This window comes from Euprymna scolopes, chromosome 38 (genome assembly GCF_053919585.1).
Source record: "Euprymna scolopes isolate OS-2025 chromosome 38, ASM5391958v1, whole genome shotgun sequence".
Classification (NCBI taxonomy): Eukaryota; Metazoa; Mollusca; class Cephalopoda; order Sepiida; family Sepiolidae; genus Euprymna; species Euprymna scolopes.
The window spans coordinates 32950619-33022707 of record NC_136519.1 but is presented as its reverse complement, the minus strand read 5'-3'; positions in this window follow the sequence as shown (position 1 = coordinate 33022707).

Genomic DNA, 72089 nt, shown 5'->3' with positions numbered 1-72089 from the left:
AAATCATAAAGTCCGAAACCTGTACAGAACAGCTGTCCACTAAAATTCTTTATCTTCAAGACTTGTATAGAATAGCTACCCATCGGAAACTCTTTTGAAATTAAACATGGCTTCCAAGTCATCTCTCCTTTTAATTATTCTGCATTCAGAAAATAGTTAAAAGAGGAGATTGTACAAGAGGCATGTCAAGTAATAAGAAAAGGAACAACAACAACAAAAGGAGAAAACAAAAGAAACAAAAAAGAGGGAGAAACAAAAAAAGGGGGGAAAAGAAGCACAAACGAAAACGACAAATGAATAAAAAGAAAGAAAAAATCTATAAGAGAGAGAGAGAGAGAGAGAGATGAGAGAGAGAAAAAAAGAAAAATAGTATTATCAAATATTAAGGAAAAGAAAAAAAAGAAAAAGGAAAAACGAAAAGCAAAAAGAAAAAAGAAATGCAAAGAAATTAAAAAAAAAAGTATAAGGAAACAGGAACAAAGAAAACCTAAAAACAAAAAAGTAAAAAAAGAGAGGAGAAAAAAAAAAAGAATACAAAAAAATAGAAGAAAGTTACTTTTTTACCATTTTAGAAAGATTTACGTTAGTAAATAGTATTAATGTCGGAAATTGTATGAATTAATGTCACGTGACATTTATAAAAACCGCACCTAAATCTTTACGCTATGTGCTTGATAGTGGGTTGAAAAAAAACTGGCGTATCAATTTCTCGAACACGTGCATTCTCAGGCATTATTATTAACTAACAGAGGCGCCCAGCATTGCCCGGGTGTAAAATACGCTTAAATATATTTTAATTCATGCAGATTTCGTGTTCATTATTCCAGAGCCAATTTGCTATTGAATAGCATATTCTACCTAATATATAGTACTGATTACAAAAGATTTTTTTAAAAATGACTTAGGTACCATCAGCTAGAATCGAAACCAAAACATCTAGTGCTCTATCTGCATTCCCTACCTTTTGAGTTCTCAACAGATAGACAAGTAGAAATTAAAATTAAACTTCAAGCTATGAATGAATTTGCGTATTCGCAAAAGTAATAGAAATATGTCGGCAAGCTAAAATGAGCATTTTGCATTTCAACTTGCCGATATATTTCTGTATGCGTTATTCATTAATCCAAACAAAGATTTTACTCGTTATAAACCATTCTTGGTGTCTGATTTCTATTTTCTGTTAATTTTCGTGTTATGTGACCAGTAGTTTAAGAGTTTATCGGTTAAATATTTTCACACAGACACATATATGCATACATCTACTGCTTTATTATATAGATTGCTTTTTAGCCATCAGCCAGCGAGGTTATCTTACAGAGTTTATGCCATTTAAAAAATGTTTTTCTCTGTTGCCTACGTTATGTTACTGGTCCTGTGCAGTTCTATGCGTTCTCTTTGAGAAGGAGTTAGTCTTTTGCTAATGGTCTAAAGCCGGGAAATGCTGACGGGGCTACTCAGACATTTTTACAGGCCAAAGTGCTCCTCCTCTAGGGCGCTGCCTCTTTAACGCCCACTTTCCGACCCCTGTGTCACACCATCCAGCTGTGGGATGGAGATAAATTTCCGTGGGAATTCTCAGACAGGAACTCGACTAAATTCACGATTTTGTATTTTCTTCGATTAACTTGCGGAAACTGCTAAAAGTAATTTTGTATTTTGTGCTTTAGTATCCACTCTGCAAAAATAAAATTAAAAAAAAAAAATAAAATAAAATAAATGAATAAATAAATAAAATGCACGTGGTAGTAAAAAAGAAAAAACGCAAAAATGTTTTATTGTTTAATAGGATTGACTCCATTCATGTCATAAATCTACAAAAATAACTATCCATTGTTAAGCAATGCACTCCACAGTGGCGTTTATTCTGCATTTTATAGACTTTAAATGAACAAAAACAGAAAAAAATAGTAAGGAAGCATTTTAATACTTATTCAAAATGATTGACTCCATCCACTGTCGTATAGTTCTACCTTCACATAAAGTTATAAAGATAACTTAACCTAACATACCTATCTCTTACCTATACCTAACTGATATGTTCCAGGAAGGGATTTATTTGTTTTGTAGTAGTTCAGTGGTTTTGACTACGGTAATCGTGTAAAGCAATCTTGTAAGTTACCTTAAAGAATTTGTTGTTAGTGGTCGTAACTGGTAATATGCTTAAGCTTTAGGTTTTCGGCATATCTTTCGGCGTCTCTACCAGGTTGCTATACCAGTCCGTATTTATGACTACTCATTTTCCTGTGAGGAGGAACTTGGATGTGTTTATATTCATTTCATCACTAACCTAAGCCTAATCTTAATCTTAATAGTAACCCGGTGTGTGTGTGTGTGTGTGTGTGTGTGTGTGTGTGTGTGTGTGAAACGGCACTAACCCTATTTGGCTTTAACCGGCTTCCTCCAAAGGAGGAAGTTCCATGGGAGTATGAAATTCACAAGCGGTCCCAAGTCGCATGTTTATCCTCGTTAGGGGAGAAGACAACGTTAGGTTTTTGCAACTCTTGCAGGGAGGTGTCGACGTCCCCCTATATACAGCGCCTGGAATTCCCAAATTGGTCACCTATTTCAGTAATGATCAGGCTCAACGTTGCTTAACTTCGGTTATCTGACGGAAACTGGTGTGTCAACGTGATTATTCTGTATATCTAGACAGAACTCACAAAAGTAGGCCAACTGCATGTGCACGTATTACGTATGGCTGTTTCGGTGCCCGGAAAACTCGTCCCGGGAAAACTCGTCCCGGGAAAACTCGTCTCGGGAAAACTCGTCTCCGGAAAACTCGTCTCGGGAAAACTCGTCCCTTTTCGCTAGGTAGGAAAACTGGTCTCTTATTGAATAAATATCGATTAAAAACACATTTTATGATCGTTCTTGAAGAAGAAATTGTTTTTTTAAAATAGACTATAGCCCCCCCCCTCATAATATTAAAAAATTTTTTTTTACTTGTTTGATGTTTTTTTTTTTTTTTTTTAAATAAAATCGATTTTCTAAGTGTCCGTTTTCTACCTAACTGGCTAAGTTCTTAGTGGTTTCACTTATTTTAAAGCGTTTATTATGTTCATAAACGAGACCGCATATTTTTTTATATTAATATAAAAAGAATTTACTTATTTACTGTTGTTATAAAAGGGTAAAATCGATTTGGGTTTGTATTACTGTACACATAGATTCGAAAAAATTGTCAAAAAACAAATATATAACAAATAAATGTTATCAAAGGCAAGATAAGTTACTTTCCTACCAAACTGGATATATTTTTCGTGTTTTTATTCAATGTAACATGTTTATTCAGCTCGAAAAACATACAGTGTTTACCGATGTATTGGACAATTCAAAATAGCGGCCGACTCTCTCTTAAACACAGTAAGTTCGGGAATAGGTGTTATAAATAATAAACTAGACAAAATACTATTAAAAAAAAACACCGAATATATGTCAACCCATGTCACGGTAATATATATTGAGCGAATTTCTAACAGTATTTTGTCTAGTTTATTATTTTTCGAATCTATGTGTACAGTAATACAAACCAAAATTTTAATATTTTTTGAAATATAATTTAGAGAGGGGGGGGTTATATCTCCCTCGGAAAAACAACCAACAAAAAATGAAATTAAAAAGATTCTTGATAAACGATAGCGGAGTTTTCAATAAAATTGATTAATAAATTTATTTAGTGATTACTTTTTCTCTGAATGATTGATTTTAGAATTTTGAAGTAAAAATTAAAAAAATTAAAAATGAGTTAACGAGAGATTGTTAGCACATGGCATCTCTCGCGGCAAAAAAATATTTCGCTTTTGATTTATTAGTTAATTTTTGCAAAATTTGACAGGACGACAATAAATGTTGATAATTGATAGAATTATAATTTTAAATAACGCATGAGTGCATTGCATTTGGTATGAGAGAAAACGAAAACATAACAACAAAAAACTATCATAATTAAAAAACCCCAAAAAAAAGTAACGCTCCCAGTTTTTAATTTTTTTGTTTTGTTTTTTTATTATTGTTTTATGACTCCAAAAAACATCGTTAAAATAAGAACCAAAAAATTTTTTAATTAACTTTGTATGAACATAATAAACGCTTTAAAATAAGTGAAACCACTAAGAACTTAGCCAGTTAGGTAGAAAAAAAACAAAAAAAAAACATTAAACAAATAAAAATATTTTTTTAAAATATTATGGGGGGGGCTATAGTCTATTTTAAAAAGCAATATCTCCTTCAAGAACGATCATAAAATGTGTTTTCAATCGATATTTATTCAATACGGGACCAGTTTTCCTACCTAGCGAAAGGGGACGAGTTTTCCCGAGACGAGTTTTCCGGAGACGAGTTTTCCCGAGACGAGTTTTCCGGAGACGAGTTTTCTCGGGACGAGTTTTCCTAAATTCGGCTGTTTCAGTTAAAGATGGGTATCCGGAGAGATTGAAGCATTGTGTTTATTAAATTATTCTGTATGGTTCGACAGAAAGTGTCAGAATGGTGGATGGATGATGGGTTGTGGTGGGAATAAAAACTCACAATATGATGACGGATCAAGTGTTCCTATTTACAATGCCCCCCCCCCACGGGACAGAGTTAGACACCAGGGTCGTTTTTTAATGTGGAGAAAAGGAACAAAAATAAAAGTTGTCTCAGTCGCGAAGGATTTCTCCTCCACTGACAGAGAACAAGAAATTGAAGTGTATATCTGAAGAACAGATACTATCAAGTGTTATAGTTAAGGAAATAACGCTAGCTCTATCCCGATGTTAACTTGCAAGGAGTGGGATTGGTGGAGCGATTTTCATTGGCTGATGATGAGCGAATATTTTACAAAACATAGACTATTATTAGTATTTGTTTTTTTTCCTTTTTATTGACAACGCTATTCACTTTGGTAATACTTATGTGATGCGAAGCACGGTGTTCCATTCGGTAAGCAGCATTTTTTAAAAGGCAATTATTGAATTACTGGTGAAATGGTTTTCATTATTTAAAAACTCAAACATGCCAAATTCATACTGGAAAAGCAAAATACGGGACGTCCTCTCTGTCCGCTCTGTTGTCGTTTTATGATCAGCCGACAGTATTTATTCAAATCTGTTTTTGATTTTTTACATTTCTAACCAAGAAAATCTAGTAAACTACGCCCACTCATTTCCATAAATCACACCCTGTCAAAACAAACTCAGCCTTGAAATTCAAAGGTGGTTGAGATTTGCGTTTTAAAAAAAGTATTGATTCTGTCTGCTATTTATGTTAAGTAGAGAATGTTCTTCAGTTTGTCATATTTCATTTTGAAATAAAATTTTGGAGTTTTGAAATAGCATTGCTGTTTCTCTGTCAGCATGGTGATCGGTCCGTCACGACTAGATTGAAAATATAATTTTCTTCAGTTTCTCACCCTTACGTTTTCAATAGAAATTTCGTTGGGTTGTCTTTCTGAATTTTTGAAATAGCATTTGATGATGTCTAAATTTGAAAGAATTGTTGTTGATCTGTCAGCCCACAAATTTTCGTTGGTCTGTCACGATCCGATTTTGTTTTTTTAACGCTTCTATTTTAAATTGCATTGTTGTTGGTTTGTCACCTTTAAGTTTGAAATAAAAAATTTTTCATCAATTTATCATGCTTAAGTTATAAATAGACGTTTTCGTTGGTCATTAATACTGGGATTTTAAGTAGTATTTTTTGTTTCTCTGTTATGCTTTCGTTTGGAATTAGATCGTTGTTGGTCCCGTTACACTTAAGTTTAAAATAGAATTTTTATTAGTCTGTCAGGCACGATCTCTGATATAGTATCAGTGTTTCTCTGTCATTCCTGTTAGTGTAATGTTATTAAAATTAAAAATAATTGACAGTATGCGCAGAACTTTTTAACTCACCTCGCCATCATCTTGCCTACGATCTTTTTAGGGCAGTTAATTCATTGATATGCAAATTAATGCATATAAAACTATACGCCCCCATAATCCTGAAAGATCGTCTCACATAAACCTATGTCCATATTGGCACTCACATCCCCAGGACTTCTAGACAAAACTAGCTCTTCAAACACGGCTAGGCACAGCAGCCCTCACTACATGTCTAGACACACGATGACGCTAATTCTAAAAAAAAAAAAAAAAATAGATAAGTCCGACTCGAATTGAACTTAATCCTTTACATAACTAAACAACCCACCTCTCAAAAGTTCAAGCTAAATCATATTTTAATCTCTCCATTTCCCGTTGATGACGCTTTTCGTAAAGTTCAACACGAATCCTATTTTAATCTCTCTATTTTACGACGATTTTTCACAAAATCCGAATCTCGCATCTATTGCACCAACTGTACATTTCTGCCGAAATAGCTTGTAATTTTATTAGAAAAAAAAGTAATTGGCAGCAGACGCATGACTTTTTCCAATGTCTTATATACTTCACTGCCAACCACTCCTCCGCACTCTCGTCTACGGTCTAGGAAAAAAAACAACTTTGTTTGTGACATTTTCGTTTAGTTTTGGGCACAGATAGACGGTAGGGAAATTGTTGGCAGTGGTTGTAGCTAGACGAGGGTTTGTCGCGAATATTTTACATCGAATACCATAAATTGAAGTTCACCCGAGAGCCTGTCATGAAAATAACGACAGAGCAGAGATAGACTTGAAAAGTCTTTTTGGTGAGAAAGAAGTTGTAAGGAGGAGAACAGACCATCGACCACTAGATTTCGAAGCTTGTTTTGAACCATGTCAAAGCAAAAAAGGGAAGCCCTGAGCAGCATCTTCCCATATGTGCCAATAGTATTTCATCTTAGGGCGTATTTTGTACTTATACGAGTAGAGGATTGCATCAGGAGTGAAATATCTACTGGAGCAATGGAATGATCCAACTATTTTTTTCAGTGAACTTAGCAACAGATCTGATATATCTTCAATTCTAGCCAAGAGTGAAGGTTTGTCCAATAAATTTGTTAAAGCTCCTAGACAGGTTTCAAAAAAGAGTCACCAACCTACAAGTACTTTAACAGTGAATGCTCTGACGAACTGCAAGCACTTGTGCCCCCTCGACGTAAATACCCCCGACAAACCCGACAAACAGCTTAATCCCACCCCTTCACAGTAGAGATCCCTAGATGCAAGAGAACCTTCTACTCCAGTAGTTTTTTCCCCAGAACAGCTAGACTTTGGAATTTCCTTCCGGGTTCCTGTTTCCCCAACTGTACTGACATGCAGAAGTTCAAGTGCAAGGTGAACCGACAGCTTGCTGCCCAACTCCCTACATAGTGCCCCTGATGCTTATGTCCCTGATAGTATCCCCCAACAAAGTGGCAATGTACCTTGTTTGGGGTGAAAATGTAAAAAAAATAAAAATAAAATAAAATAGGTTCTGAACTATCAACTAAACTCCAACCTCCGTCCCATCGCCGAAACGTGGCATCCTTGTGCCTGTTTTACAAGTATTTCAATAGCAAGTGCTCTGACGAACTCCGAGCAGTAGTAGTACGCCCTCGACGATAATATTCCTAACAGCAGAAAAATGCCACCATACACAGTAGAGATCTCTATATGCCGTAAAGCCTTCTACTCGAATAGCTTTTCCCCTCGGACTGCTGCGCTTTGGAATTCCCTCCCGGGTCCTTGCTTCCCTGACTGTACAGACATGTAGAAATTTCAAATGTAATGTGAACAGACATCTTGCTGCCCAACTCCATAAATAGTATCCCTGCAAATCTGGTCCCAAACAGAAGCCCCTCACGAATAAGTAGCCCTGTGCCTTGTTTGGGGGTGAAACGTCAATAATAATAATAATAATAATACTAATAATAATAATAATAATAATAATAATAATAATAATAATAATAATACTAATAATAATAATAATAATAATACTAATAATACTACTAATAATAATAATACTAATAATACTAATACTAATAATAATAATAATAATAATAATAATACTACTACTAATAATAATAATACTAATAATAATAATACTACTACTACTACTACTACTACTACTACTAATAATAATAATAATAATAATAATAATAATACTAATAATAATAATAATAATAATAATAATAATGATAATACTAATAATAATAATAATAATAATAATAATAATAATAATAATGATAATACTAATAATAATAATAATAATAATAATAATAATAATAATGATAATACTACTACTACTACTAATAATAATAATAATAATAATAATACTAATAATAATGATAATAATAATAATAATAATAATAATAATAATGATAATACTAATAATAATAATAATAATAATAATAATAATACTAATAATAATAATAATAATAATAATAATACTAATAATAATAATAATAATAATAATAATACTAATAATAATAATAATAAAATAATAATAATAATAATAATAATACTAATAATAATAATAATAATAATAATAATACTAATAATAATAATAATAATAATAATAATAATAATAATACTAATGATAATAATAATAATAATAATAATAATAATAATAATAATACTACTACTACTACTACTAATAATAATAATACTAATAATAATAATAATAATAATAATACTAATACTAATGATAATAATAATAATAATAATAATAATAATACTAATAATAATAATAATAATAATAATAATAATAATAATAATAATAGTAATAATAATAAAATAATAATAATAATAATAATAATAATAATAATAATAATAAAATAATAATAATAATAATAATACTAATAATAATAATAATAATAATACTAATAATAATAATAATAATAATAATAATAATAATACTAATAATAGTAATAATAATAATAATAAAATAATAATAATAACAATAATAATAATAATAATAAAATAATAATAATAATAATAATAAAATAATAATAATAATAATAATAAAATAATAATAATAATAATAATAAAATAATAATAATAATAATAATAATATAATAATAATAATAATAATAATAAAATAATAATAATAATAATAATAAAATAATAATAATAATAATAAAATAATAATAATAACAATAATAATAATAATAATAATAATAATAATAATGATAATAATAATAATAATAATAATAATAATAATAATAATAATAATAATAATAATAATAATAATAATAATAATAAAAGACAAGCCCGTATCGTAACAATGGATGGATAGATACACCAATAACTGTACTGACATGCAGAAGTTCAAGTGTAACGTGAACCGACATCTTGCTGCCCAACTCCCCACATAGTACCCCTGTAGCTTATGTCCCTGATAGTATCCCCCTCCAGCAAAGTGGCAATGTGTCTTATTTGGGGTGAAATTGCAATAAAAAGAAAGACACTTATCGGAAAAAACGTAAATTTCTACGCGAGATAATTATATGTATGCACTTAAAAAAAGAAGGTCGTGTTTGTTATGTCAATGGAAGCCTTTCTTGTCGCGAGTTGGCGTCCAGTAGTGAAATATTAACAATTGTGCGTATTGTTAGGTTAGATTATTACACTTAATTTCTAAAAAAAACAAAAAAAAAAAACAAAAAAAACACAAATATTTCTTTGTCGTCGAGTAAAGAATACAATCTTATGAAAGCCTACAGAAGGATATTATGTAATAGTAGATATTAGCATAGAGAAAAAGAAGGGTGAATATACAGGTTGATATATGACCACGTAACGACCATTAACAGAAGTAATCTTTATAACTACGCCAAGTAATTCCATAATGAGGATCATATTAGACAAAAATGTTATACCTGGACCACACACACACACACACACACACACACACACACACACACACACATATATATATATATATATAAGTGAACGTGTCTCTGTGTGCGTCTGTGTACATTTCCCTACGCAATAACTCTGTCAATTTTTAGTCTACAGACTCGAAATTTGATATACAGAGTACTGAGATTTGGGATAATATTTGTGATCGGTTTCCGGCCAGAAATTTGGCTGTTAAGGGGCCAAAGTTTAACGATTTGACCTTTGAGAACTCTACCAAACTTCTCCGACAATTTTGGGTCTAAACACTTGAAATTTTAGATATAGGTTCCTTGGACATGGATCTAACGTAATAACTTGATTTGAGCAACAAACAATAAATGTTAAGGGGTCATAACAGGGGTCAAAGTTAAAAAAAAAAATGACCGCTTTTTATTTTATTTATTTATTTTTTTTTTTTTTTGCTCAACATACACCTCCCGGGCAACACCGGCTGAAATGCTAGTATATATATATATATATATATATATATATATATATATATATATATATATATATATATATATATATATATGAGTAAAAATAAAATAAAAATACAAGCGATGGTTGACGTTATGTTATTTGAAAAGGAAAACCGAGAATTGATAAAATAGTTATCAACGTTTCGTCCCTATTTCAAGGGACATCATCAGGATTTCGTAGGAAAAATGTAAAAGAAAGCGATTATAGGCCACATTCGAGTGAAAAAGGAAAAAATCCTTAAGTCCTTCCCATTCTGGGCAGAATCTGTAAATGTGTGTGTGGAAAGGTTGGATTATTCTATGCATATATATACACATTAAAACGTTATTCATATACATATGTACATTTCTTGTTTACATGGGGGTAACCATTTATCAAGGCCCGAAGGCCACTCAGGAATAAGGGTTATTGCGTGTACAGTAATCAATGAGATAGTATTGTAGTAATCACGTGACTACTATGACGTGAATATGACGTGAATCACGTGACTACTATGACGTGACTACTATGACGTGAATACTATGTATTGGAGATTTGATAGAGTGTCTTACTTAAGGGGGCGGTTTGTCAGGAGTTTGTTTATGTTGGACTTGAAGACGTCCAAGTTGTAGTCAGGTGGGAAACATGCACATTTACTTTTTTTTTTTAACTAGGACGTTGAAGAACTACGAAGATGGGAATGGTAGGATTAAACCGAACGACCTTTTGTGCCCCAGAATTTATTTTTTCCTACATGGTCATCACAATTAACGTCGTATTTTTACCAGCCTCTTATGATGCCTCGGTCCTAATAGTCCGGATCGTGCTTTATCTCTGCCGCCACTCTGAAATCGACGAACCAGAATATTTTTTTTTATTAAATATTTATAATAAAATATTATTTGAAAAATGTCATTAGATTTCTGAAAAAAATAGGGGGGGGGCTTTAAACATGAATTACGAATCTAAAGCTATTTAACTAAACAAGCTAATTGTTGTTCAAAATAAATGTTTCAATGTTGTAAATAATTGCTTTATTCCCTTAGAGAAATGTGAATTTTAATTATATATATATATATATATATATATATATATATATATATATATATATATATATATATATATATATATATATATGTATATGTGTGTGTGTGTGTGTGCGTGCGTGTGTGTGTGTGTGTGTGTGTGTGTGTGTGTGTGTGTGTGTGTGTGTGTGTGTGTGTGTATACTTGTATTTTCGTTCCCTGTCAACTCCAATATGGTTAAGCAGACTTTTATGAAATTACGCAAAAAATGTACTTTATGTATTTGGCAGTGTTCTTAGAAAGATATTTTCTTTAAAAAAAATTTAATCAACTTAGTGATTTCTAATTGTGGTTTAATTACGAGAGTCGTTCAAAAAGTAAAGTCTCCTATTTTCTTAACTCAAAAAGTTGAAGTGCCACGAAGATGGGAGTTATACTATTAAAACAAGACACCTTTTGTGCTGAAGAATTTATTTTCGTTTGTAGTCACCATCATTTCACTGCACTTTTTGCAAGGAATTTATTGACACATCTCTGCTTCTGGCGCATGTCACTGACAGAAGTTTTTTCTTAGGGTTTCACGCCGTCAATATCTGCAGCCGGGAAATGAAACCTTCGAATCATGAATGCATGAGTTCAGACATCATGACAATTTAATTTACAATCCCCTCTGATCCATTCGGGTGGAATAAAAATATGAGCAGCATTACTTTTGGAACGTTTCTTGTAATTTAATTTTTTCTTATTTTACGTCTTTATTAGTTTCGTTTCAATGATTTTAAGTACTTAATAGGAATTATTATTTTATTTTATTTTTTTGCTAGGAGGGAGGGTCGCAGCTTATCACGGCCTAGAGGTCACCCGAGGATAAGAGTTTCTGAGTATCAGTTAGCCGGTGAGACAACACCGTGATTATTGGTAACGGTGAAGTTTGGATAGTGTTTGTTTACACACACACACACACACACACACACACACACACACACACACACACACACACACACACACACACACACACACGGTTTAAGGTGTTTCTTTATAAGGCAGTCGTGTCAGTGAATCCTCGTGTTCTCGACATCATCTAGGATGAGACACGCATCCATATGAAAAGGGCTTAACAAAGCGAATAATGCAACGATGCTTCGTCCATTGAATTCGTATTTGTCGACCGTAAATTGATCATCAGCTCAGCTCGCTATAAATGTCAACTATCGCCGCAGTCACGTGACTCTCGTCAGTTCTCATTTATGGTCCCGACTAAACATTTCCGATATGACGAGTCTTTCGTGTGAGACGCAGAGACACCTTGTCGTATTCTACGAAAGATTAACATTTTTAACAAGCAAACACGCCGACCACTGTAACTGTCTTTACAAAACAAAAATAAAATACTCAAAAAAATGATTGCCAAACCCTGCACGAGTAAATCGCGTTTTAAAAGAAATTTTACACACACACACACACACACACACACACACACACACACACACACACACACACATATATATATATATATATATATATATATATATATATATACCCTATATAATAAAATGACTGCAGAAATTTCACTTTTGACCAAAGTATAGTATGTTCGCAACAGCAGAGGCTAAATACAAATCAAATACAATTAGTCTAATAGTCAATATCTTATATAGCTTTCGAACACTATTTTCGACACATTAAATCGTAATAATAAAATGCTACATAGCATCCTACGAACAACAGCATCATAATCGCACTATCTTTAGATGAAGAAGCCTCTATTTTTAACTCTAAATATTTAATCCTCCAACAATTCTCAGATTTCTGAATCCAGTTATTAGACTTTCAAAGCGAACGCTCCCAAACATTAAAATATGGCGTCACTAAGAGACATATTATTCCCCCCAGCGTCAAGTTCATTTTATGCCTAGGTCATTTTATTTCTCCCAAATATTTGCGTCTTTTATATTAAGATTTCTCCTAAAAAAATTAAAAAGCAAACTAAAACAAAAAAAAATTATAATAATAAATAAATACGAATTGTTTTATCACGACGTGGGAGCCGTCGGAGTTTTCTCTATTTTCTAACTGTTTCACGATTGTGCATGCGTGAATGGTTCATATTAAAGATTCCTTTTCGTTTCGGTTTCGATTCTAGCTGCTGGCATCCAAATACTTTTTCTTTTTTATTTTTGTTACTTTTGAAATCACGACTCTATAATAATATATACGAAATCTGGAAACATTAAAATATCATATTTAAGCGTATTTTATGCCCGGAAAAAGCCGAGCGCACCCCCTCGCTAATAATAATAATAATAATAATAATAATAATAATAATAATAATAATAATAATAATAATAAAAAGAAGGAAAAGAAGAACGAAGAACGAAGAAAGGAAAAAAGAAGAAAGAAAAGAATTTTTAAAATTGCGCAGTTGTTGCCAGTGAACAATGATTGCATTCATAAAAAAAAATCGAATAAGACAATGGACGGCCATATTACAAAATGGTGGACGTTCTCGTCCGATCGAATGAAATACTTGACGTTTTTTGACAGATCGGATCGAGTTGCTACCGTCCGACGACTGCTCAGTAAAAAAAATATGCCAGCAAACAATGACAAGTAATATTTTTCTGTTTGGAGGTTAAATAACATTTGTGGCAGTTTTAGATGAAAGGAAAACCGACCTGGAGACTTTTTGACAGACAAATGGTGTCATGTCGCCACTTCCGGTTTCGCTTTTCAACTTTCTTTTTCAAAGTAAACAAAACAAAAAAAAAACATGTTTAAAAAACTTTTTTTGTTTGTTTGTTTTGTTAACGACTTTATTTGGGCTTTTTTTTCATTGAATGCAACCTATAACCAGTTCGCGAAAAAACTTCGTTGTGAAGTATTTATTTTCAAACTGAAGTACGGATTTGCTTTGAAAAAAAAGTATAAAGGAGTTATTTTATTTTAATGAGATTTCCAATATGTGCTAGAGCAATTGAATATCTAAGGTTCCTTTGTACAGAGATTTGCCAGAACAACCTGGTATGGGAGTACTTTCTTTTTCAAATAAAATCTGACTAAATATAAAAAATCGTAAGACAATCTTGGACGCTAAAATAAGATTCCTCAGTATGGCTAACCAACATTGGATTATACGAGAAAATGTGCACCTTCCCCAAGTGATTTTTGCCTCTAGTAATAGTACTTAGCTGGATACTCCATCAGACTAGATGAATTCTCGTCTTGGAAGTAAGATCAAGAGACCACAAGAAAGATATACTATATAAACGAGCATTGAAAACCACATGCCTCCAATTTCTACTCTCTTTTTCCCCCTGCTTCCTTTGAGTTCGCTTTCTTCGTCACTTCCAAAAGCAAGCGAAAAACACTCGTCTAGCCAGAACCACTACCAATAGTTTCCCGCACTCTTTATCTGTGCCTAAACCTAAACGTAGATTCCATGAGCAGGGCTCCTTTCTTAGAACTGGACGCCTGTAGAACTCTTTTCCGTTGGCCTGCTTCCCAGCTGACTACAGTCTGATTGTCTTCAAGTCCAATGTAAACAAGTTCTTGATGAACCTCCCGCTATGTAATCCAACTTCCAAAGATCCCACTACCTATGTTAAAAACGCTATAATCACATTGACTATTGTATACCCATTAACCCTTTTCCTCGAGTGGCCTCCAGGTCTTGATAAGTGGTGATTCCTGTATAAAAAAGAAGTAAGTTTTCACATGAAGGTGTTAACTCAAATTATTTTCAACCAATGAAAACCGTTTCTTGCAATAGGAAGGCGCACATACAGGTCTTTTTCGTCTCACGCAAACATTCTTACACACTAACAAAAGTCAGGAAATCAGAAATGGACTGCTACTCACAATTATACACGCACTAACAAGTACAAAGTAAACCAACGCACATACATAATGCCACGCTGACAATACTCAAACACGTATATTATTTATATGTCCAGATTATTCACGCTATAAACATTTTGATTTGTGACTACTAATTAAATTTCCAGAGAGAGAGAGAGGGGGGAGAAAGAAAGAAAGTGAGAGAAAGAGGGGAATAAAACAGATAGATAGATAGACAGACAGATAGATAGATAGATAGATAGATAGATAGAAGGTGAGGTACATAGACAGATGGTAAAGAAGAGAGAGAGAGGGGGAGGGGGGTGAGGTAGATGATTGATAAAGAGAGAGGGAGTAGAAAGGAGTAGATAGGTAGACATATGTTAAAGAGGGAGAGAGAAGTGAGGTTGATATATAGATGATAAAGAGAGGAAATGAGAAATATAGATAGAGGATAAAGGGAAGGAAAGCGAGAAACAGAGGATAAAGAGAGAAAGGGTAAGAAAGTAAGAGAGTGGGGTAGATAGATAGATTATAAAAAGAATTATAAAAAATTATATATATATATATATATATATATATATATATATATATATATATATATATATATATATATATATATATATATACTAGCATGGGTACCCAGCGTTTTCTTGGTTGACATGAAGTTCCGTTTGAAACACGCCTGCTATACTAATCATTCTCATCATGGGTAACGTGGATATCCCCACAACAATTTAAAAAATAAAAGAACGGATAAAATCATGTAAATATAATCGCCCCCAAAAAGAAATATCTGATACACTCTCCGCCAGATATTTCGGCAGAAGGGATCACTGTTCTAAGAAAACTCACGATTTTGTGAACCTAAAAAAAAATAATGTTTACAAACATTAATGCGTGCATTTATTTTTATTTTGGTAAATGTGTAGTTTAGCGGCGTAAATTATTTGCCAGACAAAAAAAATATAAAAACTATTTATCTTCTTCTCTTCTTCTTCTATCTATTCTCTATATAAATAAAATGAACTCATTCTTTCTCGTCTGATTTTGACATTAATAGGATTAAAAATCAAGATATTTCATGCAAATATAATATGCACAAACGGCAGAACAATATCTGAGGTGTGTTATAGGCTTATTATTTCTCAAATTCCTCGATAATCTTAGATTTCTATACTTTTTCTGCTGAGAAGTCACGGCCAAAATCGGTTAAGATCAATGGAAGTGGTAAAATATTTTCTCTCTAATAAATTCCTCCTCCCCCTGCCACCACTTAACACCGTTTGGGGGTCGTTCACAAGGAACAGTTGAGAAGAGAACACCGGTTTGGCTTCGTAGTTCTTTCATGTGAAGTTATTCAAAATCACTAAACTAAGCTGCAGTGCTCTGTGGCGTAGTGGTTAGCGTGCTGGACAATTCACATTATATTTTCACGTTCGCGCCGACCTACCGTAGTCGTTTTTTTTTTTTTTTGTTTTTTTTTTTCCTAAACAACTGGAATGGACTTTTCTTGGTGGCCGAACTGTTAACGTTGCAGATGTTTTTTTTGTTTTTTTTTCACACTTTATTTTCCTACTTTTACTCATGACTCCGGGTTTGATCCTTCCTACTTACCTACAATAACATTTTTTAAAACTCCCACCCCCGGCCCGGAAACAAACACTCGGGCAACGCCGGGTACCCCCGCTAGTTTTTATATAAAACACATTGTTAGACCCAAAGGCTGAAATAAAACCAGAAAAATTTTTTTCATTTTTATTATTTTTTTATCATTTATATTTATTATTCGAGGCCGCTACATTGCTTTTAAAATCTGGCCTGTCTAAATTTGGCAGATTGCCCTTTTTAAGCTCTTTCATGAACTATGTTTTTGTCCGCCATTTTTTTTTTTTTTTTTTTTTGTAATAAAAGAGCGTAAAAAAGGCCAAATTTGGTCTTGAAAAGGCGAATCTGTCAAACCTAAAAAAGGCCAAATTTTAAACGTGTAAGGCGTGCACATTTAGTTTTATAAAAAATGATAAAAAACATAAAACGGAATTTGAGGGGGGTATTGTAGCCTTTAGGTCTAATAATGATTTATATAAAAATAAATAGTTTTATAATTTTTTTTCTGTCAAATAATTTACGCCACTAAACTACACATTTACCTTTATATTTTGTAAGGGCACTTTTTTACTGGCTTATTTTTTTTTTAAATAAAGGACATTTTCGATTTGCTTTTTTTTGGGGGGGGTCTTTTCGATTTGCTTTTTATTTGTCGTTTTATGTTTCTAATGTAATCCCCCCCTCAAAAAAATTTGAATTTGTCATATTTTGGGGGTTGTTTTGTTTATTAACTTGTTAGGTAAAAGTAGAGAATGGTTATTTTATGTTTCTAATGTAATTCCCGCCCCCCTCACCACCAGAAAAAAAATTGTATGTGTCAGATTTTGCCCTCCCCCTCAATCGCCAATCTTGAAAACATGCTAGAGGTGACATGTCTCGTTGAACGCTTTGTGGCCAAAAAGTGGGTGCTCATTTTACATTAAATTTATATAGAAAAGTGATCCCCCCCTACTCTAACATGTTAATTGTTGAATTTAGAGGGGAGGAAGTAGGTCTTCATTTTTTTTTTAACGGCGCTGGTACTTCGTAAAAATTTACCGATTTCTGTAAAGCGGTTTAAGGAATAAAATAAAACAAACAAATTAAATCTTTTCAGTTTTTTTCGCAAGTGTTTTTTTTTTTTTTAATATTTAAAAAAATAAAGCCAAACATTTTTCTTTCTACACGGAGTTAATTTTCCGGCTAGTAACTTAATGAAATTACCAAATGATTTTATTTGATGACCGTTTGTTTGTTATGCATAGCATCTAAGGGCGTATAACTCTAAAAAATGTTTTTAAAAAGGTCACTGTTGGAAATATTAATTCCAAATAAATTAAATTAAATATATTATCAATATAATTGTTGTTTTAAATTTATTAAATAACAATTTGAAATAAAATACTTCAAATAATTCTCTCGCTAAAAATCATTAACGAAGATACCGCTATTTAGTAAAATCGATTTACTTTATGTCATATGCAAATAAGGTGATCGCTTAATTGCATATTTTAGGAAGAATGATACTATATATAGAAATAAATGAAAACTTAAAGTAAGAAACGTTTTGTATATATTAATCAAATTGTGAACAAATAAACAAACAAACAGACAGGAATGCGAATTTATATATATATATATATATATATATATATATATAGAGAGAGAGAGAGAGAGAGAGAAATATATAGATAGAGGGGGAAAGAGAAAACGATAGATATGATAAAAAGAGAGGGTGAAGTAGATAGTTGATAAAGCGAGAATGAGCTAAATTGAGGTAGATAGGGAGAGAGAGAGAGAGATAGAGAGTAAAGAGAGAGAAAAAAAGAAAGTGAGGTAAATAAATTGATGAAAATGAGAGAGAGTGAGGTAGATAGATTGATTATAAAGATAGAGTGTACTTAATTTGATGTATTTTTGTACGTCATAGCAAACAAATAATGCAAATTGTAGGATCTGTTCTGACACTACACTTCATCTGTTCTGTCCTCGGCCAGAAATCCTTCCAGACTCGCGTAATTTAAATTTTCATTCCAGTTACGTATATCGTTTTAGGGAAGGGGGCATATTTTTCCCTATATTAAAAACCGACCGTGTCCTACTATTCCCTCGTGGAATGGCAAGTGAATAAGAATTAAGAAGTCTGAACCATATAGTATCAATGCCGGCGTGCCTCAGGGATCTATTCTGCACCCAACACTCTACCTGGTATTTATCAATGATGTCCTAAGTGCATTCTAAGTCGATTCGTTGACATTTATGTAGATAGCAAAAATATCCATGGCGACACTTTGAAGAGCATTAATGATAAAGATGTCTTCGTTCCTTTGTCTTCCGACCTGGAGCACATAGTACCAGTTGGTGAAGAGGTGGCTGGTTACTTTTAACGCGTCTAAAACCAAGCCTTTCACCTCTTCTTTTACCAGTAACACTCGGATCCTCCTAATTGAAATGAATGTCTTTTCCTTGAAGAAGAACGCTTCTTTGATAAGGTTCTGCGACTGACCTTCAGTCCAGACTTCAAATGAAAGACTCGTCAAAATCAGTTGCTAAGGTCGCTGAATAAAATGGTTGGATCATTCTACTGCTCCAGAAAGTACCTGACTCCTGATACAATCCTCTCCCTCCGTAAGAGGTGGGTACGTTTTAAGATGGCGTATTGTTACCACGTCTATGGAGGTGGTTCTCAGAGCACGATTTCCTTGATGTGACAAAGTACAAAACCAACTTCGATATCTAGTGAAGGGTCTATTCTTCTTTTCCATACAGCCTCTTTCTCCCACAAGAGAGGACGCTAGTCTTTCTCTACTCTATCATTATATTCGTGGTAGGTGCTCGATTGAACTCGAAATTATACTCATCCATCCCTGTAAAACATTCACAGCAAAAACTCATCTAACGCTAACCACTGTAAATAATTTTCCTTTCTCCCTCTGTGTACCCAAATTAAACGAAACCTCTATGACCAAAGTTTCTTTCCAAGAACCATCCGTCTTAGGCACACGAAACCAGGTGTCTGCTTCCGAGCTGTCTATTGAAGGGTTGTTTTCAAATTCAATGTAAACAAATCCTTGTTGGGTCGTCTTATTAAATAATCTAATTTCTGGCCAAGGTCAGTCATTGTTATTTCACTGTTATTTCATTGTTATTTCACTGTTATTTCATGTTGTTATTTCACTGCTTTTACAGATTCATTAACCCTTATCCTCGAATGTCGTATGGGTCTCGATAAGTGGTGACTCTCTAGTACCATGAAAAAGGATTAGCGTGTCTGTGTTTGTCTAATTTACATAATTATATTTAAAAGCAGTTCATATAACCATTTTTTGTACAAGAAAGTTACCTCTTAACAAGGCCTGAAGACCAATAAAGTTTAATCAGTGCATGTTGTAGTTAGCAGGAGAGCAGCCTCGAAGTATAGAGTTCCACAGGCGGGCAATTCTATGAAGAAAAAAATTGTTCATGGAATTTGCGTTTTAGATTTAAACACAGTCGCCTGGTATTCGGTCATTTTAATCCCGTTCTTGTATTTCTGCACATATTAAACGACACCTTTCTTAATCAATTTTATGAGAAAGCGATTAACTAAAGAGGTAAGAAAACTAATCTTTGTAATGGCGGTCACAAAATATTAAATGCCGATGACGTATACGCTTTATTTTAGTAAAAAGAAACGATAAAGGCAGTTAATTTCAAGTTGTAAGTGACACTAATTAGGTTATCCGGTGGAGACAAAATGGTGCGCCAAATCTATTAAGTGAAGCTTGATGGAAGTGGTGGGGGGGGGGGGGCAGGTAAGTCACGTACGAAATAAAATTTTAAAAAAAAAGTAAAACGTGCCCAAACATGTTTGCCAGCGGTATCCTTAAGCAGGTTAAACAAGCTTTCCCCGAAGGAAGAAGTGCCAAGGGAATATTAAATTTACAAGCAATCCCAGTCGCGTGTATATCCTGGTTAGGGAAGATGGTGGCGTTAGGTTTTTTTGAAGGCCGTGTGTTGACGAATGTTGACGTCCTCCTACATATAGCACCTAGTATTCTTGAATAGCCACCCTTTTCGTACTGACGAAGCTCAACGTTGCTTAACTTCGTTGATCTAACTAGAACCGGTGTGTAAACGTGATTATGCCGCATATGTCCAAACATGTTTGCTTTTATATTATTTTATTATTAGAATACTTTGAGATGAATAATTTGCATATTTATTTATTTTATTTGCGAACTATTATCCTCATCTTCATAGTTGTTGCTTCACGACGCTTTGGCCAACGATTCCTCTGGCCTTTGGAGCCTGTAGCACAGTGGATAGAGACGTTGAATCTCTATGGTTTCAGGTGAGCATTGTCTGAACATAGCGGTTTCAATCCTACCCAAAGCCGGTCAGTGGATTAGTTGGCCCAAACGTAGTGAGGCGACAACAACTATGGAAGGCAATAATTACTGGAGATAGAATTAGGAGACTCAGCATTCCTATCCCGTCGCAGTTAACCACTTGAAGAAGGCCAAAAGAATAGTCGGCCGAAACGTCGTGAAATAACAACTATGAAGATAATGATAACAGTACGCAAATAAATAAATAAATAAATAAATAATTAGATGTTTGCTTCTTATATATTTATTTGTTTAGTGCTTGTGCGGAATAGTGGATTTTGAAATAAACGCATTTCAGGTGAAAACACTATTACGCAGTTTCGTGTCACGTCGGAATCAGTGTAAATTCCAAGAATTACGAAAAAAAAAAAATCGATCCAGTAGATGTACTGAATCTATTTCTCGTAAAAAATCATAGAGACTGTTGGTCGGAGATTTTTCATTTTTCCAATAATGGAGTTCAAGAAAAGAAAGGGGGATAATTCAGTTTCTAATAAATAACGAGATTTTAAGAGCTCTCTAGGTTTGATATTTTATAACCTACGATAAATTTCGCTGAATTCTGTTTTTACTTGTAATAATTCTTCTACTATATCATTTTTCGTAATTTTGGAATGATATATATATATATATATATATATATATATATATATATATATATATATATATATATATATATATATATAAAATACCGACAGACACTAGTGGTTCATTCTTTCGGGAATCATCAGTGCAGGGTGTCACGATCAACACCAGTCGATAGATTCGAACCCGGCGACAGAAGCCATCCCTGGCTCCATTAGCAATGACCTAATCTATTTGGCTGCCGTTAACCGCGAGAAATGTCGTTGAATTTTAAACATTTATTTTTTTAATGCTTCTTAACGTCTGTCAGGGTGATCTAATCATTATATGATGAACTGCGCATATGAGCTAAATTGACCGACTTTAATTCAACTGAAAGTGCTCAACGATAAGAAACGACTTTCTTAAAGGGTCTGAATAATTATTTACTTTAATAATTATCAAATACCTACAGACACTAGTGTTTCATCCTTTCGAGAATCATCAGTGCAGGGGGTCTCACACACACACACACACACACACACACACACACACACACACACACACATATATATATATATATATATATATATATATATCATTCAAACACTGCCGTGTTTGAATATGTGGTTAAGTGGCAGTTTTAGTCATTTAGAACTGCTTTAAAGCTTCACCGTTCACTCATTTTTCGACCAAATTTCAAACAATGTTACAATTTATAGATCACCTTCTCATCTATATTGTGAAAAAAAAAATTAAATTTTTGTTCAGTAAAACAAAAGTTATGACAAATTCACTGGTGTTCAAAATCGTAAAAAAAACGTAAGGAGGTAAGCGACGTTTTTTATGACTGGTTTCCATATCAACCACGTCGCTTCATCGACTACTGTTGCAACTAATTCATTTCCGTCGCGAAAAGAGAAGTAACAAATGAAACAGAGAGAATGAAAGCATGAAAGGGAGATAATTGTGAGGATTTTATTGAAAGCAGACGAGTGACATATGTGTATGTTATGTTTATGGGGGCAAAAAATAAGCCTGAAATTAAACAAAGAAGTGAATTTACTGGAAGTTTGGAAAAATCATGGATTACAATAAAAAAAATGCGAGCATGAAAAGTAATATGGTTAAGCTTAAATAGGGAAAAGTTATGGCGGTTACAATAAATTTTAACGACGTTTGAAAAAGGGTCACCATTTCGGTCGGTCCCCCTTTTGGGGCACCTCCGACATTAGAGAGAGAACAAGAGTGCTGAAAAAAAAACGATTGGGGAAAAGAAAACAGCGGTTATAATTAAGTGTGACAAGACTTTAGGATTGATGATGTTTTATAAAAGTTTCCAAGATATAGGATTACAAAGAGGATGGTACATTTTCTTTGATAAAAGTCTTTACCCAGGGAAACTGGTCCGTCGCGTGTTGATGCTTCTATCATTTCCGCATGTCTGAGAGAGATTTCTTCTTTGTATCTCCCTCCAACACAGTCCTCTATTCCGATTGGCTGAAACCTCTGGTTACGTTGAGAGAAGAAAGGAAGAGAAAAGTTGAAGGGTAAGGAGAAAGAGAGAAATAAGGGAAGCATACTGCAGCAGCATCATAGTAGTAGTTCACTACAAAGTAAAGGACTAGTTGTTAAAACTGGAAAGGTAAAAGGACAACATATTCTAGTAAACAAATATAATAAATTTATAACTTGAAATATTGCAGCTTTAAGAATTTTTTAAATTTAAATTCAATTCATAACAATATATCATCAGTTCTTAATGCTGATGTATTTTAAGTTATAAATTGTATCTGTTATCGAAGTATGAATTCAAATTATTAAGATTTTTACGAGAATTTTCGGGTTGCCAATAAATAAATAAAATTGGGCGTGTAGATTTTATGAGCTGACCGAGATTCGAGGAACACACTGATAACAGAATTATTGGTTTTTAAAGATTTTTGACCGCCGAATTGTTTATACGAAATATGTCATTAAACTGGACCTTCCAGTCGCTTTAATTTCGTAAAATATTAAATACAAATGTACAGCTAAAGTACGAGGAACGATCCAAAAGTAATGCCTCCTATTTTTTATTCACCCCGAATGGATCAGAAAGGGTTTGCATAATGCATCGTTATGCTGACTTAACCTATGCATTCATGACCTAAAAGTGTAATCTCTCTATTGCAGATATTGATGGTGTGAGATTCTAAGAAAACAAGCCCTGTCGCAGACGCAAGTCAGAAGCACAGGCGCGCTATTAAATTCCTGGCAAAAGTGCAATGAAGATGGTGGTGACCATGTAGAAAAATTAACTCTTGAGCAAATAAGGTCGCTCGTTTTAATGGTGCCACTGCCGTTTTCATAGCTCTTCAACTTTTTGACTTTAAAAACAGAAGGCTTTACTTTTGGAACGACTACTGTGTATGGAATTTCGCAGTAAAATGTTTTTGGTATTTTTTAAAATTATTCTGATAGATGCATGGCGTTTTATTTTTTGATTTTTATTCTGTTCATGCAATGTATTAAAATTATTTGTGATAATATTTTCGATGTATACGGCATTGTAACGTTCTTGGGCACTGCGACGCAAATATAAACTAGGCGGAGGAGATCGGCTTGAAGCCGAATATGGAAAAGAAAATAATAATTGAAAATCAAAATAAACGCTCAATTAAAACAAACAATTTTATAGGCACTTTGTACTGATGATATCGAGCCACTATTGTTGTATAGTGGGTAAGAGATATTATTCTTATAACGGCACCCGTTATAAACACATAAATTGCACGTATTTTTGTTTAGCTAGGGGATATTATATCAACGTATAAACTGAGTCATATTGTATCAGAGAGTTATCACACAGGTATATATTACAGTTCATATTTACATAAAGGTATCATTTTTTATAAGAAGAATAATATATGCTTCATACCTTTCTTTCTTCAAGAGTTCTTCTACCTTCACTGCTGAGCTCCCTGATGAAAATGCAATGATCAACACCATAATCAATTGAGACCTCTGTTCTTCATTCTTTTATGAAACCACAAAACAACACTTTATATTTTTAAAATATAAATTTATTTCAGTTGTCTCAAATGGTCTTCTAAAAGAGTCTGCATTACGTGTTTACATGCTTGTTCTTTCCTGCCTCGCTTCCCGGCTTTTTGATGCACGTATGTTCACTTCCGTGACCAAACTAAAACTCTGCTCCTTTCTCTCACCTTCCCGACCTCTTAACCTTAATTCTGTTACGTCATCATTCAAAAAGCACGCGTACCTCAACGTGCGACCTTTCCATGTATACCTGTTCAAGGTCATTTTGTTTATTTCACCTTGCTATTTTATGTAAACATCCTCAGTTAAAACCCATTGCTACACCATATTTTATAAACAATAAATAACTTCCAATATAAACTATGTTAACAATATCACGGGATAGATAGATAGATAGATAGATAGATAGATAGATAACTAATTTAACTTTTAACAATGTTATTATCTAACACGATGGCTTTAATTGCATTAGGACTATAAGGGAATTTCTTGTGTTGAAGTGACGTCGAAATTTTCTTGGAGTTTACTCACTCATTCACCCAAAAGTGCTACTTTACGATAAATATCCGCTCCTCGGTGGTGGAGCGACTCAGTATAAACTTGTTTAAGCTTAAACAGGGAAAAGTTATGGCGGTTACCATAAATTTTAACGACGTTTGAAAAAGGATCACCATTTCGGTCGGTCCCCCTTTGGGGCACCTCCGACATTAGAGAGAGAACAAGAGTGCTGAAAAAGAACGGTTCGGGAAAAGAAAACATCGGTTATAATTAAGTGCGACAAGACTTTAGGATTGATGATGTTTTATAAAAGTTTCCAAGATATAGGGTTACAAAGAGGATGGTACATTTCTTTGATAAAAGTCTTTACCCAAGAAAACTGGTCCGTCACGTGTTGATGCTTCTATCGTTTCCGCATGTTTGAGAGAGATTTCTTCTTTGTACCTCCCCCCAGGACAGTCCTCTATTCCGATTGGCTGAAACCTCTGGTGACGTTGAGATAAGAAAGGAAGTAACTGTTCTGAAAAAATAATAAAAGGGGAAATATTAAAAATTAAGGAAGTTATACACTTTTTATATAGTTGTTTTTAGTATCAATTACTAAATTATAAATATTTAATGTAAATTAAAATTATATGGAAAATAATTTACGTGAAATAAATTAAGAATTCCTTAAATTCAAAATGGCGGTAATATCGAACCATGCCATGTTTACCTATATCATTTTTCAGCTTGATAAATAACATGCAGGATCTGGATATGACCTTAAACTATATCCGATGGTGAGGCCCCAGCTTGCGGGCTTTGGGGATTATGGAACCACCCTTTAATTACCATTGCTCCCAGGTCCACTCTGACCCCGAGTGGTAGTACTTGTTAGGGTCCCAACTATGGGTTGAATAGAAACCGACTTAAAAAACGAATATATTCTATTAAAAGAATTATTCTTCAAAATCGCTGGATTCGGCATTAAATAAACCAAACGGGTTTATATGCCGTAAAACAAAAACAACCAACCAACCGAATAACATGCTTGGTGCTTTCTTTCTAAGGTAAATAAATTCTTGTCTTCTGAAGAGTCTACGATGAATATATTCTGTATTTTACATGCTAATAACTGTAACGAAACATTTGCTGTAAAAAATATGAGGCATTTTTGTTGAAAGAAATAAAAAAATAGATAAATAAAACTTTAGAATGTAGCTGTATGGTTATATATATATATATATATACACACACACATATATATATATATATATATATATATATATATATATATATATATATATATATATAAATGTAATTCTTGGTTCGTTCATTATCAATAAAACCATATTTCTACATTACCAATTTAATAGAAATTTTCAGAAGGTCTTTTCTTAGTGTCGAGGAATGTTTTTATGTTATTAAAATAAATTAATATTGCAAATCATAAAAATATTAAATAAAATAAAAATATTTTTCTTAAGTTGTTTCTGCGGGATTCGGTTTTTACTTCCGGTAGTTATTTCAATTCATCCACCATGATTTGATGACTCTAATCGATAAGTAAAAAAAAAAACATCCTCTATTTTTAAAATTTAAATTCATTTCCCAATTTTTTAAAATTTAAAACAAATAGCTCGCCAGAAGGTGCGTTTTCAGTTGAAACATAAAAGTCAAAGAACCTTAATAAAACGATCTTTGTCGTAAAAACAAAATTAGCAGCACACGTTTTTTTTTGTTTTTTTTTTTAAACAGTGTTTTCTATATAAGAAAATATGAACTTTTTTATTATTAAAACTATAAATTGTTAGGTGAAAGTACATTTTTTTTTCGAAGAAAATTCACGGTTCATATGCATTTTTTTATATTTGTTTTTTCAGCCATTCTTACCATCGAGAGGGGAGGTTGTTTAACTATTTTGTGCTTTCAAGTAACAATTTATTATTAAAAAACAATTTATTATTTACAATTTATTATTACCAAAAAAGATATCGTGAAATTATATAAAAAAAGATGGTGTGAAAGTTGAATTTAACTTGAAAAAAAAAACAACGCGATTAAAGTCCGATTAAGTTTCGATTGTTTTGCTTTTGCTTATTTTTACCGTAAGAAAACTTTTTTTAACAAAATTGAAAGTACACATTTTTTTTCTTTTTTTTTTACAGAAGATTTTATATGCGAAAATATGAATGCTTTTTCTTTATTAAAGAAATTGTTCGGTGAAATACAGGAAAGTTTTCAGAAGATTTGCCGTTTAGTTGTACAAATATCCTCAAACCAGGTAATCACTAAAAGGGACGCTTAAAAGTCAACACCGGTATCGAGCAAAAGGTTTTTTTTTTTTTATATGTTTTACAAACTTTAAATGGGTAAAATATAATCACATAATGTTCTGAAAAAAATAATAAAAGAGAAAATATTAAAAATTAAGGAAGTAATTACACTTTTTATATAGTTATTTTTTGTATAAATTTCTAAATTATAAATATTTAGTGTAAATTAAAATGATATGGCAAATTATTTACGTGAAATAAATTAACGTAATTCCTCCTCAAATTCAAAATGGCGGCAATATCAAACCACGCCATGTTTACCTATATCATCTGTTCAGCCTGATAAATAACATGCCTGGTGTTTTCTTTCCAAGGTAAATAATTTCTGAAGAGTCTACGATGAATATATTCTGTATTTGACATGCTAACAACTGTAACGAAACAGTCTTTGTAAAAAAAATATGAGCAATTTTTGTTGAAAAATTAAAAAAAATTAGATAAATAAAACTTTGGAATTTAGAATGTAGCTGTATGGCTATGTATATATATATATATATATATATATATATATATATATATATATATATATATATATATATATATATATATAGTGAGTTATAAAAAATATATGGCGATTAAACTACACTGAATATTGAATATTCCGCGTTTCATCCACTCAAGGACTCTTCAAGCTTATGCGCCTTTTTTTAGTATAAATTTAATAGGAAGAGTCCTAGAGTGGATGAAACGCGGAATATTCAGTGTAGCTTAATCGCCATATATATTTTATAACTTACTAACTAGCTCTACCTACGTATTGAGCACTGTTGAAGTAAATACTTAAAGTTTACGCATAAATTTATACTTTCGTATACTAATTTTATGTGAGTAAATGAAGTAGTTATATATATACATATATGTGTATATATATATGTATGTATATATATATATATATATATATATATATATATATATATATATATATATATATATATATATATATATATATAATTCTCCAAGTCCAAATATCAAGTTTTCTCAGTTGGTCATTTATTACTTTTCAAAAAGTATTCGTTACAATATTTTTTCATATAGCGACTAACAAGTCTGAAAAATTATATTTTGGAACCCAATAAAAAAGGCATTCATTAAGCTAGGACATTTTCCCAAATTTACGAAATTTATATATATAAGAACAAATGGTTTTTTATAATAAAAAAAAATTATGAGAAAGATTCTTTAATTCATTACGATCGGTATAAACTACCGAGTACGTTTATATATATATATATATATATATATATATACACACACAGGGGAGAGAGAGAGGGAGAGAGAGCGAGAGAGAGAGAGAGAGAGAGAGAGAGTTGAATGATAAATTTGTCGCGCTAAAGAAAACAACGTTACAACTTTATTTTAAAACTTTTATTGAAAAAAATCAATTAAGATAACTTAATTATGTTGTAGAGCTAACGTTTATTCAATGTCAGCCTCAATCACCGCCTCGATACAGGTCCGGAACTGGGAGCATACTTTTTCCACAAGCACCGGCGGGAGCTCGGCGAATACTCGGCGGATGGCGGCGATCAGGTTGGGTTTCGTGTTGAGGCGGTGTTCTCGACGTATGACCAAACGAAGCGGGGATGAGGGGGCAGTGGGTGAAGGATGCAAAGTCGTAGCACTCTTTCTGGAGCCAAGTCTCTTTGGATTTGTGAGCCGGCGCCGAGTCCTGTTGCCACACCCAGGGTCTGTTAGCAGTCACCTGATTGCATCAGGGGATCACCTCACCCTTCAACTCATTCAGGTACACTTTAGCGTTGACTTTCAAGCCGACTTTGAAAATGTGAGGTGGCATGATGTGGCCCTCGCTTGAAACCACACCAAAGACTATACTTTTACCCGGAAACTTCATTGACCTGTGTCCTCTATCGTTGAACCGTCCGGATTTGCATTTTGAGATAGTTGGAAATGGTCCTGTTGTCATAATTTGGTTTGATAGAGAGCATGAGTTGTACAGCGGCGTATCTCCGATCTCACTCGTGGAACATTGTTTCACTTTCAGACATGATAGGAGGCGTCTATCGCTCTTAAGATTTGTATACAACTGCCCAACTAGTAGATAGTCTGTAACAAAAATTAAAACCGGTTTTTCATCAAACGGAAATGGTATCATATCGTCTTTTCTAGAGCGACAATTGTATCGTTCCACCCTGTAGGTATTTAATAATTATTATAGTAAATAATTATTATAGTATATATATATATATATATATATATATATATATATATATATATATACTAGCATCGGTGCCCGGCGTTGCCCGGCGTTGCCCGGGTGTTTTGAGGTGTATCCTGAGCAAAAATAAATAAATAAATAAAATAAATAACGGTCAATTTTTTTAACTTTGACCCCTATTAAAATTTATTGTTAAAGGCTCAAATCAAGTTATTAAGTTAGATCCATGTCCAAGGAATCTACATCTAAAATTTCAAGTGTTTAGACCCAAAATTGTAGGAGGAGTTCTCAAAGGTCAAATCGTTGAACTCTGACCCCTTAATCGCATAATTTCTGGCCGAAAACCGATCACATAGATTTTCTCAAATCTCAGTACTCTGTATATCAAATTTCGAGTCTGTAAACTGAAAATCGACAGAGTTATTGCGCAGGGAAATGTACACGCACAGACACAGACAGACAGACACTTTCACTTTTATATATATATATATATATATATATATATATATATATATATATATATATAGTAATCCACATACAGTACTGCTTCGCTGCTCATCAATGCGGCCAGACAAGCAACTACCTCAAGCCAGGATCGAAACCCGACGCCCAAATGACAGTCGGAGCTTCTAACCATTGCCTTATTCGGCTGCTACTATGCGGGAAGTGAATTAACAATGTTTTGATATTGTCCAATTACCTAAGATCAATTTGTTTACACAAATTAAAACATCACTTAATACGCTAATGGTAGTTTGTATATCACTTCCCAATATGCTCAACCTAAGATATGGAGCAATATATCTATCTATCTATTTATCTATATCTATATCTATATCTATGTCTATGTCTATATATATATATATATATATATATATATATATATATATATATATATATATATATATATAGAGAGAGAGAGAGAGAGAGAGAGAGAGAGAGAGATGAAGAGAGAAAAAAGGAGATATGAGGTAATTCATTAAAAAATATATAGCATAATTCCGGATGACGCGCTATCTATGTAAATAGGTTCGGAACCACCTGATTTTCGATTTATAAGTTATTGAAACATTGCTATTGTAAACATCTCACATATTTAATATGAGATTGTCCCGTGTAATTCCTACACTATCCACCATCAAATCTCTATTACACCAACAAATCTCTATTACACCAACAAATCTCAATACAAACACAAAACAAATATAAAAGTCGTGATGCTCTAGCGTTAATATCGTCAGGCGTTTCTTTTGATAACAAACATGTGGAACTCGATCGCATCTAGCGAATTTTAGTCCTTCCTGTTTTACGTAACAGAATACAACAGACCAAACAGGTAAGTAAATTTAATCAATAAAAACTAAAGACCACGCAATAAAAAATTATTCTTATAAAGGAAATTAGACTAACTATGAAGTGCTTTTATAAAAAGCAACATTCAACACAATGGTATTTTGTTAAAGAGAGTTTGGTCTATTAACGCGTAATGAGAGCCCAAGTCTCTCATTCTGGAAAGGAAATATAACGGATTAGTTAAAAGATCCTAGAAGGAACGGCAAATCTAATTAATGATTGATAAGTTATGGCGGTTACAATAAATTTTAACGACGTTTGAAAAAGGGTCACCATTTCGGTCGGTCCCCTTTTGGGGGCACCTCCGACATTAGAGAGAGAACAAGAGTGCTGAAAAAGAACGGTTCGGGAAAAGAAAACATCGGGTTATAATTAAGTGCAACGAGACTTTAGGATTGATGATGTTTTATAAAGGTTTCCAAGATATAGGATTACAAAGAGGATGGTACATTTCTTTGAGATAAAAGTCTTTACCCAGGGAAACTGGTCCGTCGCATGTTGATGCTTCTATCGTTCCCGCATGTCTGAGAGAGATTTCTTCTTTGTATCTCCCTCCAGGACAGTCCTCTATTCCGATTGGCTGAAACCTCTGGTGATGTTGAGAGAAGAAAGGAAGAGAAAAGTAGAATAGCGAGAAAGAGAGAAATAAGGGAAGCATACCGTAGCAGCATCATAGTAGTAGTTCACTACAAAGTATATGGTCAGAGTATGACCTCATTGATGACGGAAGTTGATAAGAGGCAGAATTTCCGTCACAAGATAACGTGATCTCTTCTTTAGCAATAGCTGGCCAAGAGTGCGGGTGGGACAGAGAGTGAGTCATGAAGTGGTCCTGCTCTCTCTCTCTCTCTCTCTCTCTCTTTCTCCTCTCTCTCTCTCTCTCTCTCTCTCTCTCTCTCTCTCTCTCTCTCTCTCTCTTGTATGAATATATATAGGGCGTTTTTAGAGGCGGACAACTTCCAATTGACAAGTCTATTTTCTGCCAAATTTAGCAATTTTCGTTTATTGAGTTCAGCTTGGTTTGACAATTCATCATGAATAGACTGACACCCGAGCAAATTGCAAATGTTACGATCAATTTACACAGAGAAACATTTGATGAACGATTAATTTCACGAAATGACCCTGTGGGCTGGCCACCTTGCTCGTGCGATTTAACACCATTCGATTATTTTTCTTTGGGAATATGTAAACACTCTGTCTACGCTGATAAATCAGACACGATAGACCACCTAAAGCAACATTCGACTCGTTATTGCCGAAATACAGTCTAATTTAATGCGTAGCGCTGTGAACATTGTATCTCTAGATCACACTTTATATGGACTTTCTGCCGGGGCGAAATGCCCAAAATTGTACTTAAATTATAAATGTAAAAAATTAATCAAATCGAATAAACCACATATTTTGTATAATATAAAAATAGAAAAAAACGTTATTGGCCATCGGGCTAGGATCAAAGTGTAGTATCTGTTCTGAAGGTGCACTTCACTTTTTCGACTTCACTTTTTTGGTCTTGGTTAGTGGAGGATAAATTTTTTTGTTATTTGTTACTAACCAGAGTGCCCCCTTTTAAGGAGCTGGTTAACTCCATACTAAATACCCACCTTGTGTCTAACTCTGCCCTCGTTGGGAGGCAAGTAAAGAAACAAATAAAAAGAAACACACATTTTGTGTTATAAATAAAAAACTAGACAAAATACTGTTAGAAACTCGCTCAATATATGTTACCGTGACATAGTTTGACATATATTCGGCGGCTTTTAAACAGCATTTTGTCTAGTTTTTTATTTATAACACATTTTCCCAAACTTACCGTGTTACAGAGAGAGTCAGGCGCTATCTTGAATTTTCCAATACATCGGTAAACACTGTATGTTTTTCGAGCTGAATGAACATGTTACATTGAATAAAAACACAAAAAATATATCCAGTTAGGTAGAAAAGTAACTTATCTTGCCTTTGATAACATTTAATTGTTATATATTTGTTTTTTGACAACTTTTCCGAATCTATGTGTACAGTAATACAAACCCAAACTGTCCTAATTTTTCAAGGTATCCTTTATACAGATATGCAGAGATTGCAGAGATTATAATAATAATTAATATATATATCTCCTTTGATAATGTAATTACTTTTCTTACGTGAACTTCAAAGAATCTTGTTTGTCTGAGTGAATCTACCGTCACGTGCGATATAACAAATCCTCGCCTGCTAAAACGCTCTCCTCTTTTTTTTTTTTCAACAAAAACAAACAAAACAAACTCAGGACCGGTAACTAAAACCAATTGCCTACAGACAGAAAAGCCAGACAGAAAGGGAAAAGCTGGAGCAGGGGGGGTGTCGAAAATTATTTTTGACTAATGAAGACGAGCTGAATATCTCATTAGTCTGATACAGAAAAAATATGATGAAAAAAAAAGTGAAAGGACTTATATGAAATAGAGATTTTTCCACTCTTTGCGCAACTAATTCTGAGCAGTAATGTTATCGATTTTTTTCTTTACTTATCATCCCCCCCAATCGATTCATGTCAATGCAAACGTTAATTGGTGATTTAGGATATCCTTACTAAAAAAAAAAAAACAAAAAACAAAAAAAAACCTCGTCTTTCTATAATAAGATGGCCGCCACGGAAAAACCGGAAGTAGATCTGACGTTACCCATAATTTTTTTTATTATTTACAAGCAGAGCATTTACTCCATATTTTGTGTTATGTTTTTTTTTCTTTTAATTATTCATGTGGCGTTCTTTCTGCAAGTGCACTTCTGAAATATTTTCCCCTCTTTATGTCTCGCTCGTCAGACCATTGTTAGAGTATGGCGTCTAGGTCTCTTCTCCACATATAATGCGTAATATTCAGCGTCTGGAGAGAATTAAAAGACCAGTTACTCAAATGGTGTAAGGTCTGTTGTAAGTATTACGGGGTCTCATAGTTGATTGATTCACTGGAACTAAAATACTTAATAACCACAAATAGTTCACAAATACATAAATACACATTCATTATGAATTGATAAATGTAAAGAATAAAATAACATAACAATATAGAACAATAATAATTCGGTACTCACTTTAGAAGTGGTTAGAGTTCTACTCGGTCTCTCAAGTGGGCATAGTTCCCACGAGGGGTAAAAACGTACCTTCCCTTATCAAAGCCGAGACCCTGTGTGTGTGCCCCCAAGGGAAGCAACTCTCCGGTGTATATCTTAGCCGAGTTTCTTTACCCATATTCTCCTACAAATCTATCAGGTCTGCTCTATGAAAGCCGACTCAAAAATCTTAACCGTTTCTTCCTTTGAGCGCCGACGCGGATATTTGCTTTTGATCTATAATCTCTTAAATTTTCATTAGAACCTATTATCCTCGCCTGCATCATAAAAAAGGTCTACGCGGACATCAGAAGAAACTATTTCACCGACAATTTCCATTGGATTAAAGTAGGGACGCTTTCTCAATAAGAATCCCTGGACCTTGAAAGTGAAGTAATTAGTGTAACAATGACTCAACAATTCAAGGTGAATTTGGACAGGTGCTGGGCTACTGTATCCTGCTTTGCATAAATTTTTACCATCCTTTCCCAACAATTGTTTTATTTATTTATTTATTTATTTATTTTATAAATATATTGAATTGCTTGCATTTGTGATACAGTGTTTCAACATTATAAATTCTTTCTCCCCTTTCTTTCCTTTTTATATGAAAACAGCATGATACTTCTATTGTTATTAATATATAATTTATACTACGCTACCCTTCAAAGGGTGGAGGTAATACGTAGGAGGGTTGTATCATGACCACAGAAAAAATATTACACTAACCCTTCTCAAGGGGAATCTAATGCATAAAAAGGTGGTCTTATGACAAAGGGAATATATACTACAATACATCCTCTCCCATAAGGAGTAAAATGCCTGGGAGGACGGTGTAATAGCAAGAAAACAGCTATTACAAAACCCCTTTAGCTCGAGCGGTAGTATAGTTTTATTTATTTTAGTGTTTATTTTTGTTTTGCTTGTGTGTTTTAAATTGATCCAAACAAGGATTGGTGTAAGGAGCTAACAAGAACGAAAGATGGCTATGGCAATGGTGACCCGGTGATAGACGCGGTTCACACAGATGAGCTGGATAAGAGTCAAATCATGGCTATTCACAAAGGTAGTGGACATCCGGGGGTGCGCGCACTATCTACTTTGTCAGGAGAAGTTTCCCAACCACGACAAAAGCAACCGTTAAAACGGTCATACGGAAATGTGAGGAATGTCAGTCCATTGACCCAGCGCCAGTTAGGTGGAAAAAGGGAAAGCTGGAAGTTAACCAGAATTGGCAGAGAATTGGAATGGATATCACGCATTATGGCACCTTCCATTTTGTAACTTTAACAGACTGCGGTCCATCGCGTTTCTCCATTTGGAGGAAATTGGCGAGGCAGGACTCGGCAAGTATGATTCATCAGTTGAAGGTGTTCCTCGAGCGTCGCTCGCCGAATAAAATCCTTTTAGACAATGACACGGCTTTCTGCAGCAACGCGTTTCAAGCATTTGCATATAAATGGGGAGTTCACTTGCTATTCTGTTGTGCATACGCTTCAGCCGGGAATGGCATAGCGGAGCGATGTCAGCGTACAGTGAAACGAATAGAGGCTAGAATGCGCTGTCCCATACAAGAGGCTGTCTACTGGTATAACATCACACCAAGAGACGACACATCTCCCTTCACTGCACCTGCCAACAGGATTTATTGATACGAAGTTCGAGTAAAGGAGACCAATCTCGCAACTGCGTCCTCAGGTCCCAAGAACAGCTCTTACCAGGTTGGCGATCGCGTGTGGGTCAAAAGACCGCAAAATCGATGTTCGGCAAGGGTGAGGTGACCAAGGTAATCAGCCCTCAATCGATTTTGGTGGACGATGTGCCTCGCCACGTGAAAGATCTGCCTCGCCATTATGTTGTTACATCGGAAGAAGAGGAAGACTCAGACAGTGCGATGTCTTCTGAAATGATGCAGGACCACGCAGAGGATTTTGAGCCATATAATGCACATACCGAAGAGGCGGAAGAGGGACCACCTGTCTTGCCTTTACGAAGAAGTACCTGACAAAGACGGATACGGCCCCTTGCCCTGATTGTGAAACATCGCCTATGGAACAGACTGGTGACAATAACGGTGGTAATGAGGAAGATGGCAAGGAGGAAGTGCTGTCTCCGGTTCTTTGGAGAAGCTCTCGACAAAGACGACTGCCTTATTTGTGATCCTGAGATCAGGGGGAAGTGTAGCAGAATTAGCAATAACCGAAATGAGAGGAAATAGAGAGCTTACCTCGGATACGTCTGTTGTGTTTTAGGCTGAGCGGAAGAGAGTTCCAAGATGGCGTCCATGGGTTTTTATTAGCGTTGACCTCATGCAATTCTCGTAGAATCGGGTCTACTCTCACGCGATTATGCAAATGGACAATTCCTGGCCGCTATAAAGGCAGGACGCTGGAAAGCAATGAGGTGTGTCCGGCAGATTGTGTGTAGGTGGTTCTGGCGATTGGATTGTTCTTTGTGACGAACCACGTGTCTGCGAAAAGCGAGTTTTTTTTTTTTTTTTTTTTTTTCTGCTCCTTTTTTTCTCTGCGTCTATTACAGCCAAGAAATTCCCTCTCTTCTAGAGCTGGGCGATACTGACTATTTCCTATCTGTGTTCCTCATTATTATTTATTTATTTTTTTTTTTTTTTTGCCTACTACATTTTTCATCAGTTTATTTTTTATTTATTTTAACGTTCTTCGAGTTCGTTTTTTGAGTTATATTAATTATTGTACTTATAATTTATTTTCCAGCTAGAGTGTTCTTAGTTAGTGATTTGCCTTAGATACGAAACTTAATTTTGTTTGTTTTTCTTTCTTTTGTTTACATTCTTCGGAGGTTTTAGTTGATAGTTGAATTTAAATTAATTCCATAAGTTTTGTTAGCATCATCACTAGTTATAATATGATTTGTTATATGTATATGTATTTAAATTATACTTTATTATATCAACTTTATTTACTTTGTGGGTGCTAAGTTTTTAAACTTTGATTAGTAGAATTAAAATTGTTTTTTCTTTCTATTTCTATCTTCTTGGAAGTTTAATGGAAGTAATTCTTGTAAACTCAATATCTATATAAAATACAAGACAATAAAATTACAAATAAAGCCATCGTTATTTTCATGCAAGTGCTCGTCCAATCAACAGCCAACAAACACTAATTTATTACAAACGGCTTAAAATATATTCTCCTTTATTGGAGAGATCCTGCCAGGTATTACCTCCTTTCTTTAGCTATCAATACTGTTTCGAAGGAGAGTTATGATTCAGCAGAATATTTCAAAACGCTATCAACCACTGTCAACGAAAATGGGTCAGATAAGGTACGTCACACGTACCATGATGAGACTAGCAGTAACAGGAAGTTACTACTTAAACATGTGTGATAATATAGACATCTCTCTCCCAAGTGTTAAGAAGTTATAAAAAACAGAAAAATTATTTTTTTTAAAAGTGGAAATAGTTGACTAGCTGTACAAAAAAGAATCGAGGTTAGTACGAATGTCATTCTAAAAGTAAAGTCTCCTATATTTTTAACTCACAAAGTTGAAGAGCCACGAAAACGGTGGTGGCGCCATTAAAATGAGCAACCGTTTTTGCCCCGTAATTTACCTTTCGAGATAGTCATCACGATTCTCGATGCATTCTTGACGCATCTCTACTTCTGACGTACGTCCATGACAAGGGTTGCTTTCTTAGATTCTCACATCATCAATATCTGCAATAGAGCGATGAAACTTTCAGGTCATGAATGCATAAGTTCAGTCATCATTATAATGCAATTTTCAATCCTCTCTGATCCATTCGGGCGGAACAATAAATAAAGGGGGCATTACTTTTAAACGTTTCTCGTAGAATTAGAATGAGAAGAGATGGTTCATAAAGGCATACAAAGACCATGTGAAATGGGATAGTTAATCAAACTGTGGCAGTGACTGGATATAGAGGTCAATAAATTTAGAATTAGTTTACCGACAGTCTTGAGTTGGCGTACAGTTTAGAGTTGGATACAGTCGAGAGAGATTGTGGCTGTGAGCAGATGAAGGGGTGAATTGATCAACCGACTGACAAACATGGCTTCGTCAGACAGCCAAGAAATGGACGTTAATGTTTAGATGGTCGACGGTATATAACTGATATCTGCTGAATGTGTCTCTGGTTTCTCTTGCGTTGTTTATTTTTTGTATTCATGAACAAGTGCTGGCCTCTTCGGCCGTCGCTAAAGTTAGAGATGGCGAGAATAACAGATGGAAGAGAAGAAACCCACGAAAACAACAGCGTTTGGCCGGAGGTCATTGAGGAAGGGGATCACAAATGCAACGGAATGCATTAATGAACGCTTAAACTATTTTGGTAGAAATTCATTTATCTTTTTAATAAGTTAGTTAGTAAGGGTTCACTTGGGTAAACTTTTCATTATTAAATCAATTTAATTACCGTTAAAATCAACGAAATCATTGCATAACCAAGCGTCTATCATTTCACCACAAACGCTCATATCCTCATTTTGTCCTAGTTGAAATGAACGACTCGCACTTTGAAGAAGCGCCCTGCTTCTACAAACTTTTAGGCTTGACCTTTAACCCTGAGTTGAATTGGAAGACCTCATTCAGCGCTGGAAAAATGGTGGGGTCTTCCTACTGCTTCAGAAGGTATTTCACTCCCGACACAATCCTATATCTTGACAAGAGTCAAATACGCCCTGAGATGGAGTACTGTTGCCATATCTTGGGTGGAGCTCCAAATAGCACTCTTTCCTGCCTTGACAAGGTGAAAAAACGTCCGCAAAATTTAGTGGGCGATGACCATTTCGCCTCGCTGTTTCTTATTTCTTACAGAAGATACGCTGCACGTCTACTTCTGCTCTATCATCACTTTTACGACAGGTGCTTGACAGAATTCAATCTATAGTTCCTCCCCATAAAACGTTCGCAACAAATACATGGCTAGCTACAACAACCGCCAACAACACTCTCTATCTGTGCCTAAAACTAAACGGAAATTCAATGAGCTAAGCTTCTTCGCTAGAACTGTTCATCTGTGGAATGCAATACCGTGGGTTTGCTTCCCGCCTTACTATAACATTGCCGTATTCAAATCCAATATGAATAAATGCCTATTAAGCCGTCCTCTTTGATAATCTAACCCTGCCAAATTTCCACGATAACTGGTCCCATCTGACCGTCTACTCAACGCGTTACCCTTATCCTTGAGTGGTCTCCGGGCCTTGATAAGTGGTGACCTCCCATGTAAAAAAAAGTAAACTAGGGCAATAAAATTAACGCACATTAATTCAGTATAGATTGTTTAAAATACATTCTTTTATGAGGAGATTTCCAGTAAGTACAATGTTTGAAAAAAAAAAAAAAAGGAAAATTGCAAACGTTTATATCAGACGTGAATTGTAGGAAATCGCAGATTGATTTTTTGATCATTAACAAAAAGTGTACAAACTGTGTATTTGTGAAGCCTGGGCAGTGATCATCGATTGGTTACCGTCAGAATACGTCTCAGCCTACGAATAAATTAATGTTGGCCAAATGACTACGATTGGTCGGCACTTCGAAATATCGATGTTTTGTGAAAATTGCTCCAGACAAGGTGTGAAGCAACTTGATGTACTGAGCTAACAAGAACAAAAGATGTTCATCACAAAGACAGGAGATTCCGACTAATCTAATTCTTGAAAAGACCAAGGTTTAAATTAGGGGGAAAATAGTCAGCTGGGAGAGAGTTCCACAAGCTTGTAGTTCTTGAAAAGAAGCTACTGGAATAAGGTCAGGTCGGCCCTGAGCACTAGCTGCTGCTGCTGCTGCATACGTGACGACCGCTGACGACAGGTCAAAAAATAAAAAAAAGAATTGATAGAGTCGTGCGTGATGGCCCTAGCCGTCAGATGGAAAAATGAAAAGGGCAAAAGATTCGTCGTCGGCGGCTGATGGGTCAACGGTGGGAGTAAGATCGACTCGCATAAAATCGACAAGGTTCCGGTGTGCCTAGGCGCCTCTAAACTCGCGCTGCACGATTACCGTCACCCACATGTACGTGTAGACGTAAAGTTAAAAAAAAATCGGCGATCAAAAAATTCGCCTCGTACAAGCTCGCTTTTTTAGGACCCCCTCGCAGGCTTCGGTTATCAAAACAGTGAATAGATGGAGACCACTAGATCAATGAGTCAGACGAGCTGGAACAAAGGAAGTAAGGAATAGATCAGACAATTCTGAAGAACACACGCAATAATAGTATTTGAAAAAAAAAAAAAATGATTGAGACTAGCAAGATCACGTCTGTTGAAGGTGCTGGTGCATTGATACCTTTCCAGGCGAAATGTAGAGAGAAAAAATAATTCAAACGATCAACGTATAAGTCAAGCCTTTGGAAATTTCCAACAAACTACATAACCAGAAGTACAGGAAAAACTTCAAGATAAAAAGGTCAAATTGAAACAAATATATGGTCAAATCAAAGAGAATGGGCGAAATGAAACGATTCAGAAAGTTAAAACTTACTAGATGTAGGCGTGGGTGTGATACTATGAACACCCCCGTAAAATGCTAGACAACAAAAAGAAAAAAAAAGGCCATGATAAAAAGAGAAAATAAGTTTACCAGCAGAACAAAAATATAGGCAATATGGTAAGTAAAAAGACAATATGAGAGCTGGATCAGCTAAGCAAACAAAGGCAATCGAAAATAGGATCGTTAATCAAGATGTGCCGGTAACTGGAATAAAGGACCAGATATTGTGAGTTAGTTTACGGACAGTCTTGGGAGTGAGAGTGAGTTTTGCGACAGTTTGTGACATTTAGGGACAGTTTACAGACAATTTTGAGTTTGCGACAGTTTAGAACATTTAGGATAGTTTACGGACAATTTTGAGTTTGTGACAGTTTACGACATTTAAGAACGGTTTACGGACAGTTTTGAGTTTGCGGCTTCTCAAATGCACTTGTGATGTTAGATTGTATAAAAATGTTAACTTTGGTCAAAATCGAACCTTAAAAGGATTTTTTCGATTTTCGATACTTATCAGAAATATTCCAATACAAAACCTACGTAAAACACTCCCAGACACATCAAGTATCGTCGTGTGAAATTTCAAAAAAATATCGGCTTAACCGTTTCTATAGGAAACGAACTTTCTCTCATGCACGCACACAGATAAAGTTCCTTTTATATAATAGTAGCGATATCCAAAAATCATTTTCATTATTACCTCTTTGATTTTATTACCTCCTTGTTTTTATTACCCCTTTGATTTTATTACCTCTTTGATTTTATTACCCCTTTGATTTTATCACCCCTTTGATTTTATTATCACTTTGATTTTATTATCACTTTGATTTTATTACCTCTTTGATTTTATTACCTCTTTGATTTTATTACCCCTTTGATTTTATCACCCCTTTGATTTTATTATCACTTTGATTTTATTACTCCTTTGATTTTATTACCTCTTTGATTTTATTACCTCTTTGTTTTTATTACCTCTTTGTTTTATTACCTCTTTGATTTTATTACCCCTTTGATTTTATTATCCCTCTGATTTTATTATCCCTTTGATTTAATTACCCCTCTGATTTTATTACGCCTCTGATTTTATTACTCCTTTGATTTTATTACCCCTCTTATTTAATTACGTTTCATCTCCACCTCAATCCGATTTTTGTTTCATAATCAGACTCACATGAAAACTAAAACTCAAAGGAGAAACAACGCCAAAATATTGAAGAACATTTTTTACGTGTTACGTTTAATTTAGTTATCAATGATGTTTGTCAGTATTTTGTTAGACATTTTTTTTTAATTTTTAAACATTTTTCGAAATCTTGTCAATTGTTACATAACCAGGGTAGGATGATATCGACGTATAAACTGTGCTATACTACTGGGTATCACACGGGGATATATTAGAGTTCGTATTTACATGAAGGTATCATATTTTATAAGAAGGCTATGGATGCTTCATACCTTTTCTTCCTCCAGGGGTTCTTCTGTCTTCACTGCTGGACTCTTTGATGAAACACGCAACGCTCAACACCATAACCGATTGAGACACCTGCTTCTTCTTCTTTTGTGAAACCACAGAAACGACGACGATTTTATATTTTTCAAAATATAAATTTTTTTTCAGTGTCTCAGTGGTTTTTACCAGAAGTCTGCTTAACGTGTCTACATGCTTGGTGCTTACCAGCCCCGCTTCCTGGCTTTGAAGCACGTCTGCTCACTTTCGTGACCAACCTCAAACTCCCAATCTAATCTTTTTGACCTCTTGACCTGTCAGCTCCGTTACGTCATCGTCAAAAAAACACACTTCTCCTAACGTGTGACCTCTGTCACGTACGCAACTACTCAAGATTATTTTGTTTATTTTTAACTTAGCTAATTTATGTAAACAGCTTCAGCTAGAACTCCATTGTTAAACAATAAATAACTTCCAATATAAACTATTTTAACAATATCACTGGATAGATAGATAGATAGATAGATAGATAGATAGATAGATAGATAGACAGATCGATAATAACTAATTTAAATTTTAACCATGTTATTATCCAACACAATGAACTGAATTTATTTATTTAAGGGTTACCTTGTGAATTTGTGCAAAGTTTCGATTTTTTCTTTCTTTCTTTGCTATTTTTGTTTTATTTTGCACATATAAAAATAAATTGGAGTTGTATTTTGATATTATTACGGTGTATAAATTTCATTTTTTTTTAATATTATTTTATCTTTAATGCTAGCAATAGAAAAATTAAGTTTAAAATGTTTTTAACCTGCAAAGAATTTGCAACAAAGGCTTGTCTAGCTACAACCATTATCACAAATTGCCCCGACCCCTCTATTTGTGTCTAAAACTAAATGGAAATTGTATAAATAAAGTTTCTATCCAAGGACTGCCCGATCGAGGAACTCTGTGCCGCGGGGCTGCTTTTCTGATGACAACAACATTGTCGTTTTCAAGTTCAGTGTAAATAAATTATTGTTGAGCTGTCCTCTTATATAATCAAATTCTATCCAATGTCGACCACTACCGATTGTTACGGTGTTGTCTCACCGGCCATATGCCACTAATTAAATCTTATCCCCGAGTGGCTTTCAGTCTTTGATAAGCAATGACTCCACTGTACAAAAACAGAATCGTTTATGGAATCGTAAAATATGCTAAAAATTTTCGGATTCTGATACCGATTCCTACACCCCCAAAAGTTCTAAAAGTTCCAAAAGTTCCGATTCCTGATTTCAATTTAGCCAAACTATGCCAAGCCAACGGAAATCACCCTAGGTGAGTTTAACCGACTTCCTCTGAAGACGTAACTATTAAAGGAATATCAAATGCACAAGCTGTCCCCAATCGTCAGTGGAGATGACTTTTTTTTTCTCCAGTTCTTGCAGCGCCTGGCATTTCCAAATGGTCACCAGTTTGACTCAACGTTGCATTAGTACAATATATACTAATTGACTAAGCAAGAATGGTCACCCATCGGGTACTGATCAGGCTCAATGCTGCTTAACTGCGGTGATCTAACGAAAACCGGTGTGTCAACGTTATTATGCTGTATAGATTCATTAATCGTTCTAACACGGCTAGGCACAACACTTTGATCGTGACTTGAAGGTTGGGTATTATTTTAAGTTATAAACGGAAGCCATGAAAGGGTGGCTGGTGTAGTATTAGACGAAATCTGCACTCTTCCTGTAAAACGAAACGTGACAGTGAAAAAGAAAGCGAAGACATTTCGAAAAGCCTCGACAGGATGCTTGGGGTTAAGACTTTCGAACCTTACGATCCCTAAGGTGAGGTTTAGTCGGGGTAAGGGAAATCGGGTAGAATCGAAAAACCAGGTGGGTGTTAGACAAAACTCTTTTACATTAACATGCACATACACAGACGCACAGACACATGCACATACGCACAAGCACATACACATACGCACAAGCACATACACATACGCACAAGCACAGACGCATACGCACAAGCACTAAACACAGACGCACATACACATACACATACGCACAAGCACAGACACATACGCACAAGTACAGACACATACGCACAAGCACAGACACATACGCACAAGTACAGACACATATGCACAGACACATACACAGACGCACAAGCACAGACACATACGCACAAGCACAGACACATACGCACAAGTACAGACACATACGTACAAGCACACACATACGCACAAGCACAGACACATACGCACAAGCACAGACACATACGCACAAGTACAGACACATACGCACAAGCACAGACACATACGCACAAGCACAGACACATACGCACAAGCACATACACAGACGCACAAGCAAAGACACATACGCACAAGCAAAGACACATACGTACAAGCACACACATACGTACAAGCAAAGACAGATACGCACAAGCACATACACAGACGCACAGACACATACATATACGCACAAGCACATACACAGACGCACAAGCACAGCAATGAAAACACAAAATGGCGAAAGCTAGATATACAAGGTATCTTCAATAAGTTTTTTTTTGTACAGGCATTTAAAATTGTCGACAGATGCACACACAACTACATGCACAGATGCATACACATAAACAGACACAAGCTAATACATACAGCTACGCATACAGACACATGTCGTTATTGAAACAGATATTCGCACAGGCACAATAGACACAGTTGTAATGACACATACACACAGATACATACACACAGATACACACACACACACACACACACACACACACACACACACACACGCACACACATACACAGCCGTATGCGTAAAACGCATGATGACTAAGTAATTTTACCACCGTGAGAAATACAAAAAGCTGAACAAATAAACATATAAATACACGAATAGACCGGAAGAATGAAAATATAAAAAAAGAAGGAAAGACAAAAGAAAGAAGGAAAGAAAGAAAGAAAGATAATAAATGAAAAAAAGACATTTTTTATTTCAGACAGACGGATGGACACACACACACACACACACACACACACACACAAATATATATATATATATATATATGACAAATTATCTATATTCCAAATGTCAAGATGTTATTCATTTTACCATTTATTTCTTCCATCATGTAAAAACGTCAACCTTTCGACAGCACCTGTTTCGTAGCGCAGAAACAATTCATATTATTATGTCAATTTTGAATATTTTCCACTCTGATACTTAGAAAAATATGAACTTTTCAACTTTAACTGCGCTACGAAACAGGTGCCGTACAAAAGTGGACGTGTTGACATGCTGAAATAAATAAATGGTAAGATGAATAAAATCTTGACATTTGGAATGTACCTGTTTTTTTTTTCATCTATTGGTATATGCCTCGTAGTTATGTTTAACATAGATCGAGCTTCATAAATAAAAAGATTGGTATAAAGGGGGAAATATAATTTTAAAAAATCATATTTTATCATAAACAAAAAATATACTCACGCACAGATATATATATATATATTAAAATATCTATTCAAAAAAAAAAAAACTGAATTCGGCATTAAATAACCAAAAAAAAAAAAAAAGAAAAAAGAAGGTTGATATGCCGTAAAACCAAACCAAACCCTTGAGCATTTGGGCTCATGGATTTTAAATGTCTGAGGGAGTGGCACTCGTCTGACAAGACGTTGCAATCATCATGTATGTATGTAGTGATTTTTATCGATTGGTTTCCCAGATGCAAATCCAATGAAACTCGCATGATTATTAAAGAGTGCTCAATGCAGAACAGAGCTAGTATATATATATATGTCTGTTTATTGTACAAAAATTATTGGTTACATATGTGCATACATATTTCAGGTGGAACCCCAATTCAAGGATAACGCTTCATCAGACCAAAAAAGAATCAATATTCCTTTTTGGTCTGATGAGGTGTTATCTTTGAATTGAGATTCCACTGAAACATGTATGCACATATGTAACCAATAATGTTTGTATAATAAAGACTATATATATATATATATATATATATATATATATATATATATATATATATATATATATATATATACTGTAGAATTACATTTCAATTACCACAAAAATCAGTCCACAATCATGATGTTTTTATTTTTTCATAATCTTTTAATTTATTTTATTTACTTTTAAATATAGGCAAATTTTTATATTTACTTTCTCCATGAGCGTATTACGCGTGTTTCATTGTGCATATAGCCGATGATGCTATCACACAAATCACCATTGACTGTAAAATGACTAATGCCTTCTTCTTCTTCTTCTTCTTCTTCTTCTTCTTCTTCTTCTTCTTCAATATTCGGCCCTGTCGGTGGGGCATTAGAATACGCCGACTGCCCCCCCCCCTGCAGAGGGTAAAAGTCCCTCAATGGGGGTCCTGGATATGACCTTAAACTATATCCAGTGGTGAGGCCCCAGCTTGTGGGCTTTGGGGAGTGTGGAGCCACCCTTTAATTACCATTGCTCCCAGGTCCACTCTGACCCGGAGTGGTAGTACCTGTTAGGGTCCCAACTATAGGTTAAATAGAAACAGACGTGAAAACAACAAATATATTCTATTAAAAAAAATTTTCTTCAAAATCTTTGGATTCGGCATTAAATAACCCGAACAGGGTTGATATGCCGTAAAACAAAAACAACCAACCAATCTTCTTCATTATTATTATTAGTATTAGTATTAGTATTAGTAGTAGTAGTAGTAGTAGTAGTAGTAGTAGTAGTTTTTCACACAACTTAACATCAAATATTGCTCATTTACAATAACCATTTCTGGAGCCTGGATGACAAAATTTTCCCCAGATTTACAGCGCTTTCCAACTATTTTCGAAAGCCAATGCAAATCATTTTGTTTGATCGCAACTGCCGTTTACAATTGATTTCTTGTTGGCAACCAACATTGGTTTCCTCTGGAATATAAGTGGCATTAAGCCTCCTCAATGTTCCAGTACCTTCTGGATTCTTCCCGACCCACTTGGTCCTTTCACCCTCCTTGATCTCTTTTAACAGTTTGGAGTGGTACCAACCGAGTTTCGCGTCATCACATGCATGTCTTTAAGACTGCATTTTTTTGTGGTGAGAGAGGAAGATTAGTTTAAAAGGTTTCCGACCAGTGTCATTATTATTATTTACTCACTAGGAGTACCTATTTACTATGCCTCCCCACGGGACAGAGTTAGACACCAGGGTCGTTTTTTAACGTGGAGAAACTAGGAGTAGTCACACAGACGATAATCAAAGAATTGTCTTTTAGAACAACTTGTGGCGTTCTCTAGAGTCTGACTGACGACAAGTCTCCCCAGATTTCCAATACTCTCCACCTCTTTCGATAACCTTTGCAGATAAATTTGCGTTATCGTAACAACCGTTTACCATTAATTTCTCGTTGGCGGCAACCATTGGTCTTCACTAGAATTTGGGTGGAAAAAAACCTTTCAGCCCTCTTTGCCCTCATCTAGCAAAGGTCTAGCCAGTGTTTCTCGCCTCGATCTTTCCATCCTTCTTGACCCTCCTCGCTTATGTGGTGTGGCGTCCCTTTTACACAAAAAAAAATTCGGGGAGGATATAGGAGCGCAGGAAGTTAACTTACAACTATAAAGTTTCAGTTCTCATGATTCCATGTGATGCTTCTTTGTTGTAAGTATCCCGTCGTGCCCTGGTGCTCTCCAGTTTGCCATGTACACTCTCGGAAGTCTCACACAAGTCATCATCAGAGATTACTCACTGATAATAACCGGTGGTGTTCCTTGGAATCTGAGTAACAAGTCTCCCCAGATTTCTAATACTTTCCTCCTTTTTCATTAACCTTTGTGACTGAAGTTGCGTTATCGCAACAGCCGATTGCCATTGACTTCTCACTAACAGCGGCCCTTAGCCTGGAATTTGGGTGGCAACAAGTCTTTCCAAGATATTAGTCCTTTTTGTACATATCCAGTGAAGGTCTGGTTAGTGATTTCCCTTCTCGATCTTTTCATCTTCCTTGACCCTTCACGACTATTTAGTGTGGTGCCAATCGATTCCAGCTTTGGGGAGGGGGGCATAGTTAATTTAAAATTTTGCAGTTTTAGTTTTCTTGGTTCCGCGTGGTTTTGTTTTTACTTCTGTTGCAGTTTTCATATAGCTGTTCAGGGTTTTCCTTAAAATTTCAGCTGTTTCCAACAACTCAGTCTTCCCCTTTGATTCCGATATCTCCTAGTCTTTTTTTTCATGTTGTTTGGAACTTTTGTTAGTGTTCCTGAGAGAGAGAGAGAGAGAGAGAGAGAGAGAGAGAGAGAGAGAGAGAGAGAGAGAGAGAGAGTGGGGGGGGAGGAGAAGATAATTTAGAACGTGGGGAAAAGCGCGAGCAATAATAATGGCGGCGAGAATGGACAAAATGGCGACGAATGAATATCTCAAGTCATCATAAAAAGCTTTTTTGTAAAAGTCGACAACTCTGTTGCCGCTATGTTAGACACAGTTAAATAAAATGTCCTCGCAGTGTAAAGAAGAGCGCGTAGATAATAGATAGGGGAAAAATACCTTCTTTTTTATTTATTTCAGCCAAACTGGAAAGAGGTTAAAAACAGGCAATAAGAAACTTTACAAAATGTTGAGTGCCATAGCAGGTTCCATACGGCCTGGTGGGTTGGAAGAGAACCAGCCTATACGCATTCTCTCCATCGAACAGTAAAATCCGATCGATTGTGCATCAGTTGGATAATTGCGATCTATTTTATCCTGACATGTACTTGTAGAATAGGAAGACAATGTCTCATTCTAACAGTTTTTTTTTTAAATCGTATTATTTGGATTCTTCGGACTACTGTTCTCATCTTAAGTGTTATTTTCACAACGTTTTGATCGATGTAACCTCCGACCTTCTTCAGGTGCATCTTGTCGAACTCGGTAATCGTTCTGTCGAACTCGGGAATATGCACGGGATTTTGAATGGAAACCTTTATTGTATCATTTCGAGTATTATTTTCACGACGTTACGGTCGACGTAACCTCCGACCTTCTTCAGGTGAATCTTGTCAAACTCGGGAGTCTTTCTGTCGAACTCGGGATTATGCACGGAACTTCGAGCGGAATACTTTATTATATAACCTCGAGTAATATTTTCATAGCATTACGATTGATGGAATCCCTTATTACATCCTTTCGAGTATTATTTTCACAACGTTACGGTCGATGTAACATTCGACCTTCTTCAGGTGTATCTTGTAATACTCGGGAATCTTCCTGCCGAACTCGGGAATCTGCACAGAATTTCAAATAGAAGTCTCTATTATATCCACGGGGGTAGCATGCTCTTGTTCCGTCATCCATGACTGGGTAGAAGTCCTAAGTAATTCGCGGTTATATTTTTGAGTGACGCCCGCATGTCAACCACCTAGAAGAGTATAACTTAGAACTAAATTTAAACAAATACTTTATCTACTACGTCACAGACAATTTTAATATGAATTTTGGCAGCCTTAAACCTATTTTTGTTTTCGGATGTACAATCCTATTAATTATCTTCTTAAACGTTGTCCTTTTGATATCCACCTTACTTCCGTATGTAATAATAAATAATGTAATAATAATAATATATAAAATACTGTTAGAAACTCGCTCAATATATGTCACCGTGACATAGGCTGACACATATTCGGTGGGTTTTTAACAGTATTTTGTATAGTTTTCTTTTTTTTTTACATGGAGGTCACCACTTATCAAGGTCCAGAACCCACTCGGGGATAAGGGTTATTGCGTGTACAGTAATCAATGGGATAGTGTTGTAGTATTCGTTAGCATTGGAGATTTGATAAAGTGTCATTACTTAAGGGGGCGGTTTATCAGGAATTTGTTTATGTTGGACTTGAAGACATCCAAGTTGAAGTCAGGTGGGAAACAGGCGAGCGGTAGACAGTTACATAGGCGTGCAGTTCTGAGAAAGAAGCTTTGTTCATGGAATCTACGTTTTGATTTAGGCACGGATAAAGAGTGGAGAAAATTATTGATTTTTTTTATTTTTAACTTATTTTCACAAACTTCCCGTGCTACATAGAGAGTCCGGCACCATTTTAAATTTTCCAATACAGCGGTAAACACTTTATGGTTTTCGATCTGAACAAACATGTTACATTAAATAAAAACACTAAAAAATTGTCCAGCTAGGTAGAAAAGTAACGTATCTTGCCTTTGATAACATTTATTTGATATATATTTGTTTTTTGATAACTTTTTCGAATCTATGTGCAGAGTAATGCAAACCCTAAATTTGTATAGTGGGAATTCGTATCCTTGCAGAGATTTGAAAATAAGCGTCTCTTAAGGGCATGTACTAACACAATTTATAATCTTAACAGAATCCTGAAGCAAATCGTTTAATTCTGGTGCTACTTTTTGCTGCAAGGGCCTCCTGATGAATAAGGCAGTGAGTAAAAGCCATGTGATTATATTTAGAAGCTTAAAAAAATGATTTAAAAATAATATTTTTACTCGTCATCGCTTTTGCGTCATCTATGCATACTCCACAGCATTTTTTCCATTCTAAACCTTCAGTTTTTAGAAATTCGTTAACTTTGTCTTAACCTTTAGTATGGTCTTTTAAAGGACGCCAAAATAACAATTCTTCCCCTACGTTTTCTTTATAAACGTACCTGACATATACCAACAACTGAGCCAAATTAGTAATATCAGTTGTTTCGTCCAAGGTTTTTTTTTACATTAGAGTCACCACTTATCAAGGCCCGGAGGCTACTCGAGGATAAGGGTTATTGCGTGTACGGTAATCAATGGGATAATATAGTAATCGTTAGTAATGGAAATGTGGTAAATTGGATTATTTGGGGGTCGTTTTTTCAAGAATTTGTTTATGTTGGACTTGAAGACAACCAAGTTGTAGTCAGCTAGGAAACAGGCAAACGGAAGAGAGTTCCACAAGCGTTCACTTCTAAGAAAGAAACTTTGTTCATGGAATCTACGATTTGATTTAGGCATAGATAAGAAGTGGGGAAAATTATTGAAATAGTTTCAGCTAGACGAGTGTTTTTCGTAAAAGATTAGCGAGGAGGGACCAGAGATTGGAGCTCAGACGAGATTTGCAATGGAAATAACGATAAAACAAAGACAGGCTCGCAACGTCTCTTCTGTCGGAGAGAGGTTGCAGGGAAGAGAAAAGGCCACCCCCCCCACAAAGCTACGAAGGCAGGATAAGCTGTTTTTAGCAGCTCCTGCCCAGATGTGGCAGCAGTGTTCCATCTATGGACGTACATTGCTTTTATATAGATTGAGAATTGCATCAGCAGTGAGATATCTTCTGGAGCTGTAAAAGGATTCCACCATAATCCCTGTTGATTTCAGAAATTCTATTCGCGACAATGTCGTTTGACAGAGGAATTTTTCGAATATCATCGCTATATTTACTTCCATGTAGTATTTCTGCCATTTTAGTAGTAATAGTCAATACAAGATCTTCTCCAATGGTGAACGGCTTCTTATTGTTTAGCAATACAGTATGAAACTTCATATGATGCGAGTGAATATTTTTCATTGACCGTTATAAATTTTTCTGAAGAATTTCTTCCTTCATTTAAAGACTTGTAAAGTCTTTCAAAATAATCTCTAGGTAGATTGCCACACGAAGTATGTTTCAATTCAAGATGGTTTCATACTCTTTCATTGCAGATCAAGCAAAGAGTTTTTTCCATAACCATCACAATTTCTAAATGCAAAGCCAAATTGAAGGAAATACTTGTCATATATCATTTTCCGCACATTAGATGCCTGCTTGTCAATATTAAGTTCTTTTTTTTTTTTTTTTTACACAGTGATCACCACTTATCAAGGCCCGGAAGCCACTCAGGGATAAGGGTTATTGCAAGTACATTACGTTAGTGTGGAGATTTGATGAAGTGTTTACTTAAGGGGGCGGTTCATTAGGAATTTGCTAACATTGGACTTGAAGACATCCAAGTTGTAGTTCGGTGGGAAGCAGGCAGACGGAACAGAGTTTCACAGGCGTGCAGTTCTAAGAAAGAAGCTTCTGCTTGAGAAGATCTTTTGGCATTCTTACTTAAGTTCAACTATTTATCCATGGCTAAAAGGATTTTAATCTTGCAAAATATAAGCAATGAAGTGAAGCCCACTATTTATTTGTTTGCAAACAAATAATGGTTTGAGCACCGTCTGCGACGGGCGGGTGTGGATCTAATACACACTCGAGGTGAAATATTTACAGCACTGATTCGTAGTCCGATGGTTAGAGCTGTCAACGCGACGGTTGTAGGTTCAATCCATGACTGGAGAAAGGTATATATCTAGCTGCACTGATGAGTTCTGATACAACGAAATAGTACTGTATGTGGATGACAATATATATATAACATTGTATGAGAATGTACACTATTAGATTCAAATTTTAAAAGATTTATTAATAAATTTTGACAAATGACATATTTAAACAAATTATTTTTTACAAATATATCACACATACAAAAATTGATTAATTTGCGAATCAATAAAAACTATTATTATAACAACTTTATTTTGTAAGACAGTAACTCCGTTCTGCAGATTATTAAAATCTCAGTACTCTAAGATTTTGCTAAGCGACCTCATTTGGGGTCGCGACCCATAGTTTAAGAAGCCCAGCCATATTGTATTAAATTCTAAACTAGAGGAGATAACCCAATAGAAAGTTGAACAGCTTTCGATCAACATCGGTTGATTTTCACCTTCGTACACGCAAACATAAAAAAAAACTAAACAAATGTATTTTTTTATGTAGGGTGCGTGTTTTTTTTTTTCTTTTAGATTCACAAAGCACTTTTAATAAAACTATTTAAAGAAAATATTTAATAAACAAACGAGTTATAATTATTATGTGGAAATGAAAGTTCTTAGTGAATTTTTAATTCTGATTCCAAACGATTTTTTTTTTACATAGGAGTCACCACTTATCAAGGCCAGAGACCACTTGAGGATAAGGGTTAAAGAGTGTACAGTAGTCAATGTGACAATATGGTAATCGTTAGTAGTGTAAATTTGATGAACTTAAGGGGAACTGCGCATCAAGAACTTGTTTACGTTGGACTTGAAGATGACCATATTGTAGTCATTGTGGGATGCAGGCAAATGGAAGAGAGTTCCACAGGTGTGCAGTTCTAAGAAAGAAACTTTGTTCATGGAATCTAAGTTTAGATTTAGGCACAGATAAAGAGTGTGAGAAATTATTAATAGTCTTTTCAGCTAGACGAGTGTTTCTCGTGATAGTTTGACAAGAGGGCACAATAGATTGGAGCTTAGACGAACACTTGCCATGAAAATAACAATAAAGCAGATGATGTTTTTTCCTCGTGAGTTTTCGTTATAATGCCTTTATTTGTATATCATTCTAAAGATCGTTTTCACTCTATCTAATCATTTAAATTACAATCGTTTTAAAACAATTATGTCTTCTTTTCAGAAGTTTGAATACAAGATGGAAAAAAAAGAAAATTCGACCAATTCTATTATTTCAACTCAAGCTAGGCTGAAAAACTACTGAAACAGCTCGCGATATCACCAAAACTTTTGACCCAGTAACTACTACTGAACGCACAGCACAAGAGTGGTTTAAGAAATTTCGTGACAGCGACGAGAGTCTTGAAGTTGATGAGCGTAATGGTCGGCCATCGGATGTTGACAACGATCAACTAAGAGCCTTAGTCGAAACCAATTGGCGCATAGTTGTTTGAGAACTAGTTTCTGAATCAGACGTAACGTATACGACGATTTCCAACCACCAGGAAAGACAAAAACCTGGACATGCTGACTGTTTGGTGATTTGCATTACAGTTTTTTGAACGCAGACGAAACCATTACGACAGAGAAGTACTGTCAACAAATGAATGAAATGCATCAGAAACTTCAACAACAACACTCAGCATTAGTACAACAGAAAAGGCCTAATTCTTCACCACGACTATGTCTGACCGCACGTTGCTAAACCTACCTTGCAAAAGTTGAACGAATTGGGTTATGAAACTTTGCCTCATCCGCCATACTCTCCAGACCCCTCTCCTATCGACTACCACTTTTTCAAGCATCTCGACAACTTTCTGCGTGAGAAATGCTTCAAAATACCTAAGCGATATCAGAAACGCCTTCAGCGACTTCATCGCCACCAGAACGCAAGATTTTTATGTTACTGGCATAAATACACTTGGTTTGCGTTGGCAAAAGTGTGTTGATTCTGATGGTGCTTATTTCGATCAATAATTTTGGTTTATGTCGAGATATGTTCATCTAGATTTGAAAGTTAAAAACCGCAAAAACTTTCTTGTCAATCTGATATTTTACATTTTAATATTTTTGGTAATAAATTTTTATTTGGGGTTTATCATGATTTGCACTTGTAATTCAAATTTTAAGTAAATAAAATGCAGAAAATATCTTTATGATGTACGTACCAGTCACGGAACGAAGATTACATACTCCAAAAATCACGTAATTTGACCAAGTAGTGGTTTTATTCTTTAATCAAATCAAATTTTATGACTTGCTCGATGCGAGAGAAACCGGTCGTCGTATTTGATTGAATTCAACTTTCAACCATTGGTTACCTTTCCTTTTACAACTTCTTCAAAAGCATGGTCCATCAGTGGCTAATAAAAATACTTAATCGCTAAAAATCGTAAAACGTGATTTTCTTAAATAAAAAAAAAACTACTTGATCAATTTATGTGATTTTGGGATTATAACATCTTCATGTCGTGACAAGTAGGTACACCATAAATGTTTTTTTCTTTACTTTTGTTTTCATAAATAAATGCAAGTGTAAGTAAACACCTTTGTTTTTGACTGTAGGGAACAAAACTTTTTGTGGAAAACAAGTTTTCCTTTAAAACCGACCTTAGAATTGAATATTTAGAACGCTGATCTTTCGTCTTCGGTCAGTGAAAGAGAAATCCTTCTAAACCGAGGTAATTTTATTTATCTCCCACCACCACCACCGTCCTTTAATTGACTCTGTTTCTCCTTTATAATGCAAGCAATACTTTTATTTATTTTCATAACCGGTTTAGGTAAAAGGAAATGTCTTTCTCAATTTTTTATCGCCAATATCTAAAAAAAAAAAAACAACATATTTTTATAGAAGCGTATCATACATTTTATAAAAAAAAAATGATGCAATGATTGAAAATATTGTTATAACACTTATTTCCTGACCCAAATACGCCGTACATTAAATCCCTATAATTTTTTTGTCTTTTAACTCTCCGCAAGACCCAGTCATGTTTTACAAAACCAACAACAAAAACAGCACTCCGCCTCCGTTACGTTTTCACCCATCGTGGAAACTATGCTCACTTGAGACTGAGTAGAACTCTAGCCACTTCTAAAGTGAGTACTGATTTATTTATCGTTGTTTTATATTGTAATGTTGATTAAATCTTTACGTTTGTTAATTCGTAATAAATGTGTATCTATTTGCGTTTATTAAGTATTAGTGTTTGTTAAGTATTTTTACTTTCAGTGAATCAATCAACTATGAAACCCCCTAATACTTGCAACAACAGCTTTATTGATTATCTTCTTTAGTATGACTTGTGTAGAGAAAGGGTTAGTTGTTGAAAGTGTTTCTGTGTAGAGACATTGATTAAAGACTATACAGGCCTTTTGAAAAATAAAAGAGTTCGTGTGTGTGTGTTGAAGTTATGGTCCGTAGCTATGATGCATCATTTGTCTCCTTCAAGTTAGTAATAGAAGCGTGTGTCACGAAAGATTAGTCTCGTAGAGAAAGAGAGTGCATTGAAGTCCGTGTGCGGAGGTAACCATGTAAGCTTGTTTGTATTCACGTCTGTCGAACCCCGAGCCCGAAGGCCGGGGTGGGTTGTGTGGCGTCCAAAGAGAGTAGTTGGGGATTGCTCCGTGGCACGTGGAGTTGTTGTCAGTCCAAGATCCGAGAAGAAAGACATACAAGGAGAGAGTTGCCGTGGTTTAACCTTTATGCCCTCCGTCACGTGTTCAGCTCGCCAGAGAGATGGTGTCTAATTGGGCTAGCCAGAAAGGAATTGACTTCTACAACCAATCAGCAATGATGTTACAAAACAAAACATATTAAAAAGTCATATGCCGTGAGTATATCTGCTGCTGCTATAAAACCATTCACGAGCTCTTAAGGAACTCCAGACTTCTATGGCACCATGGTTGGGAATCTTTGTTTTATTTGCATGAAAATCTTTGAATGGATTTAAGAAGAAACGTGGAAAACGGGCTCTAAAATCCCGTAACTCGTTGCGCAGCTCGTTTGTTCATTTCGTATGAATCAGATTGCTGATATTGGTTTCCGTAATACCTTTCCAATTAGAATTCTTTCTAGAAAGGCATGGGATGCTCACAAAAAGGGCCACGTGAAGGTTGCCACATACTAAGTGAAAGTGTCTTTGTGGAACGAACTCGATTCGATCTTTCTTGCTGTGGAAGTCAGAGACGCCGTTCCTACCATGTCGAGGATTCTTTTTTCCTTCTGCCGTTTTTTTTTTCTCTCTTCGTACTAAAGTTAAAGTCTGGACCATTATTGAAATGTCATTTTCCTTGTTGGTTGCGGTATGTTGCTAGTTCACCTTTCCAGGCATTGCATTCTCCCTATTAGAAGAGATTAGCTACTAATCGCCCGAGGCTTTCCTACTGGAGATGCCAACGGGGCTACTCAGGCATTTTTGCAGCCTATTGTCCTCTTCCTCTAGAACACTGGCTCTTCAATCCCACTTTCCGACTCCTGTTTTGCATCATATGGCCCTGGGAAAAAAGATAAATAACCTCGATAATCAGTTCGACAAAGGTAGGCCATTATGATTTATGGTGACCTTCCTTCTGTCGGGCTGAGATACAGTTCTGGGTAATCCTAGGAGGTCCATCATTCTAGGTCTCGCCTCACCTATTTGGGATAGAATTAGTTTATTGCTGACTGCCTGAGGCGCCTCAAACGGGGAATGCCAACAAGTCTGCCTATGCATTTTTTTTGCAGTGCCATAGTGCACTACCTCTAGTGCGCTGGCCTATCAAATCCCACTTTCTGACCTTGTGTCACACCTCCCTGCTATGAAAGGGATGTAAATAATTAACCTGTATCGTTAAGCACTTAAACACCGTCACCTCCCGGCACAGCTATAGATAAAGCATGATGACATTAAATGGGTGCATATTATTGCAATTAGTCAGCAAATAGTTAAAGAGAAAGTCTGGCGCACTATTCCACCCGAGAGCCCACTCGCTCACCCAACGTTACATTAAACGGTCGACACTTAAAAAAGCCTTATAAATAACAAGTTAGTTGGAAAGCCTTTGCGGCCCAACCCAGACCACTATTCCGGTGACCCGTCGACCTGGTGAAAGATTTGAGGATCTCTTTGTTTGACCAATACAGTCGTTGGTTTGTATGTATATTATGAAGGGAAGGGGGTATCAGCGCCGGGTGTCGAATTGCCTGGCCTGGGGTGGAGATAAGCGGGTGATTAAGCTAATTTCCGGTCGTTGGAACGTATTCGTTTTTACCTGAATGTCCACAAAAAATATACCTACTTATGTTCGACAGTTTATATCCGTGTAAAAGTCCATCTTTCTTTCTCACTTGAACGCACCTGGTTTTCAGAAAGCCGTCTTACATGCTGTCTCCTCCTACATTGTGGGTCAACAGATGCCCCCCACCCACCCACGGAAACTAGTGAAAGAATTGTCTCAATCAAGATTTCGCTGTGAAGTGATTTTAGTTTAGTCGCATCTAAGCATCTTTCTAAAAGCCGTTGTCCGTCAGTATGTCGTTTTCTAGGTCCGTCCGCTGATCTGTGAGGCGCAAGTTCGACATAGCATTTTAATCCCTAAACGCGCAGATTTGACGGACGCTTCTGATTTTTACGCCTACACATTTTTTATAACAGGGCTATCTGTCTCTTCGTCGGCCTGTAAGTCTGTCTGCTGGTCTGTCAGGCGTACGTTCGACATAGCATTTTACTCACAAAAACGCAGATTGCTGCTGCGGATGTGTTCGATTTTTATGCCCGCACATCACAGATACTATTTATCGCTCCGTCGGTCTGCAGGTATATCCGCTGGGAAACGGGTGCAAGAATAGCAAAGATTGTCTAACTAGCAAAATTAATACAACTTGTGTATAATAAAAACAGACTGTAGCATCAATTTCATTCATTAGCCTGACAAGTTCTCACGAGAATATAACTCGGAATATTCTGTGCGGCTTGTATATTTTCATGATTACCTACCTACGTATTGCCTACGTATTGATATTGAGATGATTACCTACCTACGTATTGCCTACGTATTGAGCACTGTTCAAGTGAGTACTGAAAACCGACACAAAATATATCTATAATAATAACAATAATAATAATAATAAGAAGAAGAAGTGTTATTATTATTATTATTATTATTATTATTATTATTATTATTATTATTATTATTATTATTATTATTATTATTATTTGTAAAGGAATAAAAGGCGAATCAAATGAGGTATAGGTGTTGTGTAATAGTAAATGATATCACCATACAGCAGATATGTACTTGTGACGAACGGTTCATCCTGATGTGCGCATGCGTGTCACTAACTGTTTATGGTTGGTTCTTCACTACTTGAACCTTAAATTATTTTGTTGCAGTCTATTTGTGTTCCAATGCTATGATCGTCTAAATGTTCGTGTGATCAGATGCTTCCGGTAAACTTATCTATGGTCTAGCTTTGTCATATTTTGACAGGTTTTTGTCAACATTCTTCATATTCATCTCTTGTTTATCTCTGCAGTTAGATAGAGAGATCAATATGGTAGATACAGAAATAGATAACTAGATCGATAGATATATCGATAATACGTATATAAATAGATAGATCGACAGGCACAAATAACTAACAAATACTTTTTTGTGTTCGACCTACTACATAACATAGGTTGTTTAAAAAGTTACATTCAATTTAGCGGTTTTTCAAAAAAGTACAAGAACAGACTTCTTTTTGGCGCCACTTTATATATATATATATACCAAATTAAAGGTATTTAGGAGATAAAACTCATGAATTAAAAAGAAGGTTATCTAGAGTGCTCAGTAAAAAAAGCGCAAAATATGAGATTTTTATTTATATAGAGAAATATTACATACAATAATGTAATATTTGCTTATACAAATAAAAATATTATTAACGAAAATTGAAAAAAAATTTTTTTCATAATATAGCTGAGAAGGTGATCTATAAAATGCAATAATTATTTGAAATTTGGTCGAAAAATGAGTGAGCGAGTAAGATTTAAACAGATCTAAATATATATATCTAAATATATATATATATTGTTACTATATATTTTGTTATTATATACATATTATTACTATATATGCATTGATAGCAAGAAAGAGAGAGAGAGAGAGAGAGAGAGAGAGAAAAATGTTACCCGTGTATGTGGTTCTTTTCTTGATGTGTCCCTTAAAATGCATTGATTTTGATCAAATCGATACAAGGTATCAGATCGTGTTTGAAAAGAAAGTAAAAAAAAAAACAATTTAATCGACATTGGTCAAATCGAGACAGGATTTATTTCCTCTTAGAAAAAATAAATAATTAAAAACCAAAATAAATCAGAATTAATCTGAGATTGTCAACTCAGGCGCCAGACATTGAATCAGTATTGTCTGTGAGTGATCTGGCTTTAATTCCAGAAAGTGACTGTGTTTTCTTCCAAGTTTAGTAACAGAACATTGTTTTATAACAAGGGAATTTACTGAATGACTATGGTTAAGATGCGTCCGTTGAATCTGCATGTTTAGCGATGAAAATCAAATTTCAAACTTAAGTGTGACAGACTACACAGAAATGCTCTTTAAAACTTTAGCGTGACAGACTAGAGAAAATGCTATTAAAGTGTCACATAATATTTAGGTGTAACAGACTAGAGAAAATGATATTTAAACTTCACTGTGACAGACTAGAGGAAATACTATTTAAAATTCAGTGTGACAAACTAGAGAAATTACTATTAAAAACTCCAACGTGACAGACTAGAAAGCATGCTATTTAAACTTCAGTGTAACAGATCAAAAGATTGCTATTATATATATATATATATATATATATATATATATATATATATATATATATATATATATATATATATATAGGCTGCTATTTTTTACTATTACCTACATGCACACTACCCTTCCGATTAAGCCTTATACTATGTCAGACCTTTTTTTAAGAAACTCGTTTCTTATCGTTGAGCATTTTCAGTTGAATTAAGTCGGTCAATTTAACTCTTATGCGTAGATCATCTTATTATGATTAGATCACTCTGACTGACGCAAAAAAAAAACATTTGAAAATAAAATGTTTAAATTTCAACGTTATTTCACGCGGTTAACGGTAGCCGATTGGATACGGTTCTTGCTAATGAAGCAAGAGATGGCTTCTCTCGCCGGGTTCGGATCTATCGACTGGTGTTAATCGTGATATTCTGCACTGAAGATTCCCGAAAGGATGAAACACTAGTGTGTGTAGGTATTTGATAATTATATAGTAAATAATTATATATATATATATATATATATATATATATATATATATATATATATATATATATATATATATATATATATATATATATCATCATCATGCAGTCCGTCAGTCATGACGATGACTAGTGGGGGCCTCGGTGCTTTATTTTTCGGTGTTGGCGTAGTGCTCTTTCTGTGTGAAACGTCTGGCCACAGGCACCGTATATGTATATGTGGGTGCCGGGGTTGTGTCGTCAATTGTGTCTCAACTCTAAGGCTTCTCCAATCTTTCTCTCTATTTCTTCCTTCCTTTTTGTGGAGACTGTTCTGCCAGTTACTCCTTTCTTTGGCTTGTTCCTCCCAACTCTCGACATTGATGTTCCACCACCTTCAGGTGCTGCTTTGTTACATCTTTGTAGCGAAGCTTCTGGCCTCCTACCTTGCGGGTTCCATTTTCCAGTTCCTCGTAGATCATCTTTGGGATTCGGTTGTATTCCATTCTGGTAATGTGCCCGGTCTATCGTAGTTGCATAGTAGCAAGGTAGCTTCCACGCTGTCTAGGTTTGCTCTCCCGAGAACTTCCACGTTTGATACGTAGTCACTCCATTTGATCGTCATGATCCTTCTCAGGTGTCTTTGCTTGACGGCTTCCAGTCTCCTTATGTGTTCTTTATACAGAGTATAGGCCTCTGCTATATATATATATATATATATATATATATATATATATATATATATATATATATATATATATATGATCTACCGTGTTCACGTTAATTATTTATTGGAAATTGTAAACGCTTTTTCCCGCATCATCTAGCGTATAATATTGATTGGTGTTGTTTGAAGTGATTATACCAAACGACAAACGATTTTTTTTCTTACTCTACCTAAACACTTAATCTAACAATTTTGTTTAGGGTAAGCCTTTCCTTACAATTTTTATTTCTGACTTTTCGTGTTTTCATCTTTTCTTTATTTACAAAGTATGGGGCAAAAGGAGTTGACAATTCAAAAACAGTTCTACTGAATGGATCGTGCATGGTATAATCATGACTTTCTTAGTACACATACTTTAAAATGTTTACAACTAATTGCCGATTTTCATTTGATGTTTAATGACTTTTCACGATCTTTAAAAAGAATTATTTAAAGTTTTTCATTCAGGCATATAAACTTGGTCATCTTGAAAAAATTACACGCCTTAGCATTCCTTCGTATTTTCCTAGGAGTTTTATTTTCGTTGATTAATTTCCAGTAATGCAACGATAGTGAAGTGTTCTTGTGATAAGTAATGTTATTCATTGAAAGTACCCTTATACATACATACATACATACATACATACATACATATGTATATATATAATTATCCCAATTTCAGCGTAAACTACTCTATATTTATATAATTTATATAACCTATATTTATATACTTGCTATTTACTAGTATAATATTAAATGTTTATTTCATTCAACTCAATAATTATCTGGTATATCTATTAAATCAAAAAATTTCGATTCTTTTTAAATCAATATAGTTTGCCTAATATAATCTATTGAAATCAAATATATATATATATATATATATATATATATATATATATATATATATATATAAAAGTGAACGTGTCTGTGTGTCTGTATGTCTGTGTACATTTCCCTACGCAATAACTCTGTCAGTTTTTAGTCTACAGACTCGAAATTTGATATACAGTGTACTGAGATTTGGGAAAATCTTTGTGATCGGGTTACAGCAAAAAATTTTGCTTTTAAAAGGTCATAGTTCAACGATTTGACTTTTGAAAACCATACCAAACTCCTCCGACAATTTTGGATCTAAACACTTGAAATTTTAGATATAGGTTCATTGGACAGGGATCTAACTTAATAACTTAATTTAAGCCTCAAACAATAAAGGCTAAGGGGTCAAAATAGGGGTCAAAGTTTTAAAAAATTTACCTTTTTTTTTTGCTCAGCATACACCTCCAAACACCCGGGCAACACCGGGCACCCATGCTAGTATATCTACAAAAGTGAATGTGTCTGTGTGTCTATCTATGTATATTTCCCTACGCAATCACTCTGTCAATTTTTAGTCTACAGACTCGAAATTTGATGTACAGGGTACTGAGATTTGGGAAAATCTTTGCAATCGGGTTTCGGCCAGAAATTTGGCTGTTAAGGATCTAATTTAATAACTTGAGTCGAGCCCAAAACAACAAATGTTAAGGGGTCAAAATAGGGGTCAAAGTTTAAAAAAAAAAAATTGACCTTTTTTTTTTTGTTTTTTTTTTTTTTTGTTTTTGTTTTTTGCTCAGCATACACCTTCAAACACCCGGGCAACACCGGGCACCCATGCTAGTATATATATATATATATATATATATATATATATATATATATATATATAAGTGAAAGTGTCTGTGTGTGTGTGTCTGTCTGTCTGTGTACATTTCCCAACGCAATAACTCTGTCAATTTTCGGTCTACAGACTCGAAATTTGATATACAGGGTATTGAGATTTGGGAAAATGTTTATAATTCGTTTTGGCCAGAAATTTGGCTGTTAAGGGGTCAAAGTTCAACGATTTGACCTTTGATAACTCTACCAAACTCCTCCGCCAATTCTGAGTATAAATACTTGAAATTTTAGATATAGGTTCCTTGGATATGAATCTAACTTAATAACTTTATTTAAGCCCAAAGAATAAATGCTAAGGGGTCATAATAGGGGTCAAATTTAAAAAAAAAATACCTCTGCGGTCTTTACCGAATTACTCAGACACTTTATGGTCTAAACATTTTAAATTTTACATAAAGGGTATTCAGATATAGGGCAAGCTTTTTAATCGGTTTGGGGCGAAAATTTGAGCTACTAATAAATAAATGTATGTATGTATGTATGTTTGCATGTCTGCCTAAAACTTTCGACAGAGGCGGCGGATTTTCACAAGATCAGTATCGTTTTGAAGCTCGACTCTTCAGACGACAAATACCGAAAAACTGGCTAAAAACATTAATTTCTTCACCCTCAACTGGGCACTTTTCACCAGGGAGGGGTCGCTTTTTTCGCCGATATTTTTTAAAGTCATCCCCTCTTTTCGATTGTCTAGCCTTAATTTAAACCTACGTCACTTCTGGTTTGTCGGTGGTCGTAACAGCAAACACCGCACGTTTTTCCCCCGTTCTTTACCTCTTCCGCGGTACGGGTTCGAGCCTGCCTTTCATACTACCACATTTTTTTTCTCAATACACAACTCCAAACACCCGGAGAACGCCGGGCTAAAATGCTAGTTTATATATATTTGTGTGTGTGTGTGTGTGTGTGTGTGTGTGTGTGCGTGTGTGTGTGTGTGTATATATATATAACAGGGAGCTTTCCAAAGTAATTCCTCCTATAGTTTTCGCCCGAATGACTCAGAGGGGATTTGTAAATTTCATTGTTATGATGACTGATCTCATGCATTCATGACCTAAACGTTTCATCTCTTTGTTGCAGAGATTTACGGTGTGAAACTCTTAGAAAGCATGACAAAAAATGCACTGAGAATGATGGAAAAACAAATTCTAGAACACAGGAACTCATTCGTTTTAATAGTACGAATCCTGTCTTCATAACTTCCACTTACATTTAGAACGGCCCTCCTGTGACACATACACAAACACACAATCATTCTCTCTCTCTCGCTCACTCTCTCTCTCTTGCACTAACACACACATGCGCGCGCACGCACACACACACACACACACACACACACACACACACATATATATACATGTATATATATATATATATATATATATATATATATATATATATATATATATATATATATATATATAAGCGATCCTGGCTTGCGGTAGTTGCTTGTCTAGCCGCACTGATGAGATGTGAAACAGTGAAACAGTGGATGACTGTGTGTGTATATATATATATGTGTGTGTGTGTGTGTGTGTGTGTGTGTGTGTGTGTGTGTGTGTGTGTGTGTAAATTAACAGCAGCCAAATAGCGTAACGGTGAGAAGCTCTGACTGTCGCCTAGGCTGCCAAATCTCAATCCTGCCTTGAGGTATTACAGCGAAACAGTACTGTATGTGGATGACTATCTATCTATCTATCTATCTATCTATCTATCTATCTATCTATATATATATATATATATATATATATATATGAGAGAGAGAGAGAGAGAGAGAAAATGACAAAATGTTATATTTCAAAAATCATGATCTTGACCATCTTATAATTTATTCTTTTAATTCGGTTGATTTATGCAATTCATGACAGTATCTGTTTCGTAGCGCAAAATTTATCACTTAATTATTATATCAATCAGTGAATCTATTATGCCCTTAACTAACTAGATACACTGAGTGATATAATAATTAAGTGATTGATTTTGCGCTACGAAACAGATACTGTCAAGAATTGTATAAGTCAACTGGATTAAAGGAATAAATTATATGATGGTCAAGATCATGAATTTTGGAATATAACTTTTTATCATATTATTGATATATATTATAAGAAATTCTTTAGGAATATACATATATATTATAAGAAATTCTACAGAAATATACATATATATGTGTGTGTGTGTGTGTGTGTGTGTGTGTGTGTGTGTGTGTGTGTGTGTGTTAATGCGTAGAAGGACTTAGTAGGTCGAACAAAATTTTTACTCGATTTGCAGAACATAGTCTGTGTTAGTAGTATCAATTCCGCCCCCTATCATCCGCCTCAAAATGTGACCCTACGTTTTGGACTGACAGAAACACGTAATCTAACTCTAAAAAGTAAAAACTCTAAAAGCAATATCCGAAATTTTCCGGAAACTATTTTTCATCTTTTTTTTTTTTCTTCCAAAGGAAGTGCACTTTCACAAGAACGGAAGTGGAGATCCGCCCTTTTTAAATGCGGTAATCACTTCTTTTAATGGACTATGGTCGTAAATCAGATTTTATTGGTGTCGAATGCCGAGATGGAACGGAATCTTATTCTATGTCATCGTTGCTTCGGAAAATAAACAATTATATCCTGACGGACGCGGCCCTAACAGGATCGTCACACTTTGAAGAATGGCTAAATCAAGATAAACAAGTTATATACTATTTTATGATCTTTTTTGGAGATTGCAAGGACTTGTACAGTATAATGGCATTTCAAATAAATACATTTTAGGTAAAATAAATAAATAAAAACGATTACGTGTTTACATGTGATGTCGAAATTAGTAAAAATTCCACAAATTCTAAAAACCGATTGAGTGTAAAAATAAGTAAAAAAAAAAAAAAAAAAAATTCGGTTATAGAGTTTTATCGTATTGATTAATGTTTAACAGTTCTTAAAATCCAAAGAATATAACTGAAATTTTTGATTTCGAGGAATCCGTCATTGAAAAATAGAAAACGGCGGACCGCTAATATCTTTGTGTGTGTGTGTGTGTGTGTGTGTGTGTGTGTGTGTGTGTGTGTGTGTGTGTGTGTGCGTGTGTGTAAAAATAGTTATAACAGATCTGCTACTCGATGATTTTCCATAATTTTTTTTAGATTTTTACTAATTTCTATATGATACGTAAGTACGTAATAGTGTTTCTACCTAAAATGTATTTTAATACCATTACACTGCACTAGCCCTTTTTTGTTTCGTTTTACTCCAGTTGAAGTTCTTAGATGTCAAGGGGCTCCCTTACTGGACATAACACTTGATCTCTATATGAGATACCATCCATCCATCCAGCGTCTCTTCAGCTGAGAGTGAACTCTCTACACGAGTTTATAATGTAATTCAAATTTTGTCGGTAGCTGAATACTACCAAGGGTATTTTGTATCGTGACGCCATCACTTCTACCACGGCTTAAGAGAGTCCCGTCTACACTCGAGAGAAGGATAGGGTATTTATTTGCTCCCCCACTGAGCACATTAGGCACAAGGCCGATTTTAAATGTGAGGAGTGAAGAGGAAATGGGGACCAACTCCCCGGGGAGTAGGGGAGCTGGATAGTGACAATTGATATGAAGGGTTTCCCCTACATTGACCAAGGTCTTAACTGTGGGGTTTCCCCCACATATGGTCTTTGCTTGCAGTATCTGCCGGAACAGATACTACACTTTGAGATATTAAATTTTTATTCACAGGAAAAAATACAGATACTACACTTTGATCCGGGTCCGAAGGCTGAGAGGTATTTATTTGCTCCCCCACTGAGCAAATTAGGTACAAGGCCGATTTTTAAACTGAGAAGTGAAGGGGAAATGGGGACCAACTCTCCGGGGAGTAGGGGAGCTGGACAGTGACAATTGGTATGAAGGGTTGCCCCTTCATTGACCAAGGTCTTATATGTGGGAGCGAGCCCACATATGGTCTTTGCTTGCAGTATCTGCCGGAACAGATACTACACTTTGAGATATTAAATTTTTTATTCACAGGAAAAAAATACAGATACCACACTTTGATCCCGGCCCGAAGGCTGAGAACAACAGAAAAAAAGGCAAGCCTCTTTTCTATTTATTTAAAGAGGATAGACCGCGTCAGTTTCTCAACCTGGTATTTTACCTCACGGTACATACAGCGCCTCGCCTTCCCAAATGGTCACCAACCAGGTACTGGCTAGGCTCAACGTTGCTTAACTTCGGTGATCTGGCGAGAGCTGGTGTCAACGTGATTATGCCAATATTTATGAGATACATAGATATTTAAATATTCAATCAAAGTTCTTATTTACATCTCTAACACTGAGTTAGTAAAGAAGTTTGAAACATAATTTCCCATATTCCCAATTGACCATTTACATATGTTATAGAATATTTTTCTTTGAGGTCATTTGGTTTTATGGATTCCAGGAAAAGAATTAATCTAGTCTGGTCTAGTATCCAGCTCTGTGTTGTTACTTGAGGTAACATCTAATTTGACGCCAATATATATTTTGAAATAGATTATAACTTTTTGAGAAATCCTACAGATAGAGAGAGAGGGGGTGAAGAGGAGGAGAGAAAAAAGAGAAAAGAATAGAAAGAAATAGGTAAAAAAAAAAAAAAGGAAGGATGGAAAGATAGAGGAACGGGGGTGGTCATCAAACGAAAGAGAGATAGGTTAGAGATAGATTAAGCGAGCAGATATGACGCAGATATGCGTTTCCCCAGAAGTTTCCAGAAACACCAAAATGTTAATATCATTGTTTTTTTTGTTTTTTTTTTGGGGGGGGGTGCTTTTTTTTTCTCGTCGCCAAAACGTTAATCATCGCCTGTTCCGTCTCGGCACTCCTCCTCCCTGATGTCTGCATACTTTTGTCGTTGTGTGTTCTCGTGCGGTATTCATTTCACGGTCACAATATCACGACTTTCACATATTGGGTGTGTTCCTGAGTCATATTGTCAATTCTTTTTTTATGGTAGTCATCACTTATCAAGGCCTGGAAGCCACTCGGGGATAAGGGTTATTGCGTGTACAGTAATCAATAGGATAATATCGTAGTAACCGTTAGTAATGGAGATTTGATAAAGTGTCTTACTTAAGGGGCGGTTTATCATGAATTTGTTTATGTTAGACTTGAAGACATCAAAGTTGTAGTCAGGTGGGAAACAGGCAAACGAAAGAGAGTTCCACAGGCGTGCACTTCGGAGAAAGAAGCTTTGTTCATGGAATCTACGTTTTGATTTAAGCACAGATAAAGAGTGGGGAAAATTAGTGACAGTGGTTTCAGCTAGACGGGTGTTTTTCGTGAAAGATTGGCGAGTGAGGGCCAGAGATTGGAGCTCAGATGAGAACCTGCCATGGAAATAACGATAAAACAAAGATAGGCTTGCAACGTCTCTTCTGTGGGAGAGAGGTTGCAGGGAAGAGAAAAGGGCATCCCCCACTAAGCCACGAAGTCTATTTTGTACTCTGTCAAGGCAGGATAGGCTGTTTTTAGCAGCTCCTGCCCAGATGTGGCAGCAGTACTCCATCCTTGGACGTACTTGGCTTTTATACAGATAGAGAATTACATCAGCTCCTGGAGCGGTAGAAGGATCCCACCATTTTCCCAGCGTCCCTGGCAACAGATTTGATGTACGTGTTCCATTTCAGATCAGGAGTAAAGCTCAAACCCAGAAGCTTGTCAAAACATGGAGCCTCCCCAAGACGAGAGCCATCCATTTCAATTGATGCCAGATGGGGATCAGAGCGTTGATGATGTAAAGATAGAAGCTTGGTTTTGGATGTATTAAAAGTGACCAGCCACCTCTTCCCCCATTGTACCGCGCGTTCAAAATCAGAGGAGAGAGAATTAGAGAGAACTTTGTCATTTACGGCCTTTGATGTGTTGCCATAGATGGTCGTGTCATTAGCATAGATGTCAACGAATGATTTAAGTATGTGTTTTGGGAGATCATTGATGTAGATCAGGAAGAGAGTTGGGTCCAGGATGGAGCCCTGGGGGACTCCAGCATTAATACTGTGGGCCTCTGATTTCTGCCCATCAACCACTACTCTTATGAACCTATCAGAGAGAAATGATTTAATGATTGAGAATCTTGTGAAGTAGGCCTTTATGCCATACCTTATCGAAGGCCTTCGATATGTCAAGAAAGGGAAAGCTTTGTCAAGAGATTCACTAATCCTATGTGATATAACTGTTAGCACATCTGCTGTAGATCTTGCAGAACGGAAACCATATTGCATGTCACTAAGAAGGTTGTTTCTGTGGATGTGGTTGACTACTTCTTTATTTAATATGGATTCCAACAACTTACTCATGATACACAGGAGACTTATTGGTTTGTACTGAGTGGGAGAGGACTTTTCAACTGAATTCCTAAATACAGGGCATACTGATGAGGCTTTCCAGGGTGTTAGAAAGCACTTCTCTTTAAGGCAACGCTTAAACAGTTTTGTAAGTATGGGGGCAAGTTTTGGTTGGAGCTTTTTCAGCACTATAACTGGAATACCGTCAGGGCCAGTTGCTTTACTGGAATCAAGGTTCTTGATTAGCTTGGCGACCTCACGCACAGATATTTGTATGTTGCATAGCGTGTTGTCTGTTATAGGAGGAAATACAGGGAGTTGATGGTCATTGTCGCATAGGGTAGAATTAGCTGCAAAGTTCTTGGCAAATAGTCTGGCATTGTCTGATGCTGACGAGATGACTTCAGGTCCATTGATGATGGTTGGGATAGAATGCACGCTTCTGTTCAAGATCCTGTTTGCTATTTGCCAGAACTGGTTGGAAACAAGCCGCTGCTCAGCTACTTTTGATTTAACAGACTGAGCATATAGCTCTCTTGCATGTTTTATTACTTTTTTACAATGGTTGCTGGCAGTCCTGAAAGCAGCTTTAGTCTCAGTGCATCTATTACGTTGGTAGCTATGGAAAAAGTGATTTCTGTGCGCGATAGCAGCAGCACATTCTGGGGAGAACCATGGCTGGCTGTTAGGTTTTTGTTGGAATTTTTTAGATGGTATGAATCGGTCTATGTCTACAATTAACCATTCGGTCAGGTCTGATACTATAGAGGACACATCCTTTTTAAACATGAAATGCAGAGGTAGGTCAGATATGAATGTACGGAAGCTATCCCAGTCAGCCATAGAGTATCGATATAAAGTACGGTGGAGAAGAACGTCTGAAGACTTATTACATTTCCTTTTTATCTTAACTGATACAACGGAGTGGTCAGAGGATCCCAGGGGAGATATACTTATCATATGTGAAATAATTCATATTTTAACCATATTATACTTATTTATTCTCTTTTTGCATTTATTTAAATATACACATGACTTTCCACCTTGGCTCCAAAGTTGCTTGCCAGTTTAGATGCAGTATCTATTGCGCATCAGATAGACCTCCTTTGGACCTCCTATGCTCATGTCCAGTGGAGCGAACCGTCGATGACTGGCAGCAGAGGAGACTACGACGCCTTTTCTTTCTGGATTAGGTTCCACAACCTTTTAAGGAAAACTGCAAGGCAGCAGTAAGATTTGAAGTCAAAGTTCCCATCCATTTGCTGTGATAAGGCCCACAAGGCAGTGGTGTTTGATTTTGGGGTTGGTTCCCCTAGTCTTCGCCCAACTAAGGGCACTCACAAGACAGTGGGATAAGGGTTGGTAGTGTGCCAGGGCGTGTCCACACATCGGTGGGCCATAATGCACTACCTCTGAGGTCCCCTACTGCTCCGAGATCTCTTACAAGTTTAGACCGGGGCCGCAAGTTACAGTGCGTGGCCAACTTGGAGGCACCGTAGGAGTTTTGATGGTGGAGCGGCTATGTACTGGCAGTAGAGACTTAAGCATAGTTGCTCCCTTTTCACCGTGAGGTTAACTAGCGGTGTTAGTTGGAAGCGAGAAGGCATGCAAGCATGAACTTAACACTAACTTTTAACTAACACACTAGACGACTTAACCCCCCCCTTGCCGGATTAAGAATCCAAACGCACACACTATTTAAATCAAATATATAAATAAACATTATTTTTTAAATATGTGTTTAAACATAAAAATATTTTAATTTCAGTATCAATTATTTCCGTAAAAATCAGTTTATGTATATTATAATGTTTGTACTTATATTTTAGGCGGGGGGGGGGTCTTCAAATTAATTAACACCGTTTACTTCTGAGGACTTTTAAAACTGGAAGTCGTCTGGCTCAGTAAATACGCGATTGACTATTTAAAACATGACAAAATATTCATAGTTACAGTTACTGTCTACTTAAATCTCCTGAGCAGCCGCTGACACGTGACTTCATCAGCCAATCAAAACGTAAAGAAAGCAATGATAAGAAACAACTAACAATAACTGTCTCGTCTCCTTTCGTATGTCTTGATCTATTCAAGTCTACCTAGCGATGAATCGAACATGTCCTATCATTAAAATAATTCTAGTATGTTTTCACACATTCCGTTTTTTCTGAAAATCTAACAGAAGGATAACCCTTGGAGAATACGGATTCTGCAATCATAAATATGGATTTTGGTATAAAAAGAAAAAGAAAAAGAAAGAAAAAAAGAACGCTATAAAATCTTCAAAACTGAAAAATCGAAGAAAGTCATTGTCAATATTCAACGATAAAACGTAATTCAAATATTTTCACATAAAAAATCTTTCTTGAATATGTAAATAATTAAACACACACACACACACACACACACACACACACACATATATATATATATATATATATATATATATATATATATATATATATATATATATATATATATATATATATATATATATTCCTTAGAAGCGCTGGTTGAGTTTGAATAAAAAAAAATACTTTCTTTTCTTTTTTGTCATGTTGTTGCTGGAGCAGATAATCAGAAATTATAAGTCCGTTTGTTGTTTTTACGGCAGTTTTTTTAAATCTCGGAACGGTGCGTTTGGTCACGCGGGGTTCACGTTAAGATTTTTGTTCCTTAGAAGCGCTGGTTAAGTTTGAATAAAATAAAATACGTATTATATACGTTTGAAGCCAAAAACAAGGCATTATTATAAAATATTTATTTTGTTTGAAATTTATATTGAAATTCATAAATATATTTCGAAGCAAAGCTT